General features: G+C 32.7%; 1 long non-coding RNA gene across 1 annotated transcript; it reads left to right on the top strand.

Annotated features, from left to right (window-relative positions):
• The first annotated feature begins 42,488 nt into the window (after nucleotides 1-42,488).
• On the top strand, nucleotides 42,489-63,183 carry LOC120126068. The gene is made up of 3 exons (XR_005516425.1): nucleotides 42,489-42,642; nucleotides 52,912-52,918; nucleotides 63,172-63,183. It is a non-coding gene; the product is annotated as an uncharacterized LOC120126068 (long non-coding RNA).
• Nucleotides 63,184-72,089: the final 8,906 nt, after the last annotated feature.

Raw genomic sequence — 72,089 nt, 5'->3', positions numbered from 1 at the left:
TAAGATGTCTTTAAGTTTACCTATATATATTTGCATAGGCATGTAGATTTAAATTTTGGATAGTTGATTTATATACATGATATCCTCACGAGCATAACTCGAATCATAATCAGATTAAAGGTAATACCCTTTTAATTTAAAATGGTTTTAAGTGGGTTGCCTTAACTTATTAGATACCTCTTTTGATGATTTTAAATTAAAAGTGTATCCTATTAGCGACACCTAAAATCGATTCAATGCTTTAAAATTTGGGAACGAAAGAAAAGAAAATATTCGGTTATTTAAATCTTTCGAGAAAAGGTAGTTAAAACTTATTTAAGATCTTGTCTCGATATTTTTAAATAATCGAATATTCTTTATGTTTCTAAAGGTTGGGTAATTTTAATTTATTCTATTTTGGTTCTTTTGAATATTGTAAAATTCACATGTTGTTGTTTTGTTGGAGATCATAAATCAAATTAAAATCGAATTTGTAAATTTCATTGCAAAGACATTAATTAATCGACTAGGTACCAATTTAGGGCGCTGTGGGGGTGCTAATCCTTCCCTACGCGTAATCGACTCCCGAACTCATTTTTTGGTAACACAAAACTAAATTTGTCGTTTTAATTAAAATTATTATTTAAAATGGCAAAATGTTTTTTGGGTGCCCAATCACACCCCAATCAAAGATTGGTGGTGACTCCTCGAACCGTATGTTTTTTATCGTTTAAATTTCCAAATTTTCGAAACGAGAGATTTTAAATCATATTTTTTAAATTAAAAATCAATTGAAAGAGATAATTAAAAATATATGGTTTTTCAAAATTTCACTTTCGCTCTTAAGAAAAAATCTCATATTTTTTAAAGTTGTTTGTTGACAGACAGACATCAAAATTTCGCGGGTCTAAGCTGATCATAGTTCTTTAAATGGCTCCCCTTCATGGGAAACCCAAGTGGTATATTCTGTCCGTCAAATATCATCCGTCATGGAATTGAAATCTGGCTTGAAAACGTTAACTGAAAAACTAGCCACTCGTCGTTGAGTTAAGCTGAACCGAGTCCATTCTGAATTGGATCTCAAACCCGTCTGAAGTTGATTGTCGATCTTTCAATATGTAATGTTGGTTGAGGTGTAGCTACTTGTTTTTGAGTTGAGCAACCACCATCAATTTCTGAATGTGCTTTTGAATCGAGTATCTTTCGTCTTGAAGTTGAAACTTGACTCTAAAGGTACAAAAAATTATGTATGCTTAAAAAATGATAAATGTGATTCTCTTAAGTATGTCTAAGATGCATGCAACATGAATTAGTTCTGTTTTATCTCCTATATGGAGTCTCGTTATTTGTCTTCTGATCTGGTCCTTGAAATCATGTCCCATTTTCTTCTCGGGATGCCGACAATGCCACAAGGGAGTGTTACAAGTTTTATCTGATCACTCAGACTGCTTGCCTTCAAGAATGTGAGATGCTCGAAATTTGGCATTTTTTATTCTTTCTTCAATAGACACAAAATGAGCCTCAACAGCTTTAAGGACTTTTCACATTTGAAACTGCCCTGTTTAAAAATATTTTTCTCCTTTCTCTTATTTTAGGAGGAAAAAAGTTATGAAAATAGAAGAATCCTGTAAAACATTGCCCTTTAATCCAGGCTCGCAATCGAATCAAACCATAACATGATTTAAATGCATATCAAAGGAATTAATACCTCTTTAATGCTTTTAGAGTTGTAGCTCTTTGAAAAATATCTAAATTGATGAGTTGGCTTTAGGTTGGTTTCGACGACCAAAATGTCATTTCTTTTTTAACATCGCAACATGCCCCTCTTTCTCAGCTTGGCATTTTAATCGGATGCGGATAAAATGACGCAACTCGCATAATTAACTACTAGACCTTCTATTTTAATTCTCTGAAATCTACTATTTGTTCAAGCTTCGTAGGATCCTCTAACAAAGGTAGTGCATAAATATTGGTCTAAAAATGAAATTCTTGAGTACTCATGTGAAATTGACTATAACAAGTCTTCCCTAACTCCCTTAGTCCAACTTTACTAAAACTCCTTATTTAGTTAAATTTTGTTTTAATTTGCCATTGTCTGGCTAGCCAGATACACAAAGTCGGGGCATTTAACCAATTTCTTTAGAGGGATAACTTAATATTATTATCAGTTTTATCAGGTTAACTAAAGGGTTCATCTCATCACACAGTCTTCGGCCTGACAATAGCAGTGGAGCAAACACCGAATTGCCAAGTATCCGAGCAATGTCATGGTTTGAATGCAATCTATTCATAAAGCCAGATCTTTCGAGTTTCCTCTATAGCCAATTGCCTTAGTGGAATAGCTCAGCTTTATGGATTTAATTTCTTAAGATTTTAATAAAGAACCTGTTATAGTCTAAATGTTGTTGAAAGTAAAAAAATTTCATCTTTAGAGTTCAATTTTCAAGCAACTAGACTAAACTATATTCACGTACTAGACTATTCCATCTGTAAAGATCATGATCATCATTAAACATCTTAAACAAAAGTGTAGTAACGTCACATGTAAAAGATGCCCCATATTGTCTACTCCTATGCATACCTAAATACCAAGCCTCTCATTCATTCTCTTATGAAAGAAGAAGGCTATATCGATTTTTGCAAGGGAAAGGTATTGTGTTCGAGAGTATCATTATGGGGTAAGGTTAAAATTTATTGCTTAATCATGTCACTTTGTCAATAACCTGTAACTCTGAATCATTTACAGAGTTTTTTAATTTAGTCGATATTCAAAGAATTTCAAGTTTGCAAATTTGATTCGTTTCTCGCCATCTTTAAAGTAACATATTTATTTAAATGTCCTTACAAAAAACTTAAGAAAATATGCGAAAAAATTCAAAAAAATACTATAAATGATGAAATGATCTTCCTCCTCACTTGGATGCCCCCGAGTTGTTGAAGTCGATCCAGTTCTTGTTACACATCTTCTACATGATTCTCTTGAATGTGTAATTGTTGTTCTCAATAGTGTGCCCTGGGAAACCGCCATGATATTCGTAATGATCATTCTCATCATACCACTTGGGGTATGGGAACTTTATGGGTTCCACCAGATATGCTGACACTACGTGGGTATCGAAAAGTTGTTAGTAAAGCTCTTTGTAGGTCATGGGAATAAGTCAAAATGTTCCCTTTCCCTTTCCTTCTTAGGTTCTCTAGAATCGTTTCTAGAAGTACTTGACGGTACAACTGCAGTTGATTTTCGGCTAGAGATTGTAACACCTTTATTAGCGCCGTAGGTGTTAACGTTGTTAATCTCTTTGTCTTTCTTCATGGGAGGCTTCTTGCTTGATTCCCCTCCCTCTATTTTTCCTTGTTTTATGACCAACTCAATCATTTCACCGGCCATAACTAAGTCCTAAAAGCTTCCTGATGTGATTATAACTAGGTTCCTGAAGTAAAGAGCCTTCAGGGTTTGTACAAAAAGCTTCATAGTTTCCTTTTCATCCAATGGTGGATGAACCTGCACAGCCAAATCCCTCAATCTCTGTGCGTATTATCAAAACTCTCGTTATTCTTGTTCTCCAAGCTTTGCAGCATAACTTGATCTGGTCTCATATCATTAATATGCTTGTACTGCTCCAAGAAAGACTTAGCTAAGTCTTTCCATATTTTGATATGAGATCGATTCAGCTGATTGTACCATTGGATAGCTGAACCGGACAGGCTCTCTTAGAAATAGTGGATCAGGAGTTGATTATTTCCCACATATCTTGTCTTTTTCGACAGAACATAGTGATGCGGGCTGAGGGGAAACTATTCCCGTCGAATTTCTCAAATTCGGGGACTTTGAACATTGGTGGAAGTACTAAATTAGGGACTAGCTTAGCTCTATTGCATCTACTCTATAGTAATCGTGGTCCCTTTTGACCAACTTTATCTGGTCTTCCAACAGTTTAATCTTCTCTTCCATCTTCTTCGCTTTATCTTCCTCATCAAAGTCCGGGATGTGGTAATCATCTGGATGATTGTTAGGGTTGGTTGCAGAAGTTTGTATCTTTGCAACATATGAGGCTTTCTCTTTTGTTGCAGATAAGTCCCCTTACAATCCGGGTAATATTTGGGTGAGATAACCACTTGTGGGGTTGGTGGTATAGTTACCCCTTTGGACGAACCTTCCCCTGGTGCACTTGCTTGTTGTAAACCATACAACTTGGCCACGATTTGATCGACCAAGGACTCTGACTTTTCGTGGTAGAATTCAGGATACTCTGGCTGTTCTGGGCTATCTTATCTTCCAGTTTTCTTTGTAGCTTCAACATGTTCTCCTCAAGTTGAGAAATTTTATCCTCCATTTGTCTTTTCTTCATTCGGGTGTTGTGCAGATGATGCATGTATAGAGCTTGTGGAGGTAAACTTGGTGTTTGTTTTTCTTCTGATTAGACATGTTCTGTTAGTTAATATGAATGTAAAAACATGGAAAATATAAATAACAATAAACATGAAATATAAAATTCAAAGGATGATGCACGATGTTTGTAATTTAGAAGCATTGATCCAGAAAAGTGTTTGTTATTATAAATAATCCTTGTTTAAACAAAAGTGTTTTATCTTTTAAGAGACATAAAAGCTGCTGAGTTAATCGATCGACAGAATCGGCCAAGAGGGGGGTGAATGGCAATTAAAAATTTTGGTGGAAGCTTTTACAGAAAATTGAAAATATTTGCACATCAATTTAGAGTGGTTCGACTTTCTCAACCAAAGTCTACGTCCACTACCTTAGCTATCCACACTACGGATTTTCCAACAAATTCACTAATTTGTTCTTTCTTTTGAGGCCAAAGAGATAACCTTACAACTCCCTCAAGAATATACCCCAATTCTTGAGAACACTCTTTCTCAAAGAGAAGATTACAAATTTGTAAACTTACAAGGAAATCCTCACAAGGCAGATTGTTTGCACAATTCTAGAAAAAAGAAAAGAACACTAAAAATGAATACAATTGAGTACAAGTAGTGTTCTTGAAAGTAAAATGAATATTGAATGAAAAATAAGCTTGAAACGCTCAAACTTAAGGTTTGATGCTTTCTCTTTGATTCTCTATGATTTCTTCTTTCTTGTTGTTGATCAATGGCTTTAGAACTTGTTTAAATACTCCTTGAATTGATTCTGAACGTTGGGGATGCTTAGTGGAATCAATAGAGCCGTTTAAGTGTGAAAACAATTAATAAATTCAGTTGGGAGTGTCAGTGCATCGATGCATATCCATGGTGCATCGCTGCATCAAGTGTAAATTAAATATTTTGATCGTTGGACCCTTAGTGCATCGGTACACTAAGAGTGCATCGATGCATCAAGTGCATTCGATGTTTCAAAATAGCCAGAGTGCATCGATGCATGGCTGGTGCATCGATGCATCAAATGCATTCGATGTTTTCATAAAATCCTCAGTGCATCGATGAATGGTATGTGCATCGATGCATGAAATGCATTTGATGTTCAATTTATTTCATGGTACATCGATGCATGAATTGGTGCATCGGTGCCTCACTATGAAAAATTGATTTTAGGCTTGATTTTGGTTCAAAATACTTTGTGAAAATTGTTTCAAAAATATATTAAGTATAAAACACAGTTTTACATATTTAGCAAGGTTTGAAATTGATCTTGAATTGAAGACTTGGAGTAATAATTTGATATTCGAGTAATTAAATCGAATATACTTAGAAAATCATTTGTAAAATCTTAAAATTAATTTAACTTAATTTGTTATATCGAAACATCAAAATGTTTTCAACAATCTCCCCCTTTTTTATATAACAAAACATGTGTGTAATTTTAAGATTTTCTTTGAAAATAAATTTTGAAAAATTAAATTTGAAATTACTCCCCCTTACTTTAACACTTCTCCCCTTTAAAACATTTTAACACTTCTCCCCTTTAAAACATTTTAACACTTAACACTTCTCCCCCTTTTTGTTAAATCAAAAAGACTTAAAAAATAAATTTAAACAAGGTTTTGAAAAACATAACCAATTGATTAAATATATATATATAGCTTAAGCTGCTAAGATCAAAGATCAAAAGAGAGATTAGCCACTAGTTTCATAATGAATATTCATAATCAAATGTGAAATGACATAATTGGTCATAATGAACTAATATGATGCAAAAATTAAGAAACATTAAGCTCAAAATAATAAAGTTAAATCAGCCAAGCATCCAAATCATAATTCCTAACAAATTCAAACATTTAAGGATCCAAAATAAACAATCCAGAAACATCAAAATCCATCCAAGTTTTAGAAAACCAAGAAAGCATAACAAGGAAACAAATTCACTCCATCGGAGGATCGGGAGCAGGAGAATAATGAGCTCGAACTTCAAGAGTGAGAGCGTCCATACGTTCACGCATCTCCCGCTGAAACTTTAGTAATCTGAGACTCCATGGAGGTAAACCTCAGATCAAATGACTCTAAGAAAGATTGAAAATAGGGCGGCGTTTGATCTTCTTATCGTGCTGGTTCTGGTGCAGGCTTATCATCTGGTACATGATCGTCGATATCTTGCATAAGTTGTTGAAACTAGGGATCATCTTCAACAGCCGGTGGAGGAGGAGCACGAGAAGAGCTAGGAGCAGCTCGTGAAGAACTAGCTCCCAGAGTTTGCTTACCGGGTCGAAATACCCAAAGATGATTTCCTCGTCTTGTTTCCAATCTGCTTTCTTCAATGAGGTGAGATTGATTTGATTTTGGAGAGGGATAGGATTGTCGAGAGAGACGTTTCGACCAGTTTGATTAAAAGGTTACTAAGAAGATATCCATAAATCAATGTTTCGACATGTTTTGAAGGAACAATGTTTATGATGTTCACTAGTTGACTAAATATAATGTGGGCAGATTTTTTTTATCTTATTCTTAATACAATGCATCCACCATAAATCCCTACTATGAAGAGTGGAGTACCTACCTGCGGATGGTCTAAACCACGAAGAGATCATCAAATGAAGAAAACGATCATGATGAGATCGTAGAGTACTAACACTAGAGTTTGGAACATAGGGACATTCCACATTTTCATTTTCATTATATAACCCATCATCATCTAACCCAAAATGAAAAGTTATAGTCTCGGGGTCAATATTAATATATTGGCCTAAAATATAGGATCTAATGGCTATAGTCCCACATTGAGTTTGGGGTTTTGAATGCATACCGCATTGGAGTAGAAGATGCGGACTAACTGTTGATAGACGATAAGTTTGAGGTGAATCAATTTATCAAACTTCCAAGTTTTAAGAATCGGAAGGTATTCGAAGTCAATATCAATCATGGCTTGAAGAGAAGGAATACGCTCTTCCCGGATTCTATAGGATTTGGAAAGAATTTCTATACCTAGAGTACAATTCGTCTCTACGACGTTCAGGCATATTAAAACAAGATCCTATTAGACTATTAGGTGGAGGAGGAACGAGATTTGGAGGTTGGTTTGAATGAGAACGACTCGATGACGTTCTAGGGCGTTTGGGATTAGATAAGGTTTAGGAATCGGAAAAAGGAATATAAAGTGCAAATTGAAACACATATATGCAATTTAATCAATCCCAAAACTCAATTGAGTCCTCAATAATTCAAGGTTCTCTAAATCAAATCCTAATGGGCATAGTTTTGAAAAACTATTTATAAAACAATGTTTGAAAATTTATAATATGTACAGTTCTTCATGAAAACAACATAATTAAAACAAAAACATCAAATTTAAAAATTAAATTCAGATTTTCGATAATTTTTTTTTTAATTTTGAAAATTCAAAAATTCTTTGAAAATTTATGAGTTTTTGATTAAATTGGTTATAAAATCTAGTTTGAAATCATCAAACAATCAATGCCCGATATAATGTTAATCCTAGAACTAATCTAAACTAGTTCTAAAATCAAAATATGATAAAATAGAGGTTTTTAGAAAATTACCTTGAAAATTTTCGGATTGATGAGAATGAGAAGTTGTTTTGCACGATTTAATGATAGTAGCAGGATATAGAGATGAAAAGCTTGAAGATTCCGATAGAATTTCGTTGATTTGAGCAAGAGGAGAATTTTAGAGAGTGAGAGAGGCGTGTGGCTGAAGAGGATGTAGTTTTAGGGTTTGAGACAAATGAGAAAATAAGCCTTTTAAACCCAAAACCCGACGGATGCATCGATGCATGACCTTGTGCATCGATGGACATTCAAGGCATACATCGGTGTACCTTATGGTGTATCGATGCACATTCAAGGATGCATCGATGCACTGTTAGGTGTATCGATGCATTAAGTACAAAAATGTCAAAAATCTATTTTAAACACTCAAAATGCTAAATTAATTAGCTCTAGTGGTACTGGCAACTCATATATTGAAAATTAATCATGTTCAATCAATCAATTTTAATCCTTAAACTACATTTGAACATAAAATTAATTTTCACAAAAGAACATAAACTCCCCCTAACTAATAGCAAAGAATGCAATCAAACATTACTATTATAAGCATTTTTCATTTATTCTTAAAAGTGCTAAAATTATTTTAAACACTAAGTGAAGATAGGTCAGTTAAACCTAATTCTCTCCTAAGTGTCCAAAATCTTTCTTTGTCTAAAGGTTTTGTAAAGATACACGCTAATTGATGCAAAGTATCAACAAATTCTAGAACTACATCTTCCTTATCGACATGGTCTCTAATGAAGTGATGTCTTATTTCAATATGCTTAGTTCTAGAGTGTTGGATGGGATTTTTAGTGAGACAAATAGCACTAGTATTGTCACACTTGATAGGAATGGTACCTACTTTAATTTCATAATCAAAAAGTTGTTGTTTCATCCATAAAACTTGTGCACAACAACTACCGGCTGAAATATATTCCGCTTCAGTGGTAGATAATGCAACACAATTTTGTTTCTTTGAAAACCAAGAGATTAACATATTTCAAAGGAATTGGCAAGTACCGGATGTGCTTTTCCTATCTAATTATCATCCTCCATAATCCGCATCAGAGAAGACTTGCAAGCTAAAACTAGAGTCTCTAGGATACCAAAGTCCTAAATTAGCAGTGTCCTTAAGGTATCTAAAGATTCTCTTAACAGCTAGTAAATGTGATTCCTTAGGGCATGATTTAAATCTAGCACATAAGCAAACACTAAACATAATGTCCGGTCTACTTCAGTTAGATAAAGCACAGAACCAATCATTGACCTATATAATTTAACATCCACACATTTACCTCCTTCATCTATGTCAAGCTTTGTTGATGAGCTCATTGGTGTATCATGTGGTTTCCCATTTTCCAGTCCAAACTTCTTGAGCATGTCTTTGACATACTTAGCTTGATTGATGAAGACACCATCTTTTATTTGCTTAATTTGGAGTCCCAAGAAAAATGAGAGCTCCCCCATCATGCTCATCTCGAATTCACTTTGAATTAGCTTAGAAAATTCTTGGCAAAGAACATCATTAGTAGAACCAAATATTATATCATCAACATAAATTTGAACTACTAATAAATCTTTACCTTTATTCTTTAAAAACAATGTAGTGTCCATCTTCCCTTTTGAAAACCTTTTACAATTAAAAAGTTTGACAATCTTTCACACCAAGCTCTAGGAGCTTGTTTTAAACCGTAAAGCGCTTTTGTCAATTTAAGAACATGATCTGGAAACTTTGAATCTTCAAAACCAGGAGGTTGTTCCACATACACTTCTTTTATAAAACCATTTAAAAATGCACTTTTAACATCCATTTGATATAATTTAAATTCATAAAAACATGCAAATGCTAATAACATTCTAATTGCTTCCATCCTAGCTACGGGAGCGTATGTTTCATCATAGTCTATGACTTCTTCTTGAGTATAGCCTTGAGCAAAAAAGTCTAGCCTTATTTCTCACTATATTACCACTTTCATTAATCTTATTCCTAAATACCCATCTAGTACCTACAATAGATTTATTACTAGGCCTTTCAACTAATGTCCATACTTTACTTCTCTCAAATTGATTTAACTCTTCTTGCATAGCCATAATCCAATGTTCATCTTTTAATGAACTTTAATATTCTTAGGCTCTATGCATGAGATAAATGCAACAAAATTACAAATATTTCTAAGAAAAGATCGAGTTGTTACCCCTTTTAATGGATCACCTATAATTTCACCATCCTTGACATAGTTGTACTCTCTTGGGTAAGATACTTCCCTTTCTTCAATGGTTGGATTCTCGAGAGGATCATGGGTTTCCTCATCTTTCGTTTCTTCCTTTGATGATGATTCTTCAACTTCATGTCTAACGACATTTGTATTTATAACACCTACATCATCATTCAAACAAGAATCATTCCTCGGAAGGAGATTATCTCGAAAACAACATGTATAGACTCTTCTACAGCCAAAGTTTTTTTATTAAATACTCGATAAGCTTTAGAATTTAAGGAATATCCCAGAAAAATTCCTTCATCACTTTTACCATCAAATTTGCCAAGATTGTCTTTATCGTTGATTAAAACAAAACATTTATATCCAAAAGGATGAAAATAGCTAATGTTAGGCTTTTTATTTTTAAAAAGTTCATATGGAGTTTTCTTTAAAATAGGCCTGATCATTACTCGATTAATAACATAACAAGCGGTATTTGTGGCTTTCGCCCAAAAATATTTTGGTAAATTGTTTTCACAAAGCATAGTTCTAGCCATTTCTTCTAAAGTTCGCTTTTTCCTCTCAACAACTCCATTTTATTGAGGGGTTTTAGGTGCTGAAAAATTATGGCTAATACCATTTGAATTACAAAATTCAGTAAATCCAAGATTTTCAAATTCAGTTCCATGATCACTCCTAACACTAGTTATAGAGTAACCTTTTTCGTTTTGGATTACTTTTGAAAACGTGATGAATTTTTCTAATGCTTCTTCTTTTGTACTTAAGAATATAACCCAAGTATATTTAGAATAGTCATCTACCAAGACAAATACATATTGTTTTCCACCAAAGCTAGTAGTTCTAGATAGCCCAAAAAGATCTAAGTGGATCAATTGTAATACTCTACTAGTTGATACATCGTTAATGGATTTAAAAGAAACTCACTTTTGTTTTTCCTTTAGCACAACCATCACAGATTCTATCATTATCAAATTTTAGTTTAGACAACCCTCGAACTAAATCACCTTGAATTAGCCATTGCAAAACGCTCATACTAGCATGTCCTAGTCTCCTATGCCATAATCAACTATCATGCTCATCCTTAGCAACTAGGCATAAATTAGTCATATCATTAGAATCTAAATGCACCATATAAATGTTTCCTATTCTATGACCAACAGGCATAGTCCGATTAGATGCAATGTCAATAACTTTACAACCATTAGTTTTAAACATGACATTGAAACCCTTATCACATAATTGACTAATACTCAAGAGATTATGCTTTAATCCATTCACATATAAAACATTCTTAATTTGTATGGAAGAGGTATTGCCTATTGTACCTATACCTTCAATGTGACATTTTGAATTATCACCAAAAGTCAGTTCTCCTCCATTTTTGGCATTAAGCTCTATGAACCGGCTTTTGTCCCCGGTCATGTGTCTTGAGCATCCACTATCAAGGTACCATGAGTTTGAATTTGTTTCCCGTGCCTTGTAGCAATGCTCCTTTTCCTACAAACATAGATTAATTTCTAATTTTCGGTACCCAAATTCTTTTGGGTCCATATTCATTAGTTTCCAAAATCCTAGTCCCCTTAGGTATCCATTTGTGTAGGATATCCTTATCTTTAGTAGTAATGAGTCCTTTAGGAACCCATATACTTCTAACAAATTTTCTATTAGAGGTTCTTCGAGGACCTCTATGATTGTAGTTTTTAAAACTTTTTCTAACAAATTTAATTTTGAATTTTCTCCATTTTAAAAACGTGTTGTTCCAACTTTATCAAAAGAAGCTTTAAGATCATCAATTTTCTTTAAATAATCATCATTGACCTTTGAAAGTAAATTTTGCAAATCCAAAATTTTCTTTTCAAACTCTTATATTTTGATTTGCAAATCTTTGATTTTACTTTCAAAATCATTGTTGGTCTTGGATATTAGCTTATTTTCATTTTTCAATTTTGAGACATAGTTTTATATTTTAAAAACAATTTCTCATAATCCGAAGCCAACCCATTATATTCCTCTAATAACTCATCATAAGATAAATCATCTAATTCAAATGAGTTAGAGGTTACCTTAGAATCTTCCCCGAATGCCATCAAGCACAAGTTTTCTACTTCTTGTTCCTCTTCATCAGAACCTTCTTCATCGCTCCATGTAGCCACATGAGCCTTGTGCTTATTCTTTGACATGCCTCATCTTTTTACATTCATAGCAAATGATAGGGTCTGAATCACTCTCATCTTTTGTGGATTTGAGAGAAACTCCAATGTTTTTCTTCTTCTCCTTCTCCTTTAGTGTCTCGTCAATCTTATCGAGGTTCACCTCATCTTCAAGCATCATTTCATGAGTGAGGAGGGAACCGATAAGCTCTTCAAGAGTTAAGGACTTTAGGTTCTTAGCCTCGATGATTGTTGTCTTCTTGGATTGCCACGATTTTGGAAGTGAGTAAACTAACTTCCTCGCAAGCTTTTCGTTTGGAATGATCTCTCCATATGATTTGAGACCATTGACAATCATTGAGAATCTATCTGTCATAGCTTTGATATCTTCATTTGGTTTTATCCTGAAATTTTCATAGCCATGTGTTAGAAGACTAATTTTATATTCTTTTACCTTGTCGGTGCCTTCATGAGTTACTTGTAGTTTATCCCATATTTCTTTGGCGGTTGTACAAGATGAAACTCTTTCATATTCATCTGGTCCAAGAGCACAAAATATGATATGGATGGCTTTGGAGTTGAGCTGGAACATTCTTGTCTCTCATTCACTCCACAATCTTGGATAAGTGATAGGCTTGATATATCCGTCTTCTAATATATTCCATGCTCCCATGTCATTTGCTTGAATGAAATACATCATCATATTTTTCCACTAGGCATAGTTAGCTCCATTGAAGAAAGGAGGCTTATTGATGGGCATCGAATCGAGACCGGATTCGACATTTGAAGTATAGGTCATTGATGACTTGATAATCGATGTAACTCTTCCCAAATCGACCCAAGAGGCGATTAAACCTTCAATGGTGAGGCTATGATACCAATTGTTGAGTTAATCGATCGACGAAATCGGCAAAGAGGGGGTGAATTGGCAATTAAAAATTTTGGTGGAAGCTTTTGTAGAAAATTGAAAAGATTTGCACAACGATTTAGAGTGGTTTGACTTTCTCAACCAAAGTCTATGTCCACTACCTTAGCTATCCACTATGATTTTCCAACAATTCACTAATTTGTTCTTTCTTTGGAGGCCAAAGAGATAACCTTACAACTCCCTCAAGAATATACCCCAATTCTTGAGACACTCTTTCTCAAAGAGAAAAGATTACAAATTTGCAAACTTACAAGGAAATCCTCACAAGGTAGATTGTTTACACAATTCTAGAACAAAGAAAAGAACATTAAAAAATGAATACAATTGCGTACAAGTAGTGTTCTTGAAAGCAAAATGAATGTTGAATGAAAAATAGGCTTGAAAGGCTCAAACTTGAGGTTTGTTGCTTTCTCTTTGATCTCTATGATTTTCTTCTTTCTTGTTGTTGATCAATGCTTTAGAACTTGTTAAATACTCCTTGAATTGATTCTGACTTGGGGATGCTTAGTGGAGTAGTAGAGCCGTTTAAGTATGAAACATTAATAAATTCAGTTGGGAGCGTTAGTGCATCGATGCATATCCATGGTGCATCGGTGCATCAAGTGTAAATTCAAATATTTTGACCGTTGCCCTTAGTGCATCGGTGCACTAAGAATGCATCAATGCATCAATTGCATTCGATGTTTCAAAATAGCCAGAGTGCATCGATGCATGCTGTGCATCGATGCATCAAATGCATTTTTTCATAAAATCCTCAGTGTATCGATGCATGTATGTGCATCGATGCATGAAATGCATTTGATGTAACTAACTTCTTCATGGATAAGTATGTTGAATTGTACATTAAGGAGATTGTTCAATTAGATGAAGTGTCTGTCTCAATTGGATCTGATAGGGATCTAAGGTTCATTTAGAGATTTTAGAAATCTTTATATAAAGCCTTGGGAATCCACTTAACTTCACACTACTTTCAGCCTCATAGGTTGGGCAATTTGAAATAACTATTTCGATTTTGGAAGATATGTTAAGTGCATGTTTGATTGAATTCAAAAGTTCGTGAGAGAATACTTGCCTTTAGCGAAATTTACATATAAAATAGTTATCAGTACCAAGATTGAACCATATATGGGAGAAAATTCTTATAATACCCCAAATTTTGTTTAATGACCAAAATGTAAATTTTGAAAGTTTAGTAGCCAAAATATAAACTTTGTAAAAGTTTAGGGGACCAAAAATATAATTTCAAAAGTTATGTATTCTCAAAAATAAATGAATAATTTAGTTTGAAATTAAAATTTTTGTCGGAATCATAATTTTGATTCGGATTTTTATAAAAAAACTGTAAAGTTGTAAAGTCTTAAAAATTCGGATAATCAAATCAAATCAAAATTTGGAGAAAATCTGAAGGAAGGTAGAAAAATGTTAGAAATATTATTTTCATTTTAGAATGTTGAAATTTAACATGAATTGGTGGATTTAAGATTGATTTTTCCATGTTAAGCTGAAAATTGTAAATTTTGGTGACTAAATTGTAATTTTCAAAAAAATAAGGGAAATGTAGAAAGTGAATTATGTTTGTTCATATTTGACTTTTATTATAAAATGGAAGATATTATGGTACCAAAGTGAAAATTATCTGTTTGTAAGGGTAAATGATAATTACTTATTAAATGATTTAATTTATTTAATTAATATAATCCAATTGTATTTTGATATTAGTGTAGAAAATCAAGAAATTGCCATCTTCTTCTTACTTAGCCATGACTTTCATTAAAAGGTAAAGGAGTTTTTCAAATTCATTTTTAAGCTCAGATGGTTTATTTTTGGATAATGTATGAAATAGAGATTAATCTACATGAAATTCTTTATCATTTGATATAAATGGTTTATGCAAAACTTGCTTGGGAGATTGATTTCATTATTAGGATTTATGAAGGGGAAGTTGAAATATGATGAATTAAAGGTTGAATTTTATGTTGTATATTTATTTCCAAGCTTATGTGATGATTAGAATCATCTAGAATAGATATGTATAATTTGTCTAGCTAGGGTTCTTGGAAAATTGTTGAATTTGGATTGATTTTGACATAGAAATGACTGGGCTTGCATGAATTTGATGTTAGAGAGATTGAATTCATGCTTTAATTTGGATGAAAACCATGCCCAAATGTTTATACCTGTTTACCAAGATTAAATAGGGAAAATATACAAAATTTGCTAAGATTTAGAATTGATGTTATAATGATTCTACATGCTTTGGTATGTGAATTGGATCAATTTAGAACTTTGTGAAAGTAAAGGGGCCATTTCATAGGTTTTGAGAATTTTACAGGTCGATGTATTATTTAATAATTGGTGTACTATGCTGGAATTTAATATTGGAATGTTGATTTGAAGTTATAATGATGAATGGACCAAATTAAAAATTTGGTAAAGTTTGGGGACTAATTAAGGTACACTGCACAAAGAAAAGTTTGAATCAAAATTATTGAAAATTGAGAAGAAATCTTCAGAAATAGGGGAACTTTTCTATTGGTGAAAGTTTAACCTTGATGGATATAAATATAACTTTTTTAGACATTTTTCCCATCATTAAAATCCTATCGTCTCCTATTTTCCCTCCTACCATGGCCACCTAAACAATTTTTCGGGAAGTGCAGCAGTAGCCGAGGAGCACTGCCGTGAAACAACAGTTATCTAGCGGAGTTCTACTTTGTTTTCACCCATTTTCTGAGATAGGGAAGTGACGATTATTTAGTAAAATAGTTATGTTATTTTTGATGTTATTTGGTTTAAACATAAGGTGTTTGATTAAATGTATCTTGTTATGTTTTATGTTTAAACATTGCTTTTATGTATTTAAATGCTTATGGGAAGATTTTAGAAATAATTTCATCTCTATGTATGTGATTTCTATAATTTTTAGAAATAAAAGTTGTGGATTTTTATCATACTATCTTTGTACAATGTTGGTGTTTGTGAAAAGCAAAGTTTACTATATAGAGATGTATGATGCCAATCGTCCAACATTGTTAACTATTTGATTAAATTGAATTGATAAAGGTTGATTCTTTGTTAATTGAATGTTATTAATCATTGCTAGACACATGAATGCATTGTCTTAAGCATATCCATAGTGGAATGGAAAAATAACACCTGCATATATTGAATCTTTGATCTGTTGCTCACCCGAATGTTGTATAACTGCCTGACACTTTCCATTCTAATTTTTATACTTTGTTGTTTATTTCTATTTCCATCATTCAACCTTACATCATTTGAAATCTTTCACACAACTCTATTTTAATTTGTTTTACTTTCTGTGGGTTCGACATCTGAAGCTTTTATAGCTTCCACTTAATTATTTAAACGATTCGTATACTTGTGTAATTGCTATAGAATTTTACGTAGCATCAAATTGATCAAATAAGTGGAGGAAAAAGTAAAAACCATCCAAGACAATCTCATGTTAGTTGTTGACCTATAGAAATCTTACTCAGATTTAAAGAGAAAGAGATTGTATTTCAAGTTGGTGATAAAGTATTTCTTAAAGTATAACAATGGAAAAAAGTTCTGTGATTCAGGCGTAAAGGAAAACTAAGTCTGAGATTCATTGGCCTATATAAGATTTCAAAAATATTTGGTCCAATAGCTTATCAGTTAGCATTACCTCTGAAGATGGACAAGATTCATAATGTGTTTCATGTATCGATGCTTCGGAAGTATCGTTCGGATCCTTCACATATCATCACACTAGAGGAAATTGAGATTCAACCAGATTTATCATACGAAGAAGAACTAATGAAGATCTTAGATCATAGAGTCAAGGAACTAATAAACAAGACGATTCCACTTGTAAAAGTTCTTTGGAGAAATCATAAAGTCGAGGAAGCTACGTAGAAAATGAGAATAAGATATGAAAAAGTAGTTTCCTTATCTTTTTGCATCAAGTATGTAGATACATATTGAAAATTCCAAGATGAATTTTCTTTAAGGTGGAGAATTGTAATACCCAAAATATTGGTTAGTGATCAAAATATAAATTTTAAAAGTTTAGTAGCTAAAGTATAAACTTTCTAAATAATTGAAGACCAAAAATGTAATTTTCAAAAGTTATATATTTTGGCCAGTAAATGAATAGATTACTCCGAAATTGATGTTTTCGGGGGAATCATAATTTAGATTTGGGATTTGAATAAAAATTTATAAAGTATTAAAGTCTGGTAAAAATTCAGATAATCAGATTGAATCGAAATTTCAAGAAATTTTGAAGGATGATAGAAAAGGTTAGAATTGTTTCCATGTTTTAGAATGTTGATATTTAACATGAATCAGTAGGATAAAGATCGATTTTCCACGTTAAGTTCAAATTGTAAATTTCGGTGACTAAATTATAATTTCCAAAATTTACAAAGGGTAAAGGTGGAAAGTGAATTAAGTTTTTTCATCTTTGACTTTTTATTATAAAATGAAAGATATTATGGTGGTAAAGTGGAAATTATCATGTTTTATTAAGGGTAAAATGATTATTTCCTATTAAATGAATTTTTAATTCATTTAATTAAATATAAGCCAAGTGTATTATGATATTAGTGAAGAAAATTTCCATCTTCTTCTTCCTTAGTCGTGACCTCCATTGAAAGGTAAGGGAGTTTTTTAATTTCATTTTTAAGCTCACATGGTTGCTTTTTTTGGATTAAGGTGTGAAACAGAGAATTAATCTACATGAAATTCTCTATCATTTGGTATAAATGGTTCATGTAAAACTTGCTTAGGAGATTGATTTCATGATTAGGGTTTATGAAGGGGATGTTAAAGTATGATGAATCAAAGGTTGAATTTTATGTTGTTGGTGTTGTAGATTCATTTCCAAGCTTATGTGATGATTAAAATCATCTAGAAATAGATATGTATAATTTGACCATAGTTAGGGTTCTTTGAAAATTGTTGAATTTGGATTGATTTTGATATGAGAATGAATGGAATTGCATGCATTTGATGTTAGGACCTTGAATTCATGCTTGAATTTGGATGAAAACCATGCCCTAAAGATTTTTATAGGTTCAACCAAGGAGGATTAAATAGGGAAAATATACAAAAATTTACTAAGGTTTAGAATTGATGTTAGAATTATTCTACATGCATTAATATGTGAATTGGATCAATTTGGAACATTTTAAAAGTAAAGGGTTCATTTCATAGATTTTGAGAATTTTAGGTGTTGATGTATAAATGTTCAATAATTAATTTACTATGTTGGAATTTAATGTTAATAATGTTGATTTTGAAGTTATAATGTTGAAATTAGACCAAATTACAAATTTGGTAAAGTTTGGGGAATAAGTTGTGAACATTGGAAAGTTTGGAAGTTGAATAACAATTATGAAAATCTGAATGTACTAGATTGAATACATTGTTACAATGCTGGAATTTTGAGTATTGAGTTTAAATCAAGTAAAATGGTAAAGGACCATTTTGAATAAATTGGAAAAGTTAGGATAAATTCTAAAAGAATTCATAAATTATTGTTGAAATGTAAAGTTTATGAAAGTTAAGTGGATTGGTGATCAATATGAATATATAAGGAATTGGAATGTCATTTTAGAAACGTTACGGTTGTTATTGAGTTGTGAAATAATATTTGTATCGAATAAATATTAAATTTATTTTATGGATTTTTGTTATTAGATTTTGCTATGTTAGTATGATACTAACATATGCTTTGAATATATGGGTTGTGTATATAATTTTTATAGACTGTGATAAATATCATGATCAAAGCGAGACGAAAGTGAAGGATCAAGTATGAGATTAAAGGGTATCGAAATTAAAGGTTTGATAGTGAGGCAAATAAGATGAGTGCATTTTTATTTATTTTAATTTAAACTGATTGAGGAAGACTTACGATGAGTTAACCTCAAATAATTAAAAAAAAAGGTTTGAATCAAATTATGAAATATTATTATAATGTTTACTGGAAATTATATTTGATTTTTGGATGGTTTCATGTATGAGCTGCCAAATGCACAGACTTTTGATAAATGATATTTGGACATTATTGATATCATATTTTTTGGATATATAACGAATATGATTTCATCATAAAGCCCATTGTATGTTTCATTGAGAGTCTTAGGTACAATTGGCATGCCTTGAGGTGGACTGATCACTTTTACTGATGCTAATATAGTACATTCGTGTACATTACATGTAGCACCTATGATGTGAGTTATATGAGCATTTTCCAGTGCAAATTATTGATGGGCCACTTACGAGTTCGATTGATATATGAGGCACTTTTGAGTGAATATTGCTCACACTCAACTAACTTGGGTACCTTGCATTCTCGTAGATATACATTGGGCTATAAATCGAAAATGTGAAAGTACAAATTGTGAGAACTGAATATGTGATCAAATGAAAATGAAAATGTTATCGATTACTGTGATTTGGCATTAGTTGTCATGATTTTTTTATAAACATGTGAGATATTGGTTCTACAGGGTTTTTTTTATAAGGAAATGACTTATATAAGTCAGTTTGTGAGTTCAAATACTTTATATGAAAAATTCTATTGTTTTGATTTATTATGTTGTTTTTATACTTTGTATCGCCTTACTTTATTTTATAATGCCTCAGTGTGTGATTGTTTCACGCATAGGTAAAAGAAAGAAAAAGTCTACGGAGTGAGAAGTATCATGAGCATCACTTTGTGAAGTCAGATCAACATCCAGTAACCAGTATGAACATCCTCTGATATTTATTTTGACTTGTTAGTGGCATTTATATTATATTTTGTTATACTGCCTGTATATTAATTATAAAATGGTTTGTATCTTATAAACTATATGGACTTAGTATAATTAATATTAAGTAAAACTTTTATTTTAATGAATAGTAGTTTATTAAATTATATTTTAAATTTTATTGGAATGAGTTTTAAATTAGGCGATTTTAAATATGACATGAAACAAACTTGAATTGTTAAGTTGCTTACTGAAACTAAACTTGAATTGGATGCTTAAATATTATGTTATATTTTTACACGATTGGATTAATTAGTTGAAAGATAAAATTGAAAAAAATAAAAGAAACAAACTTTTACCCGTTTTCAACTATAGCATGTTAGCAAATGTCATGTGACATCTCTGACTCGTGTTCGAAGATGGATACGAGAAATGGTTGTTACAGTGTCAAATTTCTTTTATTTGGTATGAACTTAAGCATTAGTACATAGTTGACCCTGACCTAATTAAGCAAATCAAGGACAGAATGAATATTATTCAAGATAACCTTAAGATTTCTACTGACCGACATAAGTCTTATTAATATTTGAAAAGAAAAGAGATTGAATGCCAATTTCGTGATAAGGTTTTTCTTAAAGTATCACCATGAAAAAAGGTATTGTGATTTGGAAGAAAAATGGAAACTGAGCTCGAAATTTATTGGTCCTTATGAGATAATGAAAAGAGTTGGTCAGATAGTTACTAGATGGCATTACCTCAGGAAATGGATAGATTAATAATGTATTTCATGTGTCGATGCTTCGAAGATATCATTTAGATCCTTCACATGTTATCACACCAGAAGATACTCAGATTCAAACAGATTTGACTTATGAGGAAGATCTTGTAAAGATATTAGAATAAGGAGTAAAAGACTATGGAACAAGACAATATTGTTTGTTAAAGTTCCTTAAGAAATCATAAAGTGGAAAAAACTACTTGGGAAACAAAAGAAGATATGAAAAAGCAGTTTCCTCGTCTGTTTAACGCATATACGTGTTAAAAATTTGAGAAACTTTTCCTAAGGGGTAGGAATTGTAATACCCAAAAAATTGGCTTGTGACCAAAATAAATAAATTGAAAGTTTAGTAGCTAAAGTATAAACTTAGGAAAAGTTTAGGGACCAAATTGCTATTTTCTCAAAAAAGAAATTTTATCATGTAATTTAATAGTTTACCACCAAGAGTTTTCAAGTCACTTGGATTTTTCATACTTGTATTAATGGCTATAAAGCTATAAAATTTAAGAAAAAATCGGATAATCAAATCAAATCAGATTTTTTAGATATTTTGAAGAATGATAAGGCAATGCTAATAATGTCATTTCCATGATTTAAAATGGTAGAATTTAACATGGACTATTGGATTTAAGTTGATTTTCCAAGTTAAATATAGGTCGTTGGATGAAAAATGACAAGATTGTAATTTTTGAAAATTATAAGGAAGAAATTGGTAACTATCAATTTGTTGGTTCATTTTTTACTTTTGAATGAACAAATTGACACGTGGCAAGTTATGAAGCATGTGATTACAAGGGAAACAAGGTCATTTAGCATTAAGAAAAATATGAAAAATGCTAGTGACCAAAATGAATAAATTGAAAGTTTAGGGGCCAAAGTATAAATTTAGGAAATGTTTAGGGACCAAATGATATTTTCCCAAAAGAAATTTTATCTTGTAATTGAATAGTTTACCACCAAGAGTTTTCAAGTCACTTAGATTTTCTATACTTATATTAATGGCTACAAAGCTATAAAATTTAAGAAAATTTCGGATAATAAAATCAAATTAGATTTTTGAGATATTTTGAAGGATGATAAGGCAATGCTAATAATATCATTTCCATGATTAAAAATGGTAGAATTTAACATGGACTATTGGATTTAAGTTGATTTTCCATGTTAAATATAGGTCATTGGATGAAAAATGACAAGATTGTAATTTTGGAAAATTACAAGGAAGAAATTGGTAACTATCAATTTGTTGGTTCATTTTTTACTTTTGGATGAACAAATTGCCATGTGGCAAGTTATGAATCATGTGATTAAAAGGGAAACATGGTTAATTTAATAAAAATGACAAATGCTAGTGACCAAAAAAATAATTGAAAGTTTAGTGGCCAAAATATAAACTTAGGAAATGTTTAGGGACCAAATGCTATTTTCCCAAAAAATTAATTTTATCATGTAATTGAATAGTTTACCACCAAGAGTTTTCAAGTCAGTTGGATTTTCATACTTGTATTATTGGCTATAAAGCTATAAAATTTAAGAAAAATTCGGATAATCAAATCAAATCAGATTTTTGAGATATTTTGAAGGATGATAAGCCAATGCTAATAATGTTATTTGCATGATTTGAAATGTTAGAATTTAACATGGACTATTAGATTTAAGTTGATTTTCCATTTTAAATATAGGTCGTTGGATGAAAAATGACAAGATTATAATTTTGGAAAATTACATGGAAGAAATTGGTTCATTTTTTACTTTTGGATGAACAAATTGACATGTAGAAAGTTATTAAGCATGTGATTACAAGGCAAACATGGTCATTTAGCATTAAAATGAATTTTTAATTCATTTTAATAAAAAGATGACAAATGCTAGTGACCAAAATAAATAAATTAAAAATTTAGTTGCCAAAGTATAAACTTAGGAAAAGTTTAGGGACCAAAATTTTATTTTCCCAAAAAAGAAATTTTATCATGTAATTGAATAGTTTACCACCCAGAGTTTTCAAGTCACTTGGATTTTTCATACTTGTATTAATGGGTATAAAGCTATAAAATTTAAGAAAAATTCGGATAATCAAATCAAATCAGATTTTTGAGATATTTTGAAGGATGATAAGGCAATGCAAATAATATCATTTCCATGATTTAAAATGGTAGAATTTAACATGGACAATTGGATTTAAGTTGATTTTCCAGGTTAAATATAGGTCGTTGGATGAAAAATAACAAGATTGTAATTCTGGAAAATTACAAGGAAGAAACTAGTAATTATCAATTTGTTGGTTCATTTTTTAATTTTGGATAAACAAATTTACATGTGGAAAGTTATGAAGCATGTGATTACAAGGGAAACATGGTCATTTAGCATTAAAGTAAATTTTTAATTTATTTTAATAAAAAGATGACAAATGCTAGTGACCAAAAAAATAAATTGAAAGTTTAGTGGCCAAAATATAAACTTAGGAAAAGTTTAGGGACCAAAATTCTATTTTCCCAAAAAATTAATTTTATCATGTAATTGAATAGTTTACCACCAAGAGTTTTCAAGTCAGTTGGATTTTCATACTTGTATTATTGGCTATAAAGCTATAAAATTTAAGAAAAATTCGGATAATCAAATCAAATCAGATTTTTGAGATATTTTGAAGGATGATAAGCCAATGCTAATAATGTTATTTGCATGATTTAAAATGGTAGAATTTAACATGGACTATTAGATTTAAGTTGATTTTCCATGTTAAATATAGGTCGTTGGATGAAAAATGACAAGATTATAATTTTGGAAAATTACATGGAAGAAATTGGTTCATTTTTTACTTTTGGATGAACAAATTGACATGTAGAAAGTTATTAAGCATGTGATTACAAGGCAAACATGGTCATTTAGCATTAAAATGAATTTTTAATTCATTTTAATAAAAAGATGACAAATGCTAGTGACCAAAATAAATAAATTAAAAGTTTAGTTGCCAAAGTATAAACTTAGGAAAAGTTTAGGGACCAAAATTCTATTTTCCCAAAAAAGAAATTTTATCATGTAATTGAATAGTTTACCACCGAGAGTTTTCAAGTCACTTGGATTTTTCATACTTGTATTAATGGGTATAAAGCTATAAAATTTAAGAAAAATTCGGATAATCAAATCAAATCAGATTTTTGAGATATTTTGAAGGATGATAAGGCAATGCAAATAATATCATTTCCATGATTTAAAATGGTAGAATTTAACATGGACAATTGGATTTAAGTTGATTTTCCAGGTTAAATATAGGTCGTTGGATGAAAAATAACAAGATTGTAATTCTGGAAAATTACAAGGAAGAAGTACTTATCAATTTGTTGGTTCATTTTTTAATTTTGGATAAACAAATTTACATGTGGAAAGTTATGAAGCATGTGATTACAAGGGAAACATGGTCATTTAGCATTAAAGTAAATTTTTAATTTATTTTAATAAAAAGATGACAAATGCTAGTGACCAAAATAAATAAATTAAAAGTTTAGTGGCCAAAGTATAAACTTAGGAAAAGTTTAGGGACCAAAATGCTATTTTCCCAAAAAATAAATTTTATCCTGTAATTGAATAGTTTACCACCAAGAGTTTTCAAGTGAGTTGGATTTTCATAGTTGTATTATTGGTTATAAAGCTATAAAATTTAAGAAAAATTCGGATAATCAAATCAAATCAGATTTTTGAGATATTTTGAAGGATGATAAGGCAATGCTAATAATGTTATTTCCATGATTTAAAATGGTAGAATTTAACATGGACTATTAGATTTAAGTTGATTTTCCATGTTAAATATAGGTCGTTGGATGAAAAATGACAAGATTATAATTTTGGAAAATTACATGGAAGAAATTGATAACTATCAATTTGTTGGTTCATTTTTTACTTTTGGATGAACAAATTGACATGTAGAAAGTTATTAAGCATGTGATTACAAGGCAAACATGGTCATTTAGCATTAAAATGAATTTTTAATTCATTTTAATAAAAAGATGACAAATGCTAGTGACCAAAATAAATAAATTAAAAGTTTAGTGGCCAAAGTATAAACTTAGGAAAAGTTTAGGGACCAAAATGCTATTTTCCCAAAAAATAAATTTTATCATGTAATTGAATAGTTTACCACCCAGAGTTTTCAAGTCACTTGGATTTTCATACTTGTATTAATGGGTATAAAGCTATAAAATTTAAGAAAAATTCGGATAATCAAATCAAATCAGATTTTTGAGATATTTTGAAGGATGATAAGGCAATGCAAATAATATCATTTCCATGATTTAAAATGGTAGAATTTAACATGGACAATTGGATTTAAGTTGATTTTCCAAGTTAAATATAGGTCGTTGGATGAAAATAACAAGATTGTAATTCTGGAAAATTACAAGGAAGAAACTAGTAATTATCATTTGTTGGTTCATTTTTAATTTTGGATGAACAAATTGACATGTGGAAAGTTATGAAGCATGTGATTACAAGGGAAACATGGTCATTTAGCATTAAAGTGAATTTTTAATTTATTTTAATAAAAAGATGACAAATGCTAGTGACCAAAATAAATAAATTAAAAGTTTAGTGGCCAAAGTATAAACTTAGGAAAAGTTTAGGGACCAAAATGCTATTTTCCAAAAAAATAAATTTTATCCTGTAATTGAATAGTTTACCACCAAGAGTTTTCAAGTGAGTTGGATTTTCATAGTTGTATTATTGGCTATAAAGCTATAAAATTTAAGAAAAATTCGGATAATCAAATCAAATCAGATTTTTGAGATATTTTAAAGGATGATAAGGCAGTGCTAATAATGTTATTTCCATGATTTAAAATGGTAGAATTTAACATGGACTATTAGATTTAAGTTGATTTTCCATGTTAAATATAGGTCGTTGGATGAAAATTGAAAAGATTATAATTTTGTAAAATTACATGGAAGAAACTGGTAACTATCAATTTGTTGGTTCATTTTTTTACTTTTGGATGAACAAATTGAAATGTGGAAAGTTATTAAGCATGTAATTACAAGGCAAACATGGTCATTTAGCATTAAAATGAATTTTTAATTCATTTTAATAAAAAGATGACAAATTTTAGTGACCCAAATAAATATATTGAAAGTTTAGTGGCCAAAGTATAAACTTAGGAAATGTTTAAGGACCAAAATGCTATTTTCCCAAAAAGAAATTTTATCTTTTAATTGAATAGTATGCCACCAGAATTTTAAAGTCAGTTGGATTTTTTCATACTTGTATTAGTGGCTATAAAGCTATAAAATTTAAGAAAAATTCGGATAATCAAATCAAATCAAAATTTTGAGATATTTTGAAGGATGATAAGGCAATGCTAATAATGTCATTTCCATGATTTAAAATGGTAGAATTTAACATGGACTATTGGATTTAAGTTGATTTTCCATGTTAAATATAGGTCGTTGGATGAAAAATGACAAGATTGTAATTCTGGAAAATTACAAGGAAGAAACTGGTAATTATCAATTTGTTGGTTCGTTTTTTACTTTTGAATGAACAAATTGACATGTGGCAAGTTATGAAGCATGTGATTACAAGGGAAACATGGTCATTTAGCATTAAAATCAATTTTTAATTCATTTTAATAAAAAGATGAGAAATACTAGTGACCAAAATAAATAAATTGAAAGTTTAGTGGCAATAATATAAACTTAGGAAAAGTTTAAGGACCAAAATGTTATTTTCCCAAAAAATAAATTTTATCCTATAATTGAATAGTTTACCACCAAGAGTTTTCAAGCCAGTTGGATTTTCATACTTGTATTATTGGCTATAAAGCTATAAAATTTAAGAAAAAAATCGGATAATCAAATCAAATCAGATTTTTGAGATATTTTAAAGGATGATAAGGCAGTGCTAATAATGTTATTTCCACGATTTAAAATGGTAGAATTTAACATGGACTATTAGATTTAAGTTGATTTTCCATGTTAAATATAGGTCGTTGGATGAAAAATGAAAATATTGTAATTCTGGAAAATTACAAGGAAGAAACTGGTAATTATCAATTTGTTGGTTTGTTTTTTACTTTTGAATGAACAAATTGACATGTGGCAAGTTATGAAGCATGTGATTACAAGGGAAACATGTTCATTTAGCATTAAATGAATTTTTAATTCATTTTAAGAAAAAGATGACAAATGCTACTGACCAAAATGAATAAATTAAAAGTTTAGTGGCCAAAGTATAAAATGAGGAACTGTTTAGGGACCAAAATGCTATTTTCCCAAAAAGAAATTTTATACTGTAACTGAATAGTTTACCACCAAGAGTTTTCAAGTCACTTAGATTTTCTATACTTGTATTAATAGATATAAAGCTATAAAATTTAAGAAAAATTCGGATAATCAAATCAAATCAGATTTTTGATATATTTTGAAGGATGATAAGGCAATGCTAACAATATAATTTCCATGATTTAAAATGGTAGAATTTAACATGGACTATTGGATTTAAGTTGATTTTCCATGTTAAATATAGGTCGTTGGATGAAAAATGACAAGATTGTAATTTTTGAAAATTACAAGGAAGAAATTGCTAACTATCAATTTGTTGGTTCATTTTTTACTTTTGGATGAACAAATTGACATGTGGAAAGTTATTAAGCATGTGATTGAAAGGGAATCATGGTCATTTTAATAAAAAGATGACAAATGCTAGTGACCAAAATAAATAAATTGAAAGTTTAGTGGCCAAAGTATAAACTTAGGAAACGTTTAGTGACCAAAATGCTATTTTCTCAAAAAATAAATTTTAACCTGTAATTGTATAATTTACCACCAAAATTCTTCAAGTCAATTCGATTTTCATACTTGTATTATTGGCTATAAAGCTATAAAATTTAAGAAAAATTTGGATAATCAAATCAAATCAGATTTTTGAGATATTTTGAAGGATGATAAGGCAACGCTAATAATGTTATTTCCATGATTTAAAATGGTAGAATTTAACATGGACTATTATATTTAAGTTGATTTTCCATGTTAAATATAGGTCGTTGGATGAAAAATGACAAGATTATAATTTTGGAAAATTACATGGAAGAAACTGGTAACTATCAATTTGTTGGTTCATTTTTTACTTTTGGATGAACAAATTGACATGTGGAAAGTTATTAAGCATGTGATTACAAGGCAAACATGGTCATTTAGCATTAAAATGAATTTTTAATTCATTCTAATAAAAAGATGACAAATTTTAGTGACCCAAATAAATATATTGAAAGTTTAGTGGCTAAAGTATAAACTTAGGAAAAGTTGAAGGACCAAAATGCTATTTTCCCAAAAAGAAATTTTATCTTGTAATTAAATAGTTTGCCACCAAGAATTTTCAAGTCAGTTGGATTTTTCATACTTGTATTAGTGGCTATAAAGCTATAAAAGTTAAGAAAAATTCGGATAATCAAATCAAATCAAATTTCTTAGATATTTTGAAGGATGATAATGCAATGCTAATAATGTCATTTCCATGATTTAAAATGGTAGAATTTAACGTGGACTATTGGATTTAAGTTGATTTTCCATGTTAAGTATAGGTCGTTGGCTGAAAAATGACAAGATTGTAATTCTGGAAAATTACAAGGAAGAAACTGGTAACTATCAATTTGTTGATTCATTTTTTACTTTTGAATGAAGAAATTGACATGTGGCAAGTTATGAAGCATGTGATTAAAAGGGAAACATGGTCATTTAGCATTAAAATGAATATTTAAATCATTTTAATAAAAAGATGAAATTTTAGTGACCCAAATAAATATATTGAAAGTTTAGTGGCCAAAGTATAAACTTAGGAAAACGTTTAAGGACCAAAATGCTATTTTCCCAAAAACAAATTTTATCTTGTAATTGAATAGTTTCCCACCAAGAATTTTTAAGCCAGTTGGATTTTTCATACTTGTATTAATGGCTATAAAGCTATAAAATTTAAGAAAAATTCGAATAATCAAATCAAATAAAATTTTTGAGATATTTTGAAGTATTATAAGCAATGCTAATAATGTCATTTCCATGATTTAAAATGGTAGAATTTAACCTGGTCTATTGGATTTAAGTTGATTTTCCTTGTTAAATATAGGTCGTTGGATGAAAAATGACAAGATTATAATTTTGGAAAATTACATGGAAGAAACTGGTAACTATTAATTTGTTGTTTCATTTTTTACTTTTGGATGAACAAATTGACATGTGGAAAGTTATGAAGCATGTGATTACAAGCCAAACATGGTCATTTAGCATTAAAATGAATTTTTAATTCATTTTAATAAAAAGATGACAAATTTTAGTGACCCAAATAAATAAATTGAAAGTTTAATGGCCAAAGTATAAACTTAGGAAACGTTTAAGGAACAAAATGCTATTTTCCCAAAAAGAAATTTTATCTTGTACTTGAATAGTTTGCCACCAAGAATTTTCATGTCAATTTTATTTTTCATACTTGTATTAGTGGCTATAAAGCTATAAAATTTAAGAAAAATTCGGATAATCCAATCAAATCATATTTTTGAGATATTTTGAAGGATGATAAGGCAATGCTAATTTTGTCATTTCCATGATTTAAAATGGTAGAATTTAGCATGGAATATTGGATTTAAGTTGATTTTCCATGTTAAATATAGGTCGTTGGATGAAAATCACAAGATTATAATTTTTGAAAATTACATGGAAGAAACTGGTAACTATTAATTTGTTGGTTCATTTTTTACTTTTGGATGAACAAATTGACATGTGGAAAGTTATGAAGCATGTGATTACAAGCCAAACATGGTCGTTTAGCATTAAAATGAATTTTTAATTCATTTTAATAAAAAGATGACAAATTTTAGTGACCCAAATAAATATATTGAAAGTTTAGTGTCCAAAGTATAAACTTAGGAAAAGTTTAAGGACCAAAATGCTATTTTCCCAAAAGAAATTTTATCTTGTAATTGAATAGTTTGCCACCAAGAATTTTCAAGTCAATTGGAATTTTCATACTTGTATTAGTGGCTATAAAGCTATAAAATTTAATAAAAATTCGGATAATCAAATCAAATCAGATTTTTGAGATATTTTGAAGGATGATAAGGCAATGCTAATAATGTCATTTCCATGATTTAAAATGGTAGAATTTAACATGGACTATTGGATTTAAGTTGATTTTCCATGTTAAATATAGGTCATTGGATGAAAATTGACAAGATTATAATTTTGGAAAATTACATGGAAGAAACTGGTAACTATCAATTTGTTGGTTCATTTTTTACTTTTGGATGAACAAATTGACATGTGGAAAGTTATAAAGCATGTGATTACAAGGAAAACATGGTCATTTACCATTAAAATGAATTTTTAATTCATTTTAACAAAAAGATGACAAATTTTAGTGACCCAAATAAATATATTGAAAGTTTAGTGGCCAAAGTATAAACTTAGGAAAAGTTTAAGGACCAAAATGCTATTTTCCCTAAAAGAAATTTTATCTTGTAATTGAATAGTTTGCCACCAAGAATTTTCATGTCAATTTTATTTTTTCATACTTGTATTAGTGGCTATAAAGCTATAAAATTTAAGAAAAATTCGGATAATTAAATCAAATCAGATTTTTGAGATATTTTGAAGGATGATAAGGCAATGCTAATAATGTCATTTCCATGATTTAAAATGGTAGAATTTAGCATGGACTATTGGATTTAAGTTGATTTTCCATGTTAAATATAGGTCGTTGGATGAAAAATGACAAGATTATAATTTTGGAAAATTACATGGAAGAAACTGGTAACTATCAATTTGTTGGTTCTTTTTTTACTTTTGGATGAACAAATTGACATGTGGAAAGTTATGAAGCATGTGATTACAAGGCAAACATGGTCATTTAGCATTAAATGAATTTTTAATTCTTTTAATAAAAAGATGACAAATTTTAGTGACCCAAATAAATATATTGAAAGTTTAGTGTCCAAAGTATAAACTTAGGAAAAGTTTAAGGACCAAAATGCTATTTTCTCAAAAAAGAAATTTTATCTTGTAATTGAATAGTTTGCCACCAAGAATATTCAATTCAATTTGATTTTTCATACTTGTATTAGTGGCTATAAAGCTATAAAATTTAATAAAAATTCGGATAATCAAATCAAATCAGATTTTTTAGATATTTTGAAGGATGATAAGGCAATGCTAATAATGTCATTTCCATGATTTAAAATGGTAGAATTTAACATGGACTATTGGATTTAAGTTGATTTTCCATGTTAAATATAGGTCGTTGGATGAAAAATGACAAGATTATAATTTTGGAAAATTACATGGAAGAAACTGGTAACTATCAATTTGTTGGTTCATTTTTTACTTTTGGATGAACAAATTGACATGTGGAAAGTTATGAAGCATGTGATTACAAGGCAAACATGGTCATTTAGCATTAAAATGAATTTTTAATTCATTTTAACAAAAAGATGACAAATTTTAGTGACCCAAATAAATATATTGAAAGTTTAGTGGCCAAAGTATAAACTTAGGAAAAGTTTAAGGACCAAAATGCTATTTTCTCAAAAAGAAATTATATCTTGTAATTGAATAGTTTGCCACCAAGAATTTTCATGTCAAATTTTTTTTCATACTTGTATTAGTGGCTATAAAGCTATAAAATTTAAGAAAAATTCGGATAATCAAATCAAATCAGATTTTTGAGATATTTTGAAGGATGATAAGGCAATGCTAGTAATGTCATTTCCATGATTTAAAATGGTAGAATTTAGCATGGACTATTGGATTTAAGTTGATTTTCCATGTTAAATATAGCTCATTGGATGAAAAATGAGAAGATTATAATTTTGGAAAATTACATGGAAGAAACTGGTAACTATCAATTTTTTGGTTCATTTTTTACTTTTGGATGAACAAATTGACATGTGGAAAGTTATGAAGCATGTGATTACAAGGCAAACATGGTCATTTAGCATTAAAATGAATTTTTAATTCATTTTAATAAAAAGATGACAAATTTTAGTGACCCAAATAAATATATTGAAAGTTTAGTGTCCAAAGTATAAACTTAGGAAAAGTTTAAGGACCAAAATGCTATTTTCCCAAAAAGAAATTTTATCTTGTAATTGAATAGTTTGCCACCAAGAATTTTCAAGTCAATTGGATTTTTCATACTTGTATTAGTGGCTATAAAGCTATAAAATTTAATAAAAATTTGGATAATCAAATCAGATTTTTGAGATATTTTTAAGGATGATAAGGCAATGCTAATAATGTCATTTCCATGATTTAAAATGGTAGAATTTAACATGGACTATTGGATTTAAGGTAATTTTCCATGTTAAATATATGTCGTTGGATGAAAAATGACAAGATTTTAATTCTGGAAAATTACAAGGAAGAAACTGGTAATTATCAATTTGTTGGTTCGTTTTTTACTTTTGAATGAACAAATTGACATGTGGCAAGTTATGAAGCATGTGATTACAAGGGAAACATGGTCATTTAGCATTAAAATGAATTTTTAATTCATTTTAAGAAAAAGATGACAAATGCTAGTGACCAAAATGAATAAATTAAAAGTTTAGTGGCCAAAGTATAAAATGAGGAAATGTTTAGGGACCAAAATGCTATTTTCCAAAAAATAATTTTTATCTTGTAACTGAATAGTTGGCATGCCATAGAGTATAGCAGCTGCAGGTTTATATTAGCACTATAGTGTGTGAGGACACTAAGTGCAGGTTTATATCCGGATTAGCACTATAGCGTAAGCTTAGTGTAGGTGGTGGGCACGACCTTATGTGTATTGTCCGGATTAGCACTATGGCGTAAGCTTAGTGCAGGTTTAGCACTACGGTGCAGGTATTTTACTCGTATACCCAGGGTCCTCAGGGTGTTATATTGGTCTATTGTCTACGGTTTATTGATTATGGATTATGTTTTATTGGTTAATAATAGTAAACATGCAAATAAGCTTATGAGCTTACGGAATAATGGCAAGTATATTGGAAAAAAAATAAGCTTACGAGCTTATGGAATTTTAAATGGTAAGTATTTTGGTAAAAATAAGCTTATGAGCTTATGAGATAAAAGGTAAGAAATTTATATTATATTGATCATGGTAAAATATTGAAGATGCTATTAGCATGGTTTTATGGCATTGGATTTGAAATCTAAATTCATGCATGAATTGTATTGCACTCACCTTGACACTTTATGTCTTTCAAAATATATAAGCCTCACTATTGTCCACCATAAGCCCTTTTATATTTGATTTGCTTCGATTACAAATCAATCACAATCTGTATAAATCATCAATTCATAATAATCCATATGTTAGTATTTTACTAACATAAATACATTCCACCATATCTCCATACTATATTTGAAATTCATCATCTATCAAAATATTTAACTCTTAATTATTCCTTATAACATTGGAACCAACTTTTCCCATTTACTCAAAATGGTCTTCACCATTTTACCACTTAAATTCTTAATACCAATAATTCCAACATTGAAATTATTTTCATTCAAATGCTTTTACAAAAGCATAAATACATTTACGTATCCCAACTATGCAATTGGTGTACTTAAATCACTAATCATTTCAATCTTCCCAAAATAATCAATTTCACATTTAACACTCATTTCAATTCTCAAACAACAATTCCAGCAGAGTACATCAATTATATAACACTTACACAATAATCCATCAATTTTCCAGAATTCAGACAACTCGTACTACCTTTAAAGAATCATTAAACTGTATTGATACACACACTGGAATTTAATTCCGTTTTTTCCATTGAAAACTAGACTCGAAAAAAAATCTATCCATATAAAGAAATCATTCTAATTCATTCTGTACAATTTATGGTGAATTTTCAAAGTTCACCAACAGAATCTGTTTTGTTACAGAATTCTGCTGTCCGACTTTTCTGACCTTTCCTCAGTTAACAATTCATATCTATTTGTATACAACTTGAAATTGATCCCCGTTTATTTTAAAAGAAACTAGATCCATATATGAACACAATATATAAAAATAACCTCCAAATTATTTTTATATATTTTCTAGTGAATTTTCGAACCTACTGTAATTCCCAAAATCTACACTGTTTTTCTTTAACCTCATCCTTGTGTTCTTCATCAATTCTTACAACCTCAAAATCATCAATAATCATCATCAAGTTAACAACCATAGTACAAACCCAAATTTCCAGATTTGGGGATATTTGAATCAAGCAAGATTATCATGCAATATTGATATCAAATGATAGTGTTTTTCGCAAATAACCATTTTCTATTTTCATTATACTCATAATCCTAAAGAAATTGCTTGAAACATGAGTTGAAGATCTCTTACCTTTGAAGAAACCCACGCAGCTTTTGGAGGAGAAGATGAACACATTTGGTTGAAATGTCATCTTAATTTACATTTCATTCCACTTTAAATGAATATATTATTCATTTAATTGTGATAAGACCAAAACACCCTTAATGAATCTCCAAAATCACCATAAAACCAAGCCATCTGATATTACAAAGTCAAATATAATTTAATTTGACTTTGACCTACGAAAATGCCCTGAAATTTTTAAAACATGCATTTTAGTCACTAAATTTCACAATTTCGGTTAAATCTGGAAATTTGCACATTTCCAGACCAAATTTCTCTGATATAAAATATTAAAATAATATTTCCAACCATTTTATAACATCCTTCAAATTTTTGTAAAATTCCAATTCGATCGGAATTTACCGATTTCTTACCGGCTTTAACTCTTTCTTTACTAAATTCCAAATCCAACAATATGATTTCTATAAAACTCCACTCTCAAGAGTAAAACCATCTATTTATAGAATAAAATTCTTTTTAGGAAATTATCACTTAATTCCCTAAACTTTTTCCCAAATTTTATACTTTGGCCATCAAACTTCCAAAATTTACATTTTGGTCATTATCTAAATTTTTGGGGTATTAAAAAGATTGCACCAATTCCGTGCCTCAAGGCATTCAAAGTACCATCAAAATTCAACTTCCAATTTTCATCAGTAGAAGTAAATGACTCTTCAAATGAAATAGCCATCAAATCTTCATATGGGAAATCAAAACTCAACGGTTCATATTCTTCAGAAGCCCTGCTTGGAATGAAATCAGCTATAGCACTCCCTTTAACTACTTTCTGGCTCACATATTCAATGTCAAAATAAGACAATAAAATCTGCCAACGAGCCTATCTTCCAGATAAAACAGTTACACCCATCTGATATTTCAGAGGGTTAAGCCTATAGATCAACCAGGTGGTGTGATACAACATATACTATCTGAGCCTTTGAGTATTCCAAATTAAAGCACAACACAACTTTTCGATCGTTAAATATATTACCTCAAAATCAGTGAACTTTGTTCTGAGGTAGTAAATTTCTCTCTCTTTTTCTTGGTTTAGTCATGCTACCCTAATACACACCCTATTGATTTCTTGAAGATTGACAAGTAGAGAATTATTGGTTTTTCTGATATATATGGCACTAAGACTGATGTATTTGAAAAATATCACTTAATTGATTCAAAATCTTCTTCGCAATCATCATTACACACTCCTGGATTATTTTTTACAAAAAATATGGAAAATGGGATCACATTTCTCGGTCAATTGTGAAATAAACCGAGCAATGTAGTTTAATCTCCCTAGAAATCCTCAAACTTGTTTTTGTGTTTGTGGGGGGTGGTAAATTTTGAATGGCTTTGACTTTGTCTGGATCTAATTCAATCCCTGTTTTGCTCACTATAAACCCCAAAAGCTTCTCATATATCACCCCAAAGGTACACTTTCTTGGATTGAGTTTTAGTTTACATTTACTCAATATTTTGGAAGATTTTCTCAAATTCTCTATGTGTTCTTCCTCTGCTTTGGGTTTAACGATCATATCATTGACATAAAATTCTATTTCTTTATGTATCATGTCATGAAACAGTGTTACCATGGCTTCTGGTATGTTGCCACTACATTCTTTAGCCCGAACGGCATCACCTTGTAGGAAAATGTGCCCTACATGGTAACAAACATAGTTTTTCCATATCTTCAAGGTACATGTTTATTTGATTGTAACTAGATAACCCATCCATGAATGAAACAAGGAATTACTAGTAGTATTGTCTACCAGTGTATCTATATGTGACAAAGGAAAATTATCTTTCGGGCTCGTCCTATTGAGATCTCTGTAGTCAACACACATGTGAACTTTTCCATCATTCTTTGGTATTGGAACGATGTTTACCACCCACTCAGGATACTTGGGTACTTTGAGAAATCCATAATCGAATTGTTTCTTTACCTCTTCTTTAATTTTCAATAGCATCTTAGGTCTCATTCTTCTGAGCTTCTGTTATACATGTTTCATTATGGCTTTATCGACAATTTGTGTACCACCAACTCAATATCTAAACCAACATGTCCTCATTCGACTAAGCAAGCACGTCTTTGTACTCTCGAAGTAATTCAATCAAACTCTGTCGTCCTTTATCATATAGGGTGGTGCCAATCTTTACTTCTTTCTTATCTTCATTTGATCCCAAATTTAGAATTTCAATGGGCTCTTCATGAGGAAAAATCTGTTTATCTTCCCTTTCCACTATTTTTAGTAGTTCAAAAGGTAAGTTACATTTCTCATCATTATCACAACCCTCAATTTCCACTTGACAAATGGGTAGCTCGAAATCAATCTCAGGGTCAGTGTTATCAGCAATCATACATATACACATGCAAGAGAATCTTTCCCATATCAAAATATAATGAAATAATATATATATATAAATAATAAAGAATGAAAAAATGCACGAGGGAATGTTTGCCACTTTGTGAATTAATAGGAATGTATATTTCATTGAAGATTTAAAAATAAGTAGATTAACCTTTTACAAAAGATCACCTATTGCCCCGGGTTTAGAAAATAGGGAAAGGTTTTTTTACATTACTTTGAAAAAGCTTTGTAAACTACAAGTAACTCCTCTACAGTCTAATTGTTTAGCACAAGCCTGGTGGTGAGGGATAGATGCCTACAGATCTTCATTCTTCAGCTTCATCATCCAATATCACATTAATGCCTAGTTCTCTGAATGAATCCTCAACAATTGGTTCCTTAGTTAGCTGACTTGCTTGAAACATATGGCCTCTCGATACAAAGGTATCATGCAATGGTGGGAAAATAATTGGCTCCCACTTAATATCTTCCCCGTATAACATTGCTCTTCTATTTTCCTAGCTTTTCTGGATTCCATTTAATTTTTCTCTCAAGGTTGGCTGATATCCCAAGCCAAAGCGGTCTCTTTTAGTAGTAGGAAAAAATGAATTAACAGATCCTTGTAGGCGGCTGATATTATCTTTAACTTTGTTTCTTATCCATTCCTTGTATTCTTGTGACAGCTTCAAGTCGAATGTGAATAGATTTACTCTAGGAGTCTGCTTCCATGCATTAACAACCCCTTTGACTTTGCTCTTATACTGCTCTCCTTTGAATGTAAACTCTAACCCAGATAAATCTGAAGTTACAGGAATAAACTGTCTTGACCTATATTGCCTGGAAACCAACAAAGGATCATATCATACATAACCCCATATTCTTGGAAACATAACCCAATCTCGTCCTCCACACCTATAAAGTATGCATGAAGAAACGTTCTATGAATTACTCAATAGTATATCACTATCTCAGATATCTTTGAAAATGACCATCCATTTCTCTTCAGTGAAACCCCTAGGCCATTCTCGAGAAAGGAAATCTTTCAAGGGTGAAAACCCTTCTAAGAAGACTCGACCAGGTGTCCTCTCCACGTGTTTGATGTGATAAAGGATCCAAACTAGCAATAGTGGTGCACAACCTATAAATCGTCCTTCTCTTTTTCATTTACAGGAATTTAACGAACATAATGCCTCTGCCAAAATAGCCATAACGAGATCCACATGTCTTTCAAACCAATCAACTACTGATACATCAACATGCCCAAGAACCTTCAGGAATATGACTAGCCCATAAATACCCAAAGCAAATAGGTCAATCTTCTTTCTCTTGTCGGGATGACGATCAATTACTTCTATCATAGTGGTCCAAGTAATACACTCACTATATCCTTTATTTTTTATGCTTATAACGACCCATTCTTCACTCATCCCAAACATCAAAAGGAATTTTTTCTTAAAAGAAAGAGTGTTTGGAAGCTTGGTGTAATCCTTGTCTACTTGAAATCTCAAACAACGAATCAAGGCATGGTACTCCTCAATGGTAGGTGTCATATCCACTCGACCAAAAATAAAATAGTTGTAGGCAGGATTCCATAATTGCCCAAAAGACCTAAACAAATTTCGGTCAATCATAACATCTAAGAGATAAGAGATGTCACCATAGAGTTGATAAAACAACTTCTTATCGGATGCTTACCATTTTACCCAGATTTCTTTCAGTTCTCTCAGGTCATTTTGACGAACATTTGTGTGTGTGTGTGTGTGCCCAATCAGATTTGACACTTATCCAGGCTGTAAACTATCTCCATTTGTAAGTTGGGACTACTCGGACTATCGTAGAACTTCTGCATTGTCTTATACCTCTTTTTGAATCCTTCGTTCCATATTACTAGTCTTCTATATGGACATCGATCACGGATCAACACCATGGAATGAATAGTGCAATTCAAAAATGAAAACAAAATAAAACAAAAAGGCAAAAGAAAATTAGTCAGTAATCAAAAAGAAATTAATCAGACATGATATAGTTTGTCAATAAAACCTACCCCACATGTTGGCTACCCAATCATTCTTTATCAGATCCTACCCAAACATGATTTCTACCCACATGCTTTGTTTATAGAAAATCCTAAACTCATGCCATCTAGTTCATATGTTTATTTGGAAAAAAAAAAACCTAACCTCCTGATCTCTAGTTCGTATACATTTATTTGAAAAGTAAAATTACACTACAAAAATTAAAAGACTCAAACATGCTTTTCTCCTCACGAGACTCTTAAGGTTTTAGTTGGGCTTTACCTAGGTTTGAGTTTTAGGTTCATTATTTGATGGGTTCGTCTCTAAAGTAAAAGGTTCTCAAATTATCCTTGTTAGTGCCCCCTTAGGCTACCAAACCCTTAATCCTTGCCTATCATAGACTTTCAGATTGAGTTCAATTCAAGGGGACATACCTCCTTATGTTCATACAGAGGTTAAAACCATCACGAGGACTATAAGGCGTGAGCCCCACGAGCGATTTACTATCTAATACGGAGGTGAAAACTACAATAGGGAGTAGTTTCTCACTCCTACTTAAATAGGATGGAGGGAGATTTTAGCTCATGTTATGCAAATGCAGTTGTGTAGTGTGTGAGGAAAAATGAAAAACACACAAAATTAAATTCACAATTCCCATTAAGGCATATTTAATCTGAAAACATTAACAAACAAATCAATACAACTATTTAGTGGTTAATCAAATTATAAACATAAAATTTATTTAAACCAAACAAGGGATCAAAAACTAAATTAGAACGAAATTGTAACTTTCATTGCAAAGATAATTAATTTATTGACTAACGGCTCGACTATAAAAAAAAGACCCCAGCGGAGTCGCCAAGCTGTTGAAATGGTTTTTCTTAAAAAAAAAGTTTAACTTTTAAAAGATCTCGTCTCGAATAATTTAGTGACCTGTTAATAATAAAACGTGATTCGAGGAGTCGCCACCAATATTTGATTAGGGTGTGATTGTGTAACCCCCTCAGACCGATGTGAATAACCTGATTTGATCTGGAGTGTCACATTAGGGCCACCGGAGCGACCCATTATAAAAATAGCGGAAAATTTAAAACCTTTCTTAAAACTTGTAAACTTATAAAATCATTTATGAGTACAAAATAAAAGTTATCAATATTCGAAATAAAATAGATTTTCAGACTCGTATATAAAACAAAATACAATTACATGCCACCTAATCACATGTACCGTACTCTGCAAACAGCACCGGAAGAACTTCCTTACTGAAGTCGATAGCTGCACTGGTACAATTCTTTTAGCCTAAAAAGAATATTTTCCTTCTGCGTTACTTGCGTTTTCAAACATGACCGAAGTGATTTTAGATGAAAATATAGAATCGAAGATTCAAGTCATTTACAATCTATGACTATCAATCGTATTATCAAATAATTCGAGTTACACAACTCCCAAACTGATACATGTCAACAAGTCAATTCATTATCCTTCCAGTGTATTCACTCTTTAATACCATAATGCAGATCTATAGATCATCCCCATAAATAATCGCTAAATAGATATTCCAACGGTGTTTATTTTATTTCCATGTTTCAACGATATCAAGAAATACAGACGTACTTGATTCATAGTTCATAACCCATAAGGACAATTCATCATGTAAGTTCAACGGTGTTTCCAAACTCATTCAATCACCTAATTAATCCTCAGTCATTGAGGTTACTTAGATCGTTTAGTAAGCAAGTCTATCCCGGTTACTTTAGAGTTTTCCAGAATAATTCAGACGTTTCTGAATTTCAAATACATGTTGTACTTTCTTTCATTTCAATTTAGTCATATAATAAAGTCATTCTGGTATCCGTGGTTTATTTTTTAAACAAACGTCCAATTCTTAGTACTAAATGCGATCTAGAGTTGAGCTGAGCTGAATACTTCCAAAATTTATCATCGAGACAAACTTGAGAAGACGAACACGCATTCCAGTAATATCTATGCCATTCAGGTATTGACATAGCTTTAGGGTTGATCTACTCACTTAAATTATGTTCCATTACTTTTAAAGGTAGTTCAATACCTATGTTTATTTGGATTTCTTAATTAATCCAAGATATTTACTTAGTATAGGCCATAAGGGTATTTTGGTCATTTTGGTATTCAGTTTTATTCCAATCATTACAGAGCTCAAGGATATCCCATTATTCTTGAGCTTGGTGGTATTCTTGGGTCATTTCCATTATAGGGGTATTTTAGTCATTTTACAGATTCAGTGTATTTTAATCCTTTCCTTCCGTCCGATCTTACTATTGAATTCAATCTTATCATTTATTTCAGTCCTTTCGAACAATTCTGACAGCAGAATACCCTCGATAAATTATTCTTCAGGTATTTACTCATTACTCGGATATTTTCGGGTTAAGTGCCTTCTCAGATTTTACAAATGGAATATCATGATTTTTTTTGTACAAAGACAGGATCTTAACAATCAAATTTGTACTTAATCGAGTTAAGTACAAATGCTCAAAGCACTTTCTCATTCAGGGTCAACTCAAACTATTTTACCTCTCAAGGGCATTTTCGTAATTTCTTAACCAGATAATTTCGATATTAGTTCTTAACAAAAATAATTATAATTTAGAGATCCTATGATTAATTGCTTTCCCGAACATTTTCTGATCTTGAAATGATTCCCTTAACATACTCCTAGATTTTTGCTCAAATCTTCATTGTTAAAAACCGATTATCTATATTTTTCAAGCAAAACTAGCATTTCTTATGCACATCAATAGTTTCATCATATCAAAAATCTCTTATCCAACTTCCATAGGCAAATCTTGTCTTTTTATAACATAATGGTATTTTCATAATTTTTTTACCTTACCGAAGTATTCTCATAATTTTCCATCTAAGTACCTTTAACATTTGACCTTTGATGAAATAAATTATAACATACATATCTAGATTGATTTCTTTATTACCAAACACAGAACTTGAAATTTAATTCTAACAATTCCTCAATTTCTTATAAAAGTCCTCTGAACCATAATCAGTTACCAAATCTCTACTGTATTCGGATCGAGTGTAGAAATTAATTAACTACTCAAATGAGACCAACATTATCTTATTCATACATTTACCAATATTTATATGATCCACAAAGCATAAAGAGGTAGGAAAGTATTTTCTCGATTTCTGTGCCATACTGATCAACCATTAAATTCCATTCGAACGTCCTCGATCTTTAATTCAACTTCCAATATTTTCCTCACTATCCAGGCCATCCAAATTACTAACTCATATCTAAACAATTTCCCTTGCCATAAAGATAGCTTATTAGAATTGAAATAATAATTTGGAAACTCAATTAGTATAATAGAATACTTGTGGGGCTACTTTAATAATTAATCACTAAAATTATGGACTGGACCAATTAATTTGCACTATTGGGCCATAAAACTAAACTAATGGAAATTATAAGACAAGGCCAAGTTCTTACCAAACCTTGAGAACTCATGATGTGATTTTCCACTTTATATTTTTAAATCTCCTCCCACGTGATTTTTCCTAATGGAATCATAACCCCATTTTCCCAACATTTCAATCTCATTTCTTTAACATTTCATAAACATTCCACATCTTTAAATTGTAGTTGTGAAGCTGTATTCCATCTTCGAGAATGAGAACTCAAAATTTCAATTGCAGCAGTTTTTATTATAACTGTCACCTCAACATTCTAAGCAGTTTTGCATGGACCTCCATGAGAGAAACCTTCCATGTCGACGACAAAGCTATCGGATTTATCATCGGCTGTGTATTGTAACCCGTTAATATGATCTGAAACTGATATCTTTTGTGTGGATATCTCGTTGGAAGATGTTAAATCCAGCTTTGGATTTTTCAGCCATGTTCAACATTTTCTCAGTAAAACGAAGTAAAAGGGAAACAAAACAATGAAGGAAGCGGTGGAATCAGGAGGACTGTATAGAGCATCCAACAATTGCGTGTTCAAATGGCACTCAAGAAATCTTCATGATTTCTTCCAGCACGAATTAACTATTCTTAAAATCAAAGAAAGTATCGTGATTTACAAAGAAACAAGATTCTGGAAAATGAAAGAAAAAGGTGACACAAACGAACAAAAGCTGAAGCTTTAATGGAAGTGGAGAACCTTAGATAAAATGCTTTGTCAAACCCAAATGGTGGTGGATAGAGAGATAAATGAATAAAACTACGTTATTTATAAAATGCTGGAACGAAACCCTTTCTTTTTGTATCTAACAAGTGAAATAATTGTGTGGATCCCATGGACTCACATGTCGAATATCGGCTTAGAATCATACTAGATTTTTCAAGAAATGGCAACTTGCCTTCAACCATAGAAAGTGTCGGTTTGAGTTTGGTTTCCCATTATTCTCATTATCCATTTTAAAACCTAATTGTTCTTTAAAATATCTCAATTTGTGGCCCTCCTTTATTTTGACTAAAATAATATTTATCAGTCAGATCTAAATCAACTAAAAATCAATTTCCAATTCTCTAGAATCATCTTAATATAATAATAATCAAGTAAGGACAAATTATACTCAAAGTTTCCAAATCTTCATAATATTTCTTGTGAACATAATTAATTTAAATCCCCAATTTCTTCCAAAATACCAATTAAATTCACCACTTTAATATTTCTAAAATTTAGCCCCTAAATTGGGGTGTTACAGATTGGGTGAAAAAAACGTATTTTTTATTTAAATAAAAATATTAATTTTAATTCAAACAACAAATTTACGATCTGTGTTACCAAAAAATTGATTTCAGGAGTCGGATACGCGTGGGGAAAGATTAGCACCCCCACAGCGCCCTAAATCAGTACCTAGTCAATTAATTAATTGTCTTTGCAATGAAATTTATGAGTTCGAGTTAAATTTAATTTAAGATCCCATACAAATAATATCCTTTAAATTTTAGGATGAAACACAATAATATTTAATTATTTCCTATCGAGAAGAATCGACCTCTCATGTCTTAAAGCAGTTAATCCATACTTCAATCGAAATAAATAAATATTATAATTACATTCCTAAAGTTCATTAATTTTAAATTAAAATACATAAATAACAATAAAATAAAAAATAAATTTAAGAATTTCTTTTTAAAACACATTCTTTGAATTTTGAGGGGTAAAACGATAACATTTAATTATTTCTAATCGAGAATAAATGACCTCACATGCCTTAAAGCAATCATTTATTACTCCAATAGAAATAAAGAAATATTACTATTTCAACCTAAAATTCAATATTAATTAGAGTGTTATTTATTTTTGAAATCATATTAAAACATGTACAAAAATAAAACAAAAATTACAAACATATACCAAACAAATAAGGTTAATTAATTATTTTACCAACCATTAATGAGAATAAGGATGTTCAATTATTTAAATACATCGAGATAGGACCTTAGATTCGATCTAACAGTCTTTTCTCGATGAATTTAATTAAAATAACACAATCTTTTTCTAAGCCCCAAATTTTAAGTGTAATCAAAATATTTTAAGGTTTCACTTGATGGAATACCCTTTTATTTTAAGATTGTTGAAAGGGACCTCTTATTCTTTAAGACAATCACTTTCTCTAATCACAAAATGAACGGATATTCCCTTAGTCAAATTATTTTGATTCGCGTCAAGAAATGCTTATGAGGATACTATGCAATTTAAACCTAAACATATATGTAACAAAATACACAAATATTTCATAATATCAATATATTTTTATATACAGATAACACTCGAAACACATATTACAAATATAGGACTAAATAATAAAATTGGGTATTTTAGTGTCACAACAGCCAATTAAATAAATAGAATAACATATAACAAAAATATATATATTATAAGCACTACCATTGTAATAAACCCATATATTCAGGACCAAGATGAACATATTTATCATTACATGCTAAAATTATAATAAATAAAAATAAATAAGATATGGGGACCATATTAAACTAAAAAAAATTACATTATCGAATTAAATTAAATCAAAAATAAAAAACAGATCAGGGACCAAAATATAAAAACATATTAAAACTATAGGGACTAGTTAATAAATATTTCTTTTTTAAAACCCTAAAACATACTTTTTATTAAAAATGGATAAATTACTAAATCAATACAGAAAAATTAAATTAAATTAAATAATCACTACACATGACTAACATGCAAAAAACACGCTTAAACAAGGGGACTAAACAATAAATATTTTAATAAACACATAACATACAAGAAAAAAAGGTAAATAACAATTTCGGTCCTCTCAGGTGACCAAAATGCAAAAACACGTTGAACGTAGAGGGACTAAACAACAATTAACTCAATCAATATATAACACGTATGAAAAAAAGGGTAAATACCAATTTTTGTCCTCACAAGTGACCAAAATGCAAAAAGGTGCAAACCTTAGGGGGACTAAATCGTGATTAACCTCTAATTTTCCCTATAAAAGTTACTTTTTACTTTTTCTTTCATTTTCAACCCAAACACAAAAAAAAACTCTCTCCCCTCTATTATCTCTTTCTCGGCTGGCCCACTGTCGGCTACCAAACACCGTCGCTCTGGCCGTCGTTCTGGTTGCCACACACGGCGGTCGAAACTCCTAAACCAACCCAAAATAACCTACATGCTTTGTTTCACTCTACTAAACCCCAATCTGGGGTCAAAATTATCGAATAATGCTCCTAAACACCGCAAAAAATCCCTCAAAGTTTTGACTTTCCCCCACTCCGGCGATCGCAAAGATGAATCGATCGTTCGATTTAACTTCTCTCTCAGGTAACTCTCTAGATCTACTCTTCTTCTTTTGTTTTTTTTCGTAAATATGTATTATTTATTTTTTCAAAACTAAAAAAGGGAAAAAATACCTTAAGAAACTTTTTCTTGTATTGCTTCCAGAAAAAAGACAAGGGATCCTTTTTCTTACAACTAATTTCGAGTTTTATACCTAGATTTACAGAGATTAAAATAAATAAAATAGATAATCTAATCTCTACTATTTTCTGACACCCTGCAAGGTTGTTGATGATGAACGTGCGTGGCAAGGAGTGGCCTTCCACTCGGGTAAGCCAATTGCCTTGGTTTTCTTGATTTTTTTTGTTTTGTTTCTTGTTGTTGTTACTGTTAAACTTGGATTTGATGGGATGTAATGGTGACAGGGTTTGTTGGCTTCTTGTCTGGGGATGTCACATTGGCCTGAGCAGCTGTCGGTGGATGCAAAGGAGATCCCGGTGTGAGCGGCGGTGATTGGAAACTAGGGTTTCAAACCCTAGTTTCTTATTTCTGTTGGGCTAGAGTTTAGGCCTCGTTTTGTTGGACTTCGGTTTATGCCCGATGTCCCTTTGTAATTGGGCCCAATTTTGGGGCTTGTAATTTGTCCTATAATATTAATAATAATAAATAAAAATAAATTAAATCAAAATAGATAAATAAAATAAAATAGATAAATAAAAATAAAAGAACCGGGTAAAAACGAGTGTCTACAACTACGATGTCGCTCCAGGTTAGTTGATTGGAATTTCCTAGTGGATTCTTGTTAGGTACTTTATTTATTAGTGATTGGAGGATTAGATACCTTCAATATGTTATGATATAAACCTAGCTACTAAGTATAGTAGAAACAGAAGAGAAAATAGAAGAATACTCTTCATTTCACTTCATGAATCTTACTTACATGATTGGAGGCTTGGTAGCTCATTTATATCAGCTGATTAACTATAACAGCTGGTTAACAACTTCCCTTAACTAACTAGTAACAACACTTAACAAATTCTTAACAACTTTAGTTACAACTAACTTTATACTAACATTATATACACTAACATTCCCCATGCAGTTCACACTTTCAGCTTTGCTCTCTGATGAACACTCTTCATGCTGTTCACATACACTAACATTCCCCATGTCATTATTCTTCACTTATTCGGACAATGTTTTTGTTGGAAGAAATGCGGTTAAGCTACGATCTCCCGAGTGTAATCTGAAGCCTCTCTTAGGCAAGAAAACACTCTATTTTGTCTGGTTAAGGAGAACAAGGCAGTTAAACTCTTGACTCTCCCCAAATATTTTCTACTATGGACACTTGGTTGTTAAGCTTCAAGTTCCAACTACCAATAGCAAGCATTGTGCCGAGCAGGAGAAGTTTCGATGCTCAGTAGTTTGTAGACCAATCTGCAGCACTTCCTACTTTTTCCATGCCAGTAGATTCCTTATTCGCCTCTACATCGACGCTGAAAGTTGCACCACAGACATGACCTGAACTGTCCACCCTCGGCATCGGCTTTAACTTGTTCAGAGGATGCTCATAGCTCCTTAACCGCCCGGGGGATGTGAAAAAGCACCCTTTCGGGAATGGAGCAAAAGACTTCCCGCAAACTTTCTTGACGGTCTCCGTATCATCCGCAAGAACCCCAACAACATTCTTTTAAAAATTCAACCTTGAGTTTTATGTTGTAAGAGAAAAATTTAGGGTTTTCATCCAAATCACCAAAGAATTTTGTCTAATAAAGGAGCTCAATTTTGGGATTCAATCACCAAGGTAGTGTATTTCTAATCCTTTAGAGTATTAAGCTTTCATAGATTTCAAGCAAATTCTAAGATTTGAGTAATAGCGCATTTTTAGGGTTTACTTTGATTTTATGATTAAACCATGTTTTAGGTATTAAAAAGTCTTTTTAACACACCTTAAGACCCCAAACAACTTGCAAAAGCTTTATAACAAGATTAAAAAGTAACTGAAGTCATTTAGGGTGATTTTTGGGTGATAATCGGCCTAAAAGGCCCATTTTAGGGTTTAAGTACTAATACTAGGATGAACAATATTGATATTAGATGAATTGGGGCTAAAATTAAGGGTTTTAGAGGGGAGTATCGATACTATCAAGGGAAATATCGATATACTGAGGCCCTAATTTCGTAGTAGAATACATTTTTGGTACCGATACTCATAGGGGTATCGATACTACAACTTGGGTATCGATACTACCCTCTTTCCATGATCAGCTTTGACACGATTAAGGTCTGTAAAAGCTTGGAATAGTTTGTAAGGATAAGTTTAGTCGGAGAGGAATGTAAATGGCCAAATTGGCCTTGAGATACTCATAGTAATGAGTTACAACCAGTGTAACCATAGCAGGCGTAATGCGTCCAAGTATCTTTAGTAAGCACATAACATATATTTATAGATAGAGGATTGGTGCATGGGGTGTACCGATGAGAGGTACGACCAAGTAATCAAATTATGATACAGTACATCGTATATCACAAGAAAGACCGAGGGTGTTGGACGCACATTTATTCCTTTAATTCAAGGGTGAATTGAGAGAAAACGTAGGATTAGCGAATAGAGTTTTGCTACCCATAAATGAACATGAGTTAGATACTAGGCCAATTATAACCTTATTCAGTAAAAAACAAACATAGAAACTGCCATGAAGTCTCGAAAACCAAACTTCCCCAGAGTCAGAAAATGACTAGAATATCCTTGAGTAGTGTATAACCATATTAGTGCAGATTATGGTAATAACATCCTAGTAATTCATCGCATAATATTCTATATTAAATAATGAGCGAGTTAATAGCAAGGGTGAATAGTAAATCAGTAATAACTCATAACAATTAGAAACAGAAACAATAATAATAAAACAGTAACATCTAGAAACAGTAACAACTAGGATGTCATCAAACTAACCATTCTATGAAACTCGGGAAATAGTCAGGATACTAGAGTTACTTTAGCAATAGAGCAATAGTCTTGTTTATCAGTCTGTCAATGTATACCAGTCAGTGCCAAGACACTTCACTTTCCAACTAGGCTCAAATGCCCTAAGACTCAATGGAGTAAGTTGGCAGGGTGTACATTTTCGGCGTAGCTCCAAATGTCACTCTATATATTAGAGGGATAATGTGTACGTTTTTTATATACTTCTAGATCACACCTAAAGTACCCACGGGTATTATGGTAGGCTAGAAAGGTGTGAACTTCAAGATCCAGCCCCTCAGCCGCACCATGATGCCTGCCACATCCTTATATTTGTTGTTGTGTATCATATATTAGTATATAGTAAGATAGAAGGGTGCGTGAGCTTTGAGATACAGCCCCCCTACTACACCATAATGCCTACCTCAGCTAGTGTATGAGTCACAACAGAGTCAGTATTGCATTTAGATAATGCTTGACGGAGTTAGTGTTGCATTTAGATAATGCATAGGAACATCAATATCTTAATTAGTTAATGTGTAGCAGATACAAACATTAGGGTTATAGACCCTTTAGCAGTGTACTCATGGTTAAACCCTTAGTAGAGGATTTAGGAAAGCTTGAGACCCCTACCTAAGAAATTATTCAAGTAAAACTAGGTAGCACTTGATCCTGATCATGATGTACCTACTACTTACAATGTCTTTAGCATGCTTACGTTTTGAAATTCATATACTGCTCTAGATTAGCGATTATGTTGGCTTTGTAAGCTCATCCTTCGGATGTTTTCCATTGGCAAGTTAGTAGCATGAGCAGTTCATGGAGCATTATCGCAGTATGAATTCCAACATCCCCTTCAGAGTATTATACCATAGCATAGTGGGAATATGTATTCATAGAAACTTACTAATGTATTCAGTCTACTCAGAGTTTGTATTTTTAATTTTAAATTATATGTCATAGAGTTTCGATTTTGTAAAATAATTTTATAACATTATTTATGTTTTATCTATGATACCATTTAGAATTTTTGAAAAACAAATGAACATATTTTTTTAAAATCAGGGGTTGTATCGGTAGCCCAATGTGGTACTTTAGGCCAATCAGGTTTAGGGTGTTACATTTAGTTGTATCATCAAAGCATCAGGTTGAGTTAGTGCTAGGACCCAGTGGTTAGTATAAGTAAGGAGTTAATGAATATATGCCCCTAGGTACTGAAAGTACTTGTATAAGTCTGGAATCATGATGGTGCTTCCTCTCTTAATCTATGTTTCAAAGATGGAGAGGCGTGTCTCTCACCCCTGTAAAGTTAGTAAAGGATTTGCTAAGAGCAGTAATTTTTTGTGTCCAGTTAGGAACGGGCATCGCAAAAGTGACTTTTTCTAGAGGTTTAACTTCCACTCTCAAAGAGGTAGTGGACGTTATTCCTAGAGCATAGATAATTCAGTCAGCCACCCAAGGTACGTTAGTGGTAACAAAATCCCTAGTACAGAGGATAAGGAAGTAATCACATAGTTAACTTTTTCGGTTCAAATGATGATGACCCAAATTCAGCTAATCAGCAGTTGAGTGAGATCACTTGAATTTTAGGTAGCTTCAGCTTACCTTAGAATGTAAGTTGTAATGCAGCATTATTTGCTCAAGGGTGATGCTATCAATTATTTGAAAACTGTAGGAATGGCCATACAACCAGAGGTTCCCTCGTAGAATCAATTCCTGGGTGAGTTTAAAGAAAGTATATTAGTAAGGCGCATATGGATGAATTGAGAGTGCATATCTCTCAACTAGTTCAGGGATGACTCAGTGGATGAATATGAGAAGTGACCTTCTTAGGTTGAGTGTTATGCTCCATAGTTATTTATGGCCAAGTCCTTGAAGTGCAAGGGTCACTTGAGAGGATTCATTTACATATCTAGCAGCAGATCTGCTTAGAAAGTTTTAGAGCAGATTATGAGGATGAGTTTGTTGGGAGAGTTAGGCACCTTGAGTGTAAGGACTTGTATATGAGTAAGTTTATCTCAGTTAGTGACAGAGTGGACAAGAGGTTCATGTGAGCATAGAAGAGTGACGTCAGTTAGTCTTTAGTCGAGTCAGCGGTGAGTTATAGGGTCTCATGGGAGACCGTCAGCTCCACATCAGTGGCGAGCTTTAAATGCTCCAGTAGAGTTTTAAATTACCTAGAGTGTGAGAATTGAGGTAAAAAATCAGCAAGGAAGGTACTTTAAAATTTTCAAAGAAGTGTTATGGATATGGATCATTAGCTCTTATAGTGAATGATTACCCTAATTCCAATGGCGATGTTTCAGCTCGATTAAATGAAGAATCTTAGTAGTTCAACATGATTGAGAACCTTCATATGGACATGTCAGTTTTATATAAAAATGAAAGTGATGAAGCATATTAATCACTTCTCGATTCAGCTTGGTAGATTATGAGTAGAGAGGGTTAGGATATTGTTGTCGTAGATGAGAGACAGATAAGAAATCCAAAAGTGCATATCCAAACGGTTAGTAGGTAGACCATTGTGAATATTTAAGGCTACCTTAGAAAGTCATTGAGGGCTTAGATCAGACCCGATAGTCGACCTAAAAGGTGTGTTGGCACAAGTGTTACTTGACCTCATGATTTGGGACAAAGTTAGGAGAACATGTGGTTGTTCTTGTTGAGTTGAAGATCAAATCTAAAAAATATTTAGCGTACAATCTTTCACCTTGCATGTTTCCTAGAAGAGTATCTTTTCTTATGGTCTCATCAGATACGAGACTATAAGGAGGTCTTTGTATTATCAGCAGAGGGTTTGTGCAATTGACCCACAAAGAATCAGTAATCCCAGGTTCAGTCTGGACGTAGAGGTCTCATTGAGAGCATTAAGAGTACTCAGGTTACTATTGTCACTTTAGCAATCACCCTGTCATTAGAAAATCTCAGAAAATAGCTCAGCAAGTGCCAAGGCACTTCAGTTTCTAATTGGGCTCAGATTTCATAAGTACTCGCAAGGATTAAGTTAGCTCGGTGTATATTTCAATGCAACAGTTCCAAAATTTAACCCCATATTGTAGAATTATTTTAGGTGTTATTGTTAGTAGTGAGTCTCAAGGTGTAGCGAAGCAGACATTACCAGGATGTCTTCTTGCGAGCGGTAAGTGAATCAACTAATTGATCTAAGCCTCGTCAGTAATGTCTTCATTGGTATATGAGCGCGAGTTATATCACACCCAGCAGTACTCAACGTTGTATAGTATCGCAGATTTTGGGTGTTTAAGCTTAAAGAAAATTAAGTTTGTTAAGCGTAGTATGAAAATCGAGAGCTGTCATCGAATAACTCAGTAATGATAAGTTGTAGTAAGTTACAAATGCAGAGTCTTCGAATCCTTAGACAGAGTACGTTTGCGCCAGATCTTCACCTTGTGAGGCGTACTCTCCAAGAGAGCCAATATTGTTAGTTTCACTTGATAAGTGGTCAATTTTCAATTTTGAGCACCCTAGATCTTAATCAGGCGAGTAAAACATATGTAAGTCCCAAAGTAATGAGAAATAGTCTGGTAGCATGGTGATTGTAAAATCAGAGTTTCGTATCAGAAGCATAGAGATTGACATTCGTCGAGAAATATCAACATGTCTTCAGTAGTCGGTACGAGACAGTGTTGGCAAGTTCTATAAGATATTAAGGTAGAGCATGGAGAGTTACCTATATCCAGCAAGTAAAAGAGGTTATCGGGTTATGCAGTGAACTAACTCGATTGAAAAAGGTTGGCCAGATAAGGATTCAGCGATAGTAATGATTTTGAAATAGTGTCATCTTTGTGAAGCGCTCTGAGCGTACATTATCATATAGTAAGAGAGTAAATTCTTTGGAAATCGTGCTTCTCAAAGGTTTTTGCTCAAAGTTTAGTGTTGGTAGCACCCTCAGAAAATTATAAACCAATTTTGCGGGTTTCGAGCAGCATGTCAAATTGTAAGGACTTTTTCCTTGAGAATCAATTTCTATAAGGTTTAAGCGCTTCAAGATTTCTCAATGTTGACCTAAGGATGGTCATTCAAACTAGGTAAGTATTGATGATGAAATTCTTTTAAAAGGAGAGAGTTGTAACACCCCAAATTATGGACTAATAGTTTTGGGTCTACCTGGAGGTAAGTGGACCCTGTAGAAATTATAATTCATATCGTTGGGATAAATTGGGTTAGACTTAAGCCCAATTAGCCATAAAAAAGGATTTTGCATAATAGAAATGAGAAGAGGGACCAGTAGTGTAATTAGCCCATTCTCTTAAAGATGAAAACCTTATATCATTTTTCAACTTCATTTTCTCCTTTTTCTTTCTTCCATTTTCTTCCTCTCCAAGTCATAGCAAAGGTAAGATTTTTAGCACTTTTTTAGATTTCAAATTCATCATAATTAAACCCCCAGTAATAATGTTTTAAAATTCAAGCTTGGGTTTATGTTGTAAGAGAAAATTTTAGGTTTTTCACCCAAATCACAAGGAAAGGATTTTGACTAAGCAAGGAGCTCAATTTTGGGATTCAAGCAACAATGTAGTGTATTTCTAATCCTTTCGAGTATTAAGCTTTTCTATATTTCAAGCAATTGCGAAGATTTGAGTAATTGAGCATTTAGGGTTACTTTGATTTCTTGATTAATCTATGTTTTAGGTGTTATTGGATGAATTAGGGCTAAGATTTGTGGTAAATACCCATTTCATGGTTCGAGTATCGATAGATGAATAATATTGATATTGGATAATTACAGCTAAAAAACTAAGGATTTTAGAGGGGAGTATCAATACTGCCAAGGGGGTATCGATATTGTCCCTAAAGTATCAATACTCAGGGTAGCAATATCAATACTAAGGTCCCAATTTTCCAGCATAATGCATTTTTAGTACCGATACTCATAGGGGATCGATACTTGACCCTAGGGTATCGATACTACAACTAGAGCATCGATCTTACCCTTCTTCTATGATCAATTTTGACCCAATTAACGTCTTTAATAGTTCGGAATAGTCCGTAAGGATAAGCATATCTGAGAGGGATGTAAATGGTCAAAGGGGACCTGAGACACTCGTAGGAGTTACTTACAACCAGTGTAGCCATACAGACGTAATATGTTCAAGTATCTTCAGTAAGCACACAACAGATATTTTGGACAGAGGATCAGTGCACAAGGTGTACCAACAAGAGGTATGAACAACAAATCAAATTATAAGAACAATAGTGTCGTATACCGCAAGAACGACTGAGGGTGTTGGACGCACAATATTCCTTTAATTAAAGGGCAAATTAAAGGAAAACATAGGATTAGCGAATAGAGCTTCGCTACCCACAATGAACATATGTCAGATACTAGGCCAATAAGAACCCTAGCCAGTAAGTAACAAACATAGAAACTGCCGTGAAGTCTCAAACACGTAGAAACTTCCCCAGAGCCAGAATGATTAAAATATTCTTGAGTTGCGTATACTAGATCAATACAGAATATCTGTAATAACATACTAGTGATTCCTCGTATAACGTTCTAGATTAGAGAATGAGCAAGTTAACAACTAGGGTGAATAGTAAACGAGGTCAGTGATAACTTATAAAAACTAGAAATAGAAACAGTAATAGTAACAGTCAAAACAATAACAGTAACATCTAGAAATTACATAGCTAGAAATCATAAAAACTATCCTTTGTATGACACTCGGAAAACAGCCAGGACACTTGAGTTACTTTAGCAATAGGATGATTGTCATGTCAATCTGTCCAGGTATATACCAGTCAGTGCCAAGGTAATTCTTTGCCAGTTAGGTGCAGATGTCCCAATAATCGATGGATTAAGTTGGAGGGGTGTACGTTTTGATGTAGCTTCGTATCTCACCCCATATTTAAGGGGTGGGTGTACGTTTTTACGAAATCACCTCAAGTACTCAAGGGTATTCCGACAGGCTAGAGGGGTATGTGAGCTCAGAGATGAATCCCCTCGATTGCACCAGGATGCCTGCCACAACTTTATGTTGTTATTGTGTATTGTATATTAGTATCTGGTAGGAAAGAATGGTGTGTGATTTTCGAGATGCAGCCCCTCATCTGCACCATAATGCCTACCTCAGCTAGTGTATGAGTCACAACAGAGTCAGTATTCCATTCAGATAATGCATGGCAGAGTTAGTGTTGCATTCAAATAATGCATAGGAACGTCGGTACATAATTAGTTAACGCGTAAAAGATACAGACATTAGGCTTAGAGTTTAGTAGTGTACTCATGGATAAACCCTTAATAGAGGATTTAAGGAAGCATGAGACCCCTACCAAAGAAATAAAACATGTAAGGCTTAAGTAGGTAGCACATGATCCAGATCATGCGTGTACTTACTGCTTAATACCATGCCTTCAGCATGCTTGAGTTTATGAAATTCTTATGCTGCTCTAATTAGCGATTATACTATTGGGCTTTGTAAGCTCAGCCTTCGGATGTTTTCCGTTGGCAGGTTAGTAGCATGAGCAGTTCGTGGTGCCTGTGTCGCAATAAAAATTCTAGCATCCCCTTCAGAGTATTGTATCGTAGCTTAGTGGGCATATGTATTCATAGAACCTTACTTATGTATTCAGTCTATTAAACTCGGAGTTTTAATATTTTAATTTCAAATTAGTGTCACGAAGCTCCAATTTTGTAAAATGATTTTAATAATTTTTGTTTTATCTATGATACCATTCAAAATGTTTAAAAAAGAAATGAAGAGGTTTTTTAAAATCATGGGTTGCCTTGGTAGCCCTGTGACATTTTAGGCCTAATTGGGTTTAGGGTGTTACAATTAAAGTGTCAATTCTCATCATTGAATTTTATATTAATGTTAATAAATTGTTCATCTTTCTCATCAAACTCTAATTGTATCTCTTTAATTTGGTTTTTTAAATTTTCACCATCAATTCACAAATCATGTTCCCGATTTCCATATCAATCGAAAGTTTTATTACATTATTTATTTCTTTTCAAAACTCAATGGGAAGAAAAAGTTGAAGTATAATTAACATTCTACTTTTCTCTTCCATATTTCACAATTTCTTTTAAAATTATAACTCTCGCTTTTTAATTTCTCATTTTTCTATAAACACAAAGTCATAATTGTTATCATCAATTACGGTGCTTGAATCATATTGAAGATTGTTCTTAAAATTCTAGGTAGATCATGTTTTCAAATTCTTTCTTTGAATTTATATATTTCCAAATTCTAGATAAGATCATTCTTTGATTTCCAAATGCTATATTATATATTGAGAAAATATGTTAGAAATGATTGATGCTAAAACTATCATCAATGATTTACATCAAAAATGCTCGAAGACAATTTTTTTATAAGTATTAGCATGCTTAAATATTTTTTGACATTTTTATATTGTATGAATTATTATTTGTTTAATTTAATAAAAGGAATTCTACTAAAAATTTATATTAGACATTACTTCAATTTCCTTTAAATTATGGGCATATTTTTGTTTTTGGCCCGAGACAAGAAGTAGTCAGGACCCTGTCTCCGATAAATCCATTTTGTAGAGTTTCTCAATAACCGATCGTGCGTCCCCTTCGATTATCACATCTTGGAAACCCATATCTAGTGCAAACCGGACTGCATGCATCGCTGCCAAAGCTTCCGTTTGAAACGCTGAGGTAATTCGCCCCTCATCTTTGACATGCATCCATGATATTTCCTTTATTGTTTCGTATCATACCCCTGACCCAGTTCTTCTCAGTGTTTGTATGAAACAAGCATCACAATTGACCTTCACTGCCAGAGGTAAAGGGGGCAACCATCGAACTAGCTCCTGGGGGCGGACCATGGATCCTACTGTTAGCCGTAACATATTCTTTACACTTAGCCCTGGCCAATGTAACTAAATCCTCATCTCTCAGAAACTACCCCTCATGATAGAATCTGTTACGAGCGTACCAAATAGCCAGTAACTTGATTACAATTCCTGTGTGCTTCGAACTTAGGTAATGACTAAAAAACCAAAACAACCAACAAACCTTCTGCAGTAATCTGATTAGGCCATGTAAAGTTCATTGATTTCCATACCAAACTGGCTAATTCACATTCTCTTAAAGCATGTACACTAGATTAAACAGTAGTTACATAGTGTAGGCAAACAGAGTATTTAAAATAAGCTTAACATAAAAATTCTACCTAGTGGGGGTGAAGTTATGAATGAATTTCCAAACCTGCAATTTATTTTCTGTTGATAAGCACAAGCCCAACTGGTCGAAACACCTCTTTATCCGCAGACTCTATTTTAGCCCTGAAAGTAACAACCAATAACCACAACGCATAATGTGAACTCTCGATCGCTTTCCACTCCAAATATTCAATCATCTTGACACCAGATATCGAAATACCTATATTAAATCAACTTCTCAATCGTAAAATGTAATGCACCACATCTTTCTTCCGAGACCGTGTGATTGTATCGATTAAATCTGCCAGTGTTTGTACCAAATCATTCCTCGTAGACGTGACATGAGATGGCCTGCTGTTCGGGGACAAAAAACATTCCAGATCGAGATCAAGTTACCTGTTCCTACCTTCCATCTTATACCTTGTAGTAGAAGTTATTTCGCACTCCAGATGCTTCTCCAAATGTATGAAGGTGAAGAGCCCAAGTTTGCTTGTAAAATATCACTAGCAGGGAAATACTTTGCTCTCAAAAGCCAATCCACCAAGGACAACGAATCGACCAACAATCTCCATCCTTGTTTATCCAAAAGCGCAATTTTAAATTGGCCAGGTCTCAAAAATCAAGTCCTCCAACTCTTTTAATGTACAGAGTGACAACCAAGAGCACCAGTGACTGCCCCCTTAATAGTCGATTTTTGCCACCAAAATAGTGCTATAATACTCTCAAGTTCTGAACATTGACCTTTTGGTAACAAAAAAAAACAACTCATTGCATATAGAGGAATAGCTTGAAGCACGGACTTGATGAAACCTCCTTACCCCCAAGAAAGCACACGGACACTCAACTCAAACCCAATTGTTGAATTTACGTTAAGTTGAGAAAAGTACCTTTTGTTTCGACCTACTAATGTTGACAAACAAGGTATTTTCCAGGTTTGAACTAGAAAACACCTCAAAACTACGACGAACATCCCTAGAATTCTCGTCAATGACGTTTGAACTGAAAGAGCCCTGATTTATCAAACTTTATAGCTTGGCCTGAACTGCTTCCATATATGTAAAGGATTTCTTAACTTGTGAAGCTACTCGAGAAATAGCCTCCCTAAATATTAGGCTATCATCCGCAAAAAGCAGATAAGAGATCCAAGGCGCATACCTGAATCGTACACCCTTTATCTTTCCACAAATATTCTCATTGAAACAAGCTAACAAACCCTCACTACACAAGAGAAAAGGTCGGGTTGAAGGGATGCAAGGCAAAACTACTCCCTGTCACTCTATTTATACTAATGGAGTAAGTGACTGTGCTCACACATAATCTAATCATCTCTATCCAGCTTTCACAAACCCATCTTCTCTATTATCGCCCAAAAAACTCCACTCCACCTGATCACGAGCTTTGCTTATGTCAAGTTTTGGAGAAAAATAGCCAGTCAACCTTCCCACTTCTTCTGGAAAAAATGGATTCTTAGGCCTTAATAATGTTGTCCTTTATCAATCGACCCGGAACAAAAGCATTTTTAACCTCATCAATACAAACATCAGATGGCATTGCATTCTCATTGCCAACATCTTTGAAACAATCTGAGGAGGACTTTATAGGCTAATAGGACGGATCTAGTTCATCATGCACGGTGCATCAACCTTTGGGATGAGTACAATATGGTTCAGATTGATAGCCGCATTTCAAAATGCCCAGGCAAGAGGCCAATACAATAATTAACTACCTCTCTGAGCAATCACATGCCAAAATCACTGATAAAATAGTGCTCCCAAACCATCTTCACTGGAAACCTTTAGAGGATTCAAATATTTATCCACTTTAGTTACAAGTGTAACATCATTAAAGAAAACTCCAAAGAGGTCCAAACTCATCTCAGTAGTTACAATTGGGGTCACACTATCCAAGATTTTATCCACTTTAGTGTAAGATGAAGTAAAAATGGACTGAAAATAATTAATTGTGAGCTCCTCCAAACCCTTCTCACTCTCAACACTTAGACCATCATTTACTTCTAATTGAAAAAATTTATTATGATGCTTCTTCTGAAAAGCAAATATGTGGAAAAAGGTAGTTTTATTATCGCCAGATATTAACCAGTTCACCCGGGCACGTTGTTCCCAGTATAGTTCTTGCTTGTCTGCTTCTAAATTGATTTGTATCTTACTATCAACAATATCACCTAACACTTCATCACTCGACTCAAGCTCCAACAAATCCCATAATATTTTTTGAAGGTCAATGGCAGTGATATGTTTCAGTCTACAAATGGCCTTGAACCATTTATCCAACCCGTGACACAAGTGACGGAGTTTTTCGGGGACCATCCCCTCAACTTCAGACCATAACCCACCACCTCAACTTCACAAGAATGTTTAAAGAGCCATGAAGCTTCAAACTTAAAGTGCCAACGTTTAATCCGCATATCCCTCGTAACAATATTTAGTAGCAATGAACAATGGTTAGAAAAAGCATGCAACATGTGTCGTAGGAAAAAAATCTAGGAAATTCCAAGTAAACCATGCACGCAAGAAGCCAATATCAAATAAATCAAAATCGTCCATTACATCACGAAAAGCATCCATTTGCCTTTCGTTACGCGTCAGCCCGTATTCTTTCTCATACGAGAACATAATTTCATTGAAACCACCGATCACCAATCACGAGATAACCAAACTATCATTTAAACATGTTACCAATTCCCAAGACTCAGAATGTTGTTGTTCCTCAGGTGCTCCATAAAAGCCCATACATCTCCACTTCAATCCATCTGAATCAAAGTTAAAATCATCACAACTATATGTGAACCCGACATTGAACGAAGGGTAACATCACAACACTGCTTCCAAGACAAACACTGAAACCAAGAATACCTTGGGGTTTTACTTCCATCCCATTAAAAAAACCACAAGATCTTCGAACTCTCTTCATCCGTGAATTATGTAGTTTTGTTCTATGAAGAAATTATAGAGGGGTTGACATCTCTTAGCATGTACTGAATACGATGTATCGTTCAAGGCATCCCGACCTCAAACATTCCAGCTTAGGACCTTCATTACTTTCAGCTGGCTTGTGCACACAAGGCTACCGATTAAATTGAATTTCCAATAACATTTCCCCTCAGCTGAAGCCACTGCAACATTTCACTGCCACTTTGTAAGACCCTTTTCCTATATTTGTACCCGAATACGAGTCAAAGATGTCATATCAAACATTTCTTATGTGAAAATCAGTAAAATTTTCTTTTTTTAAGAAAAAAATCATCAAAATTAAAATTAATCAATAAAAATATTTAATCGCGTAAAATCAAAATATAATAATTTAACATAAAAAATCAAATCCAATTTTTGGTAGCAACATGGCAGTTCAATAATGTTTTGTTGACACCGTTTTCCACCCGAGCAGGGAAAAGACCGATACCGACTTCGGAGTTTTTCTCTTTGAAAAGTGTTTCGAAATGTAAGGAGTCACCACCAATCATTTAAGGTGCGATTGGGACACTGTAAAAATTGGGTGATTTTAATAAAACATTTTTTTTATCAAAATATTGAGTTTTGGGGTCTACAAAAATCCAGAAATCGGTTCTGGAGTCAGTTACGCGTGGTGAAGGATTAGCACCCCACAAGAGCCCAAAATTAGTACCTAGTTGATTACCCTATATTTAAAATCGGAAAATTTTGAGTTCGATCTTTATTTAATTTGAAAATCATTATAGATGCAAAATTGAAAAGGGTATTCGTTTATCGAGACCAATAGCATTCGCTCCCGAGCGTAAATGCGGGAGATCAGCTATTGTGCCTAATAACCGAATAGTGTCTCATTTTTAAAAATCATGAAGTGGTTTTGAAAAGGATGTTGACTTATTTCGAGAATTAGCAATAGTCACCCCCAGAGCATGATTGCGGGAGATATACTATTAATTCCTTAATAAGTAAACAGTTCCTTAGAGTTAAAAATAAAATGCAATTAGACAAAATTTTATTCATCCTAATTAAACTAAAAGTAAATTAAGGTTTTTTCCTAACTTAAGATGTCAAATTATGAAAATTAAGGAACCTAGGGGACTAAACCTAAATGCAGGCTCTAATATGAACCCTATTTGATTTTAATCAATTATCGAATCGAATAATCGAGATGGTCCCTCGAGTTACGCGAGGGCTGACTCGAAATATCCCCTAAATTAAAAGGCTAGTTTTAAATCTAATCTAAAATGGAGGCTCTATTAACCTATTTAATTATGTCAAAATTAAAACACTAATCGAATTTCGGGACTAAATGTTAAAGTTCTAAAATTGATTTCTAAAAGATCTAAAGCGTATGACCTAAGTTGATAAATTCTAAAATTGAGGACTAAATAAAAACCGAGTTTTTGTCTATATTAGTAAACTTGAAGTTTTTAGAAATATAATAAATTAAAAGTCGAACAATCGATTCGAGTAATTGGACATGTTATGCGAAAACTCCAATCGAATCATTCCCTAATTAAAACTAAGGTGAAATCCTAATTACTAAACTTGATTCGAATATTAATAAATTAAAACTAAATCAAAAATGAAAATATGTAGCAAATTTAATAGTAATAAATTTAAATAAATAAAATAACAAATAATAAAATAAAAACGTAACAACAACATAAAATAATAAAAATAAATAAGTACAATGACCTAATTGCATAAAATCTAATAACAAGCTCAAAAAAAATAAATGAAACTATAATAAGGGACTAAATTAAATAATTCAAAATGTAAGGGTTAATAAAAATAAAATAAAAAATAGATTTAGGGATTAAAATGTAAAAACACGCGGAAGTTACAAGAAATTAAAAAAAATTCTACCAAAATATATATATCATGCGTAAAATGGGTGAATAACAAAATCAGTCCCTTTAGTGACCAAAATGCAAAAAACACGCTAAAGTTAGGGGATTAAAACAGTGAATTTACTAAAAAAAATTAAAGCATGCATGAAAGAAAGGTAAAATATAATTTTGGTCCTACAGGGACCAAATGCAAAAACACGATAAAGTTATAGGAGTTTATGACATAATTAAACCATTATGTTTTCTATAACTTATCCTTTATTCATTGTAACATGTTTCAAATAAAAAGAAGAGAGAAAATCCTCCTCCCTCGCCTGGTTTCGTCCAACCCCTTACCGACCAGTCATGATGGTCGAAAACCCAAAATGCTCAAAAATTCAAAAATATAGATCTAACCCCCTAGACCCTCCTTTGATGCTAAAACCACCGAAAAACTCTTCTAAACCGTTCGAAATCAGCTGAAAACCTTTCAGCTACACGGACTGACGACGCCTCTGATGACACTAGTAGGATCCGACCCTCTACTTAATTTTTATATTATTTTCTTTTATTATTTAGTATTATACTAGGTTCGAAAACAAATAAATAAATAAATATAAATCTTGGTTGCCTATTTTTTATATTCGAATACATGCAAGGGCTTTTTTTATCCAGAAAATCATTGTATATGTTTTAAAAAAACGAAACAGGAGGGGATAATTTTATTCGAACTAAAAGGAAGTTTTTTTACTATTGTCTTTCGAAATTAATCAAAAGAGAAAGAGAACATAAAAAAAGCTATTCGAACATAATAAAAATAAAAAAGGGATGAATAACTTTTTGAATTCGTTGTTATTGCTTGAAACAAAGTATTACAATATTTTTTGGGAAGGATTTTGAATTAACCGCCTATTACAGTTTCATTTTTGGGTTAAATACCCATTTTTTACAGAGATGAAAATGATTCCAACTTGTTTTTTCTTCTTGTTTCTGCTGCAGGTGATTGAGTGTAGTGGAGGTGGCCTTCTTTGGGTATTGGGATAGAGAAAGGTGGTCTATGATTGGGAGGGGAAATGGTGGGATTGGTGGGTAGAGGAATGGTGGATTAGATTTCCATGTCGGGTTTGGTTTGTCCGGGTCGGGTTTTGGGTAGTTAGGTAATTGGGCTTCGGTTTTGGGTTTAATTTTAAGGTTTGGCTTGAAGCCCAATTTAGAGTTCTAGTTTGGTTAGTTCGGTTGGGCTGAAAATGGTGATTACAACTGCCCCTCTTTGCTTATTGTTGTGAAACATGAATGAAGAAAATATAATAAAGCACCATTTTCAACTTGGTCTTTTTGTCACGTTGCAAACTTCGATGGGAATGCCAATTTTCTCTTTATGTGAAATCTTCGAGTCCTTGCCGCAAATGATGTCATCTTTTCTTCGTTCTCTGGTTGAGTCTACATCTTTAGTTCTTCAAGTACGGATTCTTATCATGATCTTTCCATTGGAAATATGATCCCTTGCCTGATGCATTGCTTGTAATATCCCAAATATCAGACTAGAGACAACAAAAAGGGAAAATTTAAGATTTAAATTGAATAAGTAGTAAAAGATGAGAAAAAAGATTATAATAGTGTTTAGACTAAATTGTATCAATAGATAGTTAAGAGGGCATTTTAGTCTTTTAAGAGGAAAATGAAATTAAAAAAAATAGGGATTTAAATAGGAAGAAATAGGAAAGTAAAGTAATTTTTTTTTACACTTATTCTTCTTCTTTTAATGGAGATTCTCTACTCCTAGTATAAGGTAAATTCGCAATAGATCATGTTCTTAAATATTGTTTGGTAGCATTAAGTGATATATGTGAATAAAGAGGATTAGATGGGATTAAAATGAAGAAATAAAGGAAATAATGAGGATTTTATGAAATGGGTTTTGAAAGGATATGTTAATATAGGAGTGTTTATGGATGTTTTATGGTAAAATTGACTTGTCATAGAGGCAAATGAGTGATTAGAAGAATTGGATAGGATTAAGAACACATTAGAACAAGTGGTGTGATTTTAGAACTTAATGTTCTTGGTAGATGTTAGATGTTTTATGAAACAAGGTGAAGGAAAATTTGTATGGATAAGTATAGAAGCATTAAATAACATTGTTGGGTGTAAATAGAAACAAATTTGGCCCCATTTGGCTAATATTCGGGTTAAAAACTAGAAAATCTGGGCAAGGGTATCAGTACTAATAAAATAGTACAAATACTATAGGAAAAAAGGGGATCAATTTGCAGTATCGATACCGTTGAGGCAGTATCAATACCATTATAAGGGTATCAATACCAAGATTTTGGTATCGATACCGTAAGGGGTATTGGTACCATAGTATAGTAGTATCGATACCATGGTAAGGGTATCGATACCAGGCAACATCAAACCTAATTTTGGTATTGATACCCAGAGGAAGTAGATACAATAGTTGAAGTATCGATACAATAATATTGAAGTATCGATACCTGGTAGTAGTATCGATACTATTGAGCCTAAAACGGTCAATTACGTTATTGTTATAAAAATTAAGATTGCGATATTTTGAATATTCTTAAGTACTAGGTTAAGAGATACTAACATTTGTAATTATGTGTACTCAATGGATATGGTGTAAATCGGAATCAAGCTCCTGATCAAGTAAAGTAAAGGCAAAGGTCAAGTTCTAGAGTAGCAATTGGTGAGATTTGGATATTAAAGCAAGGCAAGTCAGGTGAGTACATTTATTGAATGCAATTTTATTTAAAGGCAATATGCAATAAGGATAATTAAAATGTTAAACTTTTAAAGTATTTTACAATAGTTACTAAGTTTATTTAATGTATGGGAAGAATATCATGAATGAGTTTTAGAGTATGAACTGCTCTAAAACAAATTAATAAAAGAATAATGCATATGGGTGCATTATTGGCATGAAGGGATGCCATAGTTGATATGCATATGGGTGCAGTATCGGCATAAAAGAATAATGCATATGGGTGCATTATTGGCATGAAAGGATGCCATAGCCGATATGCATATGGGGCAGTATCGACATAAAAAATAATGCATATGGGTGCATTATTGGCATGAAGGATGCCATAGCTGATGATATGGGTGCAGTATCGGCATAAAGAATAATGCATATGGGTGCATTGGCATGAAAATATGCCATAGCTGAAATGCATATGGGTGCATTACTGGCATAAATATATAAGACACTTGAAAATGAATAATGGTGTAGTATTAAACATGAATGGATTATGGTTCAGCTGAGAAGGATTATAACATCCTTAGAGAATATACAATTAGATGTGAATTCAATAAAAGGATATACTTATGTATATATCTAAAGGTTATTTTACAATATTATGACTCAATAAGAATTTACTTAACGTGTGTGTTCCACGCGTAGGTAACAACAGAAAATAATCAGTAAGGAGTGAAGATGTAGCAACAGATATCTTCCACTAAGGTTGACTCACCAATAACATTAGGGCGGTAGTAATCCTTTTGTAAACTTGTTGGCATGTAACTAAATTTAACAAGATATTTTGTAAGATGTCTAATGAAATACTTATTTATAATGTTCATTTATGTGGAGTTAAATTTGCGACAAAACTTTAAAGACTTTTCAAATGAGTAAACAATTTTTAAGTGATGTGACATTCGTATTCGTTTACGTAAATGTATATAGAATATGGGTGTTACTTATTACTATCAGAGCTACAAGTTTAGCGATTCTCGACCAAATCTAGTTCTATTTAAATTTTAAATAGAAAAAAGGATTACATGCCAATAAGATTGTCAATGTTACTGAGATGGTGACATTAGAGGGTGATTGATGACACTCCTTACTAATGGTATTGTTATTATGTATGTTTTATAGATATCAGAATCCTCAAACTCGCGAAGAGCGGGAGAATAAGAAATACAAAGGGAACAGGAGTGAAAGTTATGAGGATAATAGTGCACATCCTCTTCCTCTGAAATGTAAGTGAACCTATACCTCAAGGGATTCCGACGCCTTAGTTTGGAACTTTCATGCAAGCTCTTGATGATATACTAACTCAGTTTCAACCTCCTCCTCTCCTCCAGTACCTAGAATGTTGATTCCAATGGAACTGAAGAGTTAGGAGCACCAGAGTTCTGAGGAGATGAAGGTGAGGGTCCTTAAGGCCAATATGTGCTAAATGATATGATATTAATGCTTAAAAACCTACAATGCTCAGATTAGGAAAAGTTGGGAGGAGTTGTATCTTTTCTTAGAGGATCAGCTTGAGTATGGTGGTCCAATACTATGATGTATCCACCCCCGAAGCAAGTCACCTGGCAATTTTTCAAGAATAATTCAAAACCAAATATGTGGGTGAACAGTTCAAACGAGCAATGCTGTTGAAGTTCCTTAATTTAAGCAAAGTGAGTCATACATGACTTTGAGGTTGAGTACAACAAGTTGAACCGTTTTGCCACTGAAGTTGTGTCAAACAACAAGGTAAGATGTGATTGGTTCATAGAGGGTTTGAGGTCGAAGATGAAAGAGATGATGTTAGCCTTGAATTTGTCGAGTCTACAAGAAGTTATAAACAGAGCCAAAGCTATTGAAAGAGCTCAGAAGGAAACATTAGCGGTGGAGTAGAGTGTTCAAATGGGGAAAATAGTGGGAATACCTTCCACTCCCCATCATGTTAAAAGAGGCAAAGACTCGAGTTCCAGATTCTCTGAGAGAGATAGTTTTGCAGCAGCTTCACAGAAAAGTAGACCATCCCATTATTTTGTTGTTAGCTCGGGTAGAGCTTCTAGAGAAAGGAATCCATGTTAAAATTGTGGCAAATTGCACCAAGGAGTATGTAGATTTATCAGTGGAGCTTGTTTTCTATGTGACAATATGGGTCTCTTTTCCCTGAACTACCCTAAGAAATCTGGTTATAATTCGGCACAATCTGAAAAATCAGTGGCAACCTCAAATAAAAGTAGAGGAAGAGGTAGATCCAGGGGACATACGGATTCAATACTGAGACAAGAGACTAAGGGAGTGGCTAGAATTTACAACATTAGACCACTGTGGATCGGGATGACCCTGATATCATAACAAATTTTCCATCTTTTCAATGAACATGTATTTGTTTAGTCGACCCTGGTTCTACTAAACATACATTAGTACAAAGTGTTAAAGCTAGATGAATTCCTTTAGAACCAATTGTGAGTGAGATAGCAGTAAATCCTATGGGTCACAGTGTGAGAGTATCTAGAGTATGTAGTAAATGCCCTATAAATATCCAGGGGATTGTGTTTTTGGACAATTTAATGGAATTTTCCTTCGATGAGTTTAAAATTATTCTAGGCATGGATTGGTTGTCTTCACATTATGGATGGGTCGATTGTCGTAAGAAACATTTGTTTAAAGAATGTTGAAGGTTCAGAAATTGTAGTAATCGGCGAAAGATAAAAATCATCCTCGAATGTGATATAGGCCATAACTGCGAAAAAGATTATGTCGAAAGGATGTCTAGCTTTTCTAGCCATGTGATAGATACTAGAATTCCGGAAGTTAGAATAATGATATTCCCACAATTAGAGAATTTCCATATGTATTTCCTGAGGATTTTTCGGGAATCCCTCCAGATCGCGAGGTAGAATTCAAGATTGAGATTTATCTGGGTACCAAACCTGTTGTTATGGCTCCGTGTAAAATGGATCAGACCCAACTGCAAGAATTGAAAGCCCACTGCAAGAATTACTCGATAAGGGTTTGTAAGACCTAGTGTTTCGCTTTGGGGAGCACATGTTTGTTTGTGAAAAAGAATGATGGGTCTATGTGATTATGATCGATTACCGTCAGTTGAATAAAGCCATAATAAAGAACAAATATCCTCTTCCAAGGATTGACGTTTTTGACCAATTGAAATGAGCATCGGTGTTTCTAAGTTAGACTTAAGGTCGGGTACCATCAGTTGAAAATCAAAGAATATGATATTTCAAACACAGTTTTTTGAACTTGGTATAAGCATTATAAATTTGTAGTGATGCAATTGGTTTGACTAATGCACCAACAACATTCATGGACGATGAACTGAGTATTCTAATCTTATTTGGATCAATTTGTGGTGATATTCATGATGATGTTGGTATTCCAAGTCAAGAGAAAACATGATGTTCATCTTCGAGTAGTTCTTCAGACGCTTCACGAGAAGAAGTTGTATGCTAAATTGTCAAAGTGCGAATTTTGGTTAGCCGAGGTTGCTTTCCTTGGTCACATAGTTTCCACAGAAGGCATGCGAGTAGATCCAAGAAATATCCAAACTATAGTGGATTGATAATCTCCAAGGAATGTATCTGAGCTTCGGAGTTTCTTGGGACTTGTCGGTTATTATAGACATTTCGTGAGGAACTTCTCAATATTAGCTTTAGTGCTAACTAAGTTGTTCCGGAAGGATGTGCCTTTTGTCTAGACGGAAAAGTGTCAAAAAGGTTTTGTAGGGCTCAAGAAATTAACAGAGGCCCTTGTACTGGTACAATCTAAGTCCAAAAAGACTATGTTGTGTTTAGTGATGCATCTCATAATGGACTGGGTGTGTGTTGATGCAAGAGGATAAGGTGGTGGCTTATGCTTCAATACAGTTGAAGAATCATGAGAAAAATTATCCGACGCATGATTTGGAATTGGCAGCAGTTATGTTTGCATTGAAAATCTGGCGTCATTATTTGTATGGGAAACGGTGCCATATCTATACTGATCACAAGAGTTTGAAGTATTTATTGACTCGGAGAGAATTGAATTTGAGGAAAATAAGGTGGATTGAGCTTCTAAATGATTATGATATAATTATTGATTATCATCCTAGAAAGGCGAATGTGATAGCTGATGCTCTAAGCCGAAAGATTTGTGCATCTTTACGGGCTTTGGATGTGCAAATGTCATTTAAGGAAGATGGTGCCTTAATTGCGGAGCTTAAGTTAAATACGATGTTCTTGGATCGGAATAAAGAGCTACAAAGTCAATATGAGAAATGCTTGTTGAGAATGGCACAAGTCGAAAAGAATGTGAATAAAGATTTCGAGGTAAGAGAGAATGGATGTCTTTATTATAGGGAAGAGTTTGTATTCTGGGTAATGAAGATTTGAAGAAAGATATTCTTTATGAAGCATATTATAGTCCTTTGATGATGCATCCCGGAGGTAATAGGTTGTATCAAGATTTAAAAGTCGTTATTGGTGGCCAGGTATGAAAAGAGCTATAAGAGTTTGTGGCAGATGGTTGACATCAGCAAGTGAAAGCTGAACATCAAGTACCTTCTGGATTACTTCAACCGATATCCATTTTGGAGTGGAAGTGGGAGTGAATTACCATGGATTTTGTTTCGGGAGGTGCATATTCGGTCACATGATGGGAGTTAAATTTGAGCTTAACTAAGGATAAGGACCTAGGAAAACTTACATAGGATAACTCAGTAGATCATGAAGAACAAATGGTGAAAAGTTGTCAGCTGACCCCCGAGCTCATAGCTCACTTGAGTTGAATTTTTGAGCTAGCTAGAGACCTCATTTTAGTTGAGAGTTGCACCATCATCTTCACCACACAGAGCACTACAAATATGGTTTAGGTCAAATTTTATGAATTCGTACCTTTTCGCGAAGAGTTGCCAATCCGAGAAGTGCCCTTTCACAAGGAGTTGTCCTAAGACTCATCTTCATGTATTTCATCTATGGTCAGCTCATCTTCAGCTCAAACACATGGGAAGTAGCTCAAAATGATAAAAGGATGATTAACACAAAGGTACCCTTTCATAATTAGTTGCTGCCCCATTGATGCCATGTCATCAAGATACAAGATGGAAGCCAAGTCACACCTAGTTGCTCCTCAACATCACGCCAAGGAGAAGCCACACCATAAGCACCCTATGTCGCCCATGTGAATGTCTCATGACCAGCCCACATATGTGCTATGCATGTGGATGAAATATGTGCCAAAATGAAGAGGGTTATCTCCATTCGGCCAAACCATCATATTTCTTCAAGTTGGTGCCAAGATGAAGAGACAAGGGAACCATTCGGCCAAAGACATCTCCCCTCATCCAAGCATCATCTATTTTCGTTTTAAGACATGTATCTAGCCGAATAGACACCTAATTATCGGCCAAACCTATGCAAGCCTATAAATAGGCTTTGGCATTTCATTTGTAACTCAACCTTTGATAATATAAAAACTCTTTGAGATTATCTCTCTTCAAGTTCGTTTTAGAACTATATCGATTAAGCAAGCTTTCATAGTTGTGGCGTCAAACCCCTTCATTGATACTTCTGGTTCCTAGTTTATATAACTAGTGGGTCAAAGTCCTTTCATACCATCCCTTATAGACTTATAAGAAACGGGTCTTTGCTCCTTTATAGCATTGGTTCCTTCTTAGTTTTATAAGATACTACCTATAACATCACCATCTTTCATCACCATTTTCACGCCTATACATCACCATCTTCCATCACCATTGCACGCCCATATATCATCAACTTCTATCACTATTTCACGCCTATATAACCACCAATCCGTTACCATCTATTCATCATTCAGTCATCCTTCATTCATCAACAAGACATACATCCATTTCACCATTAGAGGCCGAATTCATCAACTCTTAAAAAATATTTATTCAACATCACTTCCGCAGCCCATCTTTGATAACATTTCCTTCCATTTCAATTCTTTCCATTTCTATTTCATTTCTTTAATTATCAAATTACTTAATCAATTCTTCTTCTTTTGTGCATATTACTTTCAATTCAAAGTGCAGCATTTGGTGTCTCTCCTAGATCGGGAAACAACAAGGTTGCCAACTTCTCTATAATTGAAAAAGCCATGTTAGCCTTACATCAAGCGGTAATCAGAGCTTTGGTAGATTGACAATCAAGTGCTGCAATAAAAGCAACAAAAAGAGAAAAAGAAAGAAAAAGACTTCTACATCAAATTTGGAGTACAAAAGAAAGAAAAGAAAAGAAGAAAATTCAAAGAAAAAGTGAAGCAAGTTGCAAAATACATTCAAAGAGAAGCACATTACAATCTGCCCCAAACATCAAACTTGAAGGAGGTATCCTTGTTGTTTCTTGTGAAGGAAGATAGTAAGTGTTGCAACTTAGGTTGTAAGTTATCTTCATTTTTCTCTATATTTCATTTCCTTTTCTTTCATCTTTTCTTATTTCATTTCCTTATCCATTTCTTAACCTTTTCTATCCTACCCCTATCATAACCATTTCTATCCCTAACCATTTCTAAACCGACGCATAAACTAAAGAAACTTGCTCAATCTTGAGTTAGTTCTTTAAAAGGACCCACAAGAGAGAATCGAGTGGTAAAAGACAAATGAGTGGGTGAGATCAGAAGGGGGATCAGAAAAAAGCCAAGGACTATATCCCCGAGTGCAAACACGAGTGGAGTGGAGTGCAATCTGAAATTTTCTTTGGAGTGATCAAGTGAGGTTTTTTGAGTGTGCTGGTAAGATTTTTAAATTATTTTTATTTCACTAACCATGTCTCAAAGCCCCAGAGAAAATACAGGAACACCAAACTTACAAATGCAGGCACTCATTGGCGAAATGATGAGAATGTTTCGTGAAGAGTTCGAAGCTCTTCATGAAAAGATAGATTAACGCTAGGATCTACCACCAGGACGTAATAATGGAGCCCATAGAAGATAACAACAACACCTCCAGAAGAAGATTCAAGAAAATTTAGACGATGGAGAACAAGCAACATTCCAAGACCCTAGGCGTGCCATTTTGATGACAACTTAAGCAATATCAAGATCAAATTCCTCAATTCCAAGGAAAGACTGATCCTGAAGCCTACCTTGAATGGGAAAGCAAAATGGAACACATTTTTATTTGCCACAACTATTCCAAAATGAAGAAATTAAGATTGGCAGCCATGGAGTTCATAGACTATGCTTTAATATGGTGGGAACAATTTACCCTTAATAGAAGAAGGAACGGAGAAAGACCGGTCTCAACTTGGCTTGAAATGAACGGTATTATACAGAAACGATTCATTCCTGTTCACTATCACCGTGACTTGTTTCAAAAGTTACAGAATCTTAAACAAGACCATATGAGTGTGGAGGACTATTACAAAGAGATTGAAGTGGCAATGATCCGAGTCAACATTGAGGAGGATCGTGAAGCAACTATGGCGAGATTCCTTGTCGGACTTAATCTTAAAATTGCCAATACCTTGGAATTGTATCATTACATCGAATGGATGAGATGGGGTAAATGGCAATGAAAATTGAAAGGCAACTAAAGAGGAGACATACATCTCGCAATATTGCACCCACATCATCCAAATGGAGTCCAAACAACATCAAGAATCCAACTCCTCCTCCTGTCAAAGAAAAAGCCGAATCATCAAAGAATCAGCAAGACAAAGACTTCAACTGAGGAAAGCAAACTACTGAACGTTCAAGAGACATTAGATGCTTTAAATGTCTTTGGAGGGGCCACGTATCTACACAATGCCCTAACCAGAACACCATGCTTTTACTTGGAAATGGTGAAATATAATATGAATCAGAGGAAGAACAAGAGGCACCTATGAAGTCAATGAAGAAATCACTCTTGCAGATCCCGTTGATCAAGGAGAAGCTTTGGTAATTAAAAGAAGTTTGAATGTTCAAGTCTCGGAAGATAATGACAGAGAGAACATTTTTCATACCCGATGCCATGTGAATGAAAAGGTATGTTTTGTTATTATAGATGGTGGAATTAACTAGTGGGTCAAAATCCTTTTATATCATCCCTTATAAGATATAAGAAACGGGTCTTTGCTCCTTTATATCTTTGGTTGCTTCTTTTTATAAGATACTACCTATACATCGCCATCTTTCATCACCATTTTCACGCCTATAAC

The sequence above is a fragment of the Hibiscus syriacus genome, unplaced genomic scaffold (genome assembly GCF_006381635.1).
Source record: "Hibiscus syriacus cultivar Baekdansim isolate YM2019G1 unplaced genomic scaffold, ASM638163v2 tig00110450_pilon, whole genome shotgun sequence".
Taxonomy (NCBI): domain Eukaryota; kingdom Viridiplantae; phylum Streptophyta; class Magnoliopsida; order Malvales; family Malvaceae; genus Hibiscus; species Hibiscus syriacus.
Note: the sequence above shows the minus strand (reverse complement) of the source record. Positions and strands in the feature narration are given on the sequence as shown.